This window comes from Pinus tabuliformis, chromosome 6 (genome assembly GCF_031772625.1).
Source record: "Pinus tabuliformis cultivar Carrire ecotype Pingquan chromosome 6, CPIR1, whole genome shotgun sequence".
In the NCBI taxonomy this organism is placed as follows: domain Eukaryota; kingdom Viridiplantae; phylum Streptophyta; class Pinopsida; order Pinales; family Pinaceae; genus Pinus; species Pinus tabuliformis.
Genome location: NC_142292.1, coordinates 1,515,986,504 through 1,516,058,592, shown reverse-complemented (window position 1 = coordinate 1,516,058,592; position 72,089 = coordinate 1,515,986,504). Strand labels below are relative to the sequence as shown.

General features: G+C 33.6%; 1 protein-coding gene across 1 annotated transcript; it reads right to left on the bottom strand.

The window, feature by feature from the left end:
* Positions 1-18,904: 18,904 nt before the first annotated feature.
* LOC149264435 (antimicrobial ginkbilobin-2-like protein) lies at positions 18,905-49,530 on the bottom strand. Its single transcript, XM_089398948.1, has 3 exons — positions 49,425-49,530; positions 19,335-19,581; positions 18,905-19,223 (listed from the first exon to the last, which is right to left on the bottom strand). The coding sequence occupies exons 1-3, from the start codon at positions 49,528-49,530 to the stop codon at positions 18,905-18,907; spliced, it is 672 nt and encodes a 223-aa protein (XP_089255074.1).
* Between the last annotated feature and the right edge of the window lie 22,559 nt (positions 49,531-72,089).

Genomic DNA, 72,089 nt, shown 5'->3' with positions numbered 1-72,089 from the left:
CTTAGGAGTGTTTACACGCCTTTCTTCGTTAACAACTAGGACCGTCTCCCAGTGAGACTCTCAAACCAACGGTCTTCCATATTCAGTGCAGGAATAAGGAGGGGTGCACGATTTCTTAGTATCTTCCTATACCATAGCCACTTTGATCTAGAATTCGTCAAAATACATTGTAATAATATTAAGGTAATACAAATAGGAAGGTACATAGAAAAACATCGACCTTTTTGAATTTGAATAAAAATGGTCATACATTATCCATTTACCCAAAGAATTATTAAAGAAAATAAAAATACTTGCATAGAAATTTTATTTAGGTTGTAAAACAGAGGCTAAGGTAGGGAGATTTAGGTGAAAAATAGGAAAATTATGGTAGCAAACATTCCCCCAACCTCATCTTATTGTGTGTCCTCACACAACCATCAACCTCTATAAAAAAATAAATTTGAAAAACTTCTCCTCCTCATTGCTGGATTTGGATGTTGATTCCCAAACATTCTGCTTTAGCCTTCTTTGTTCTAGTATTCCTCATATGTTTTTCAATTTTCCTAGCACGAGTTCACAGATGGGCCACATGGAACGTCCATTTTCTCATTGATTTCTTCAACTTAGCCATTGTTGTTAACAATTCTCCATTCCTGGTTCTTAATGCTACATTCCGAGTGTCCATACATCTATTTAAAACCTCAAGCTCATAAATTTGTTTTTTCAACTTTCGTGTTTGACTTACTCACAATAGGATGGTATTATTCCCCAACTACCATCGTCAACTAATTATATGATCCTTAATGGTTAGGCCATCACTAAATTATTTTACTCAAATGATGATGATGATAATGATGATGACCATGACCACAATGATGATTAGAATAAAATCTTAAATATAATATTTTACATACAAATATTTAGGATTTTTCTATATTAATATAGGTAATAAAGAGTGGACAATGGATTATAATAGTGTTCAAAAGTATATTTATATTATTATTAATTGATGATGATGATGATGACGTGGTGGCAGTGGTAGTAGTGACAACAACAATGATGATGATGACAATATGACAACGTGGATAAAATTTTAAAATATAAAAGAAATAATGATGACAATGATGATGATGATAAAATTTAAAAGTACCATATTTTAGAAGACTAATATTTAGAAATTTTCTATAAGGGAGGAACACCATTAGGTGAACACCTCCACGTCAACATGCCCTCCTGCCACGCTGGCATGTCAACCTTCATACGACACGTAATGCCTCCATGCAGTGACCTGTTGAGCATGTATGAGTACCGATTCAGTAGGTGGAGGCAGGTTTAGGGTTTGTTTAGCGTGAGTACCATGCGCCTTGTTCATTATTGCGTTCATTTTTGTTTGGCACCTGTTCTTGTCTGTTCTCTCCGCCGGGTAGTTGAATGTTGTTGCTCCAATGGCGATCACTGCCATTACGGTCGTCGGTGATGTGGGTGGTGGTTTATGGACCAGTAGAGATGGTCGTGTTGGAGGTTGTTCAGTTGTTTTCGTGTGTTTCCTCTTGTTTTTTTGCCTAGTTTTTCTCCCCTGTTTGGTGGTATGGGCTCGTTATTCGTGTGCCTTTATCCCAGTGGCGAATTTAGCTAGGCTCGGTGTTGGACATGGCCGTTTCGCACTCCGAAAGGATTTTGAGGTTTGTAGTTCAATTTATGAACTGCAAGTTCACATTTTATCTACAATTTTGGTCCCTATCTAACCATTTTGATGCTTTCTTGCAGGTTGTTGCAGTCTGAGCTACTGTTTTTGGAGCATCTGAGGTTCCTGTGGCTTTCTAGCATAGAGAAAAAAGGTGGCATGGAGAAGAAATGTAGGACACTGACCTACCAACCTAAAATACTATGTTTTTTAACACATTTAGCCTCCATTGGAATATTGTGCCTTTGTTTTATGCTTGTGTATGTGTTTACCTATGTGGGTTTTGTGGGTTTTAGCTAATTTATGGGTTTTTGGTTTTGGCTAATTTACGGGTTTTCAATTTGTTGGGTTTTGGGTTGTGTATTTTACACTCAGTGGGGTGTGCAGAAAGAGCCCATTGAATTTTTTTTCATTCTACCAATTGAAAATTTAAGTCTTGGAAGTTGGCTTAAGAGCATCCTATGAGTAGCAACATGACTAGGGGTTCAGGGTTCCTATCTACCTAGCTTCTAAGCTCATATATAGTGCCCAATCTGAGATTGAATGAATGAGAGGTCATCCCGAGCCTGAGATAGAGAGAGTTTTAGCCACGACATTATATATGTTGTTGTGGGTTGGTTGCACGTTGATGCAGTTGTGGCATCCGTGGGGGTTGCACAACCACGGTATGAGATGTGTAATGAAATGGTTTGGGAATAGCTGCTGGTTGAAATTGAAGGTATAGGTCTCATTGGTCTAGTAGGTTCATTCTACTAGGTCGAGGTAGGGGTTAAGAATTACTAGTCGAGGTAGGGGTTATGAATTTTGGGTTAACAACAATTGGGTCTCAATATATGCTCATGTTCAAACCTGGGTCTTTATCGTGGTGATGCCCCATCTCGACCACTAGAACGAAGCCCAACAGACCAAGTCTTTTTTAACAGAGTAGGGGTTATGAATTACTGGAATATAAGTTGGAATATGGTTGCTTTCTCTTGCTTTATTTGCAATAGAATATTTTTGTAGTAAATATTTAACTCTGCATAAGTCTTTGCAAGAATGTCATTCAACTGAGTCAAGAATCTGTTCTAAATGGTTCTTAATGAGCATTTGAATTATTCAGTTAAGTCAATAATCTATTCTAAATGGTTTTTAATGAACATTTTCTTTTTGTTATTGTGGTAATTGCTTTGTCGTGGTTGTTAATGAACAATTGCATTTTGTTGTTGTGGTAATTGTTTACATGCTTTTGGAGTTGATAAGGCATGAGACAGGTATTTTTTTGTTTTCTCAACAACTATGAATCCATTGTATCATAGTATTTATTCTTGAGTCATAGCTCTAGGGCTTTCCATAGATTTCCTTCAAGCATTATTTGTGTATCTTTTATTAGTATTGATTATTAGTATCTTCTATTTGTAACTATTTGTGATTTATGTTCACTTCTTTTCCTTCTTTATGTTGTTGCCTTTCATCAAGTAATTACCAAGACTGTCGTTCAGCTGAGTCAAGAATCTATTCTAAATGGTTCTTAATGAGCATTTGTGTTTTTCAGCTGAGTCAATAATTTGTTCTAAATGGTTGTTAATGAACATTTTCTTTTTGTTGTTGTGGTAATTGCTTTCTCTGGTGGCCTGTTCTATAAAGCTCCGAAGTTGAGTATGTTGCAAGGTTTGCAATGCTTCTGCCTACTGGATGAAATCAATACAAGTCTTCTACTTAGAAGGATGCTTTTGCAGTTGGTCAAGCATGAGATGGGCATTTCTTTGGTTTTCTCAACAACTGTATATCCATGGTATGGTAGTATTTATGCTTGAGTCATAGCTCTGGGGCCTTGCAGAGATTGTCTTGAAGCATTATTTATCTTGGCTCTTTAACTTCGTTACTTACATCGTTCATTTACAAACTCTTAACATAGTTAAAATTTCATTATTATTTACAATTTACTCATATTCATATTGTGTGATTTTACTCCAAACATAATACTTATAAATCTTGGCTCCTTAACTTCGTTACTTACATCGTTCATTTAAAAACTCTTAACATAGTTAAAATAATTTTTTGGTTTTGGCAATTAAAACTTATTTAATATAAACCTCTAATTTATTAGAATCCCTACACATACAAGTTTCTATAATTTTTTCTTTTAGCTTAAACCTTTTTTTTGTTTCATAAAAATTAAAAATCAAAATAAATTGTTTTATAAAAATTCAAAGTCAAAATATGCATTAACTAATTAGTGGTTATTTACAATTTCTTCATATTCATATCGTGAGATTTCACTCCTAACGGAATACTTAAGAATCTTTTCAGATTAACTTCTTTGCTTAGATCGTTCAATTATAAACTCTTAAGAGATTGTCTTGAAGCTTTATTTGTGTATCTTCTATTATTATTGGTTACTAGTATCTTCTATTGGTAACTACTTATGTTTTATGTTCACTTCTTTTACTTCTTTATGTTTTTACCTTTCAGCAAGTAATTACCAAGGTTGTCGTTCAGCTGAGTCAAGAATCTGTTCTAAATGGTTCTTAATGAGCATTTGTGTTATTCAGCTGAGTCAATAATTTGTTCTAAATGGTCGTTAATGAACATTTTCTTTTTGCTATTGTGGTAATTTCTTTATCGTGGTTGCTAATGAAAATTTTCTTTTTGCTATTGTGGTAATTGTTTACATGCTTTTGGAGTTGGCCACCCATGAGATGGGTATTTTTTTGGTTTTCTCAACAACTAGAGATCCATGGTATGGTAATATTTATGCTTGAGTGATAACTCTAGGGCCTTGCAGAGATTGTCTTGAAGCATTATTTGTGTATCTTTTATTATTATTGGTTATTAGTATCTTTTATTTGTAACTACTTGTGATTTATGTTCACTTCTTTTCCTTCTTTATGTTGTTTCCTTTCACCAATTAATTACCAAGACTGTCATTCGAATGAATCAAGAATTTGTTCTAAATGGTTGTTAATGATCATTTTATTTTTGTTGTTGTGGTAATTGCTTTCTCTGGTGGCCTGTTATATAAAGCTCTAGAGTTGAGTATGTTGTAAGGTTTGCAATAATTCTGCCTACTGGATGAAATCAATACAAGTCTTCTACTTAGAAGGATGCTTTTGGAGTTGGTTAGGCATGAGATGGGTATTTTTTTTTTTTCTCAAGAATTGTAGATCCATGGTATGGTAGTATTTTTTCTTGATTCATAGCTTTTGGGCCTTACATAAATTGTCTTGAAGCATTATTTTTGTATCTTCTATTATTATTGGTTATTAGTATCCTCTATTGGTAACTACTTATGATTTATGTTCACTTGTTTTCCTTCTTTATGTTGTTGCCTTTCATCAAGTAATTACCATATAAGTAATTACTACTTCCTTTCCTTTGCAATGTTGTTTCAAACTGAATTCAATTGATCTTTACTTTCTATTATTTTCTCCTGAATTTCCTTTAGTGAGACCAAAGGGATTCTTTTGTTTATTGCCTCTGTGAGCAGACAGAGGGTTGGTTTCTATTGCACATCTCAATAACATGCTCCTGGGAAAATATTTCCTTTGATTGGTAACTACTTTTGATTCATGTTCACTTCTTTTCCTTCTTTTTTATTTTTCCTTTCATCATAATCATAATTCCAATTCAAATTCAATATAGTTTATAGTTTAGCTTCTACTATGAAACCAATCAACATATTGCATCCTTACAAAATTCATATTGTGATTATTATGTTGACTTTCATCATAATTCCAGATCATAATTCGAGTTCCAATTCAATATAGTTTATAGTTTAGCTTCTAATATGAAACCAATCAACATATTGCATCCTTACAAAATTCACATCGTGATTATTATGTTGATTTTCATCATAATTCCAATTCAAATTCAACTACCCAGTAGAGACAATGGACAAGAACATGTCCCAAACAGAAATGAACGTAGCAATGAACAAGGCGCATGGTACTCACACTAAACAAGCCCTAAACCCCGCCTCCAACTACCAAACCAGTACTCATATGTTGTCAACAGGTCATTGCATGTAGCCCCCACGTGTCCTTACAAAATTCACATTGCAATGTGGTTACAAAAATTAATTCATTCCGACCCTTATGCTTGATGGCCTCCATTTCTTGCATTGACCAGAAATGTTGAGTCTCCTTCCTGACCCATGTATGGTGGACTACCCAAGATTGATTGATTAGGATGTGCTTGAATGTTACCATATCCTTGAATATAATTTTCTCCTTGTATCCATGGGGGGATTGAGAAACCCAAGTGTCCACTTATGTTACTAACCCTAGCACTGGGTGCAGGTGTCATATAAACACAGTTAGGATTTAAACTTACAATGGTAGGGGTATATGAGGTGGGAAGAACCTCTAAAGTATAGTGGGGGACTTGGATGTTAATCAGCTCTTGGTATGATGTTGTGTGCTCTGCAATGTGATCCAGCATATTGGAAATCATCCTATTTGCCTCAAATTGGATTTGACCATAGACTTCCCTGCTTGTCACCTCTCCTCTTTCCAGCACTTCTTGAACCTTTCTTACCTCCCTCTCTTTCCTTGCTAATTTTTTGTGATGTTCCTTATCTTCCCTTGCTTTTTCTATTTCCATCCTTTCCTTTGCAATTGTAGAAACCTTCTGGCTTCAACTTCTTATACATAAGATACCTAGTCATAACCAAGTTTTTAATGGTTGGAAGTATTTCTTCAATTAAGAGGTTCAGGTATGGATCATTTCCTTTAATCTCGATATTGTAGGTTATTAACTACTTTCAGACTTGTTTCTTCCTCCTCCATGACTCTATGGAGATAGTGTAACCCAAAGCCTCACATTCATATAAATAAAAAGGAGAGACAAATGTCTCAATGAGGATTTTTTCTTTTTCTTAATCACATATATAAAGATCTACCAACTTACAATTGTTTTCAAACCCGTAGCAAGGTTTTTTTCCTCCATTTATCCTTTTATCATTGATATAAATCTAATTGAGCTTGTGATGAATATTGAAGATATATGTATGAAGTAACTTCACGCAAGTAGTTTTTTCATATATGAAAGTATACTGTGTGATATTTTTGGATTTAGGTATCATGAACTTCATTTTGCTAGTATTAAGAGTCATATCCATCTCGGAGATAAATCCTTGGAGGGATCTTAGTTGCTTGAAAAAATCTTAATGGCTCCTCACCAACAAAACAATATTGCTAGTGTAAAGGAGATGAGTTATGGCTATACCAATGAGAATAATACAAACACAACCTACATCTACCAAACACTCTTCTAGCTTATTAATGTATAAGTAGAAAATGGTAGGGAATAAGGAGCACCATCGATTGAATCTGATAGTACATTTAATTTCATTTGATGAACCCTTAATGGTCCTATGGTCCTATGTTGGCAGAAACACCTAGAATACATCCTTATCAGCGTAACCCTTAATGCAATAGGAACCATTAACTCTTCTCCACCTTCATTAATTTTGTCTTAAGAATGATGTTAAAACATTTTCTAAAGTCAATGAAGCAATATAGAGATCAATTTTATTATTGCAACATTCATCTACAATGATCTTGAGGGTAACCAGATGATCTTTATTTAAATGATATCCCCTATAAATCCATCTTCACATTTATCTCTTTTACCATAGCTTTCAATCCATAAGCTACCTTTTTTTCCAAAATAATTCTATATTGTATGATTAAAATGTAACAAAATATAACACATCATTAAGATATTGTAAAAATATTAAAAAATATATAACAAAACACATGTCAAAACTATATTGATATTAATATGAAATTGATATTAATAAGAAATTAAATTTATTGAATTGCAAATCTCCCAAGGAATCCGTTCGGGTTCGAGTTGGTTGTGCGTCTAAAACTTAATTATGTTCCAAAATCGTTAGACCAGCAATAAATTCTTTTACTGAAATGAATTGTTGTTTTGGTCCACTCATGAACATGTGGGATATTTTATGAAAGGCTTTTAAGCCTGGAATCTGTAAATTATTGAATTTTTATATGAATATTTAGCATTTCTATATATCAGTATAGTGAGAAAAATAAAGAATTCAAAAGTGATTATTGTGGGTAGAATCAATTTAAATTTATTTTAATTTTGGATTTACTAAGTTGAGAGGTATCAAATCTCTTTTTACTCTAGAAGAGGTTTGCAACTCAAGAGATTTGATTCCTCTCTAAGCTTGGTAGATATGGAATTAAGATGGATCTAAGTTGGTTTAATTATTAATAAGTGATAATTATAATTATTAATTCTTTTTTAATATAATTTCACGTAGTCAAAATATTTTAATTAATAATTTTAATTATTAATTTTATTTATATTTTCTATTTTTTAAATTGTATTTTATTTTTATTTTTGTTGCTAAGTAATTTGACCAAGTCAAAATGTTTACATAACATCACATAACATAACCTTACAACATTTCTTCCATGAGCACCTCTCATTGTGAATTATAATTATTAATTTTATTTTTCTATTTTTTACATATATTTTAATTGTATTTTATTGGTATGTAATTTGACCAAGTCAAAATGTTTACATAACATAACCTTAGAACATGTCTTCCATAATGGGCTCGAGAGCTCGACGACGCAAAAATAAATAATGAAAAATTAATTATTATGGATGGAAAAATAAATATATTGTTATTACAATATTTAAAAAATATTTATAGTATTATTCTATGATGATGATGATGAGTGACAAATACATTATATTGGGTAGAAAAATAAATTTTGTAACATAGATCATCATAATATTCAAAAAGTAATTATAGCATTATCTCTTGATGATGATGATGATGGTGAAAACGGACGATGAAGATGACATCATCGATGATGATGACAAAGACAACTACAATGACTATGACTAGTATAGTTCCATCTTAACTCCAAATCTACCGAGTAGTGAGAGGGATCAAATCTCTCAAGATGAAAATCTATTTATGAGATAAAGACAACTACAATTGATATGACCAATATAGATCCATCATAACTGTAGATCTACAAAGCACCTACAGGGATCAAATCTCTCAAGTTGCAAACCTATTTCCAAGTGCAAAATTTGAAAACAAGATGCACCTTGAGAGATTTGATTCCTCTTGTCTTTTATCTAGACTTAAGATGGATCATTGTTGATTCTAAGTCACAAACAAATGAAATGTTAAGAATTTCTTTTTATATTTACTTATTTTATATAATATATAGGTAGTTGAGATTAAAACATTTTATTTACTTATATATATATATATATATATATATATATATATATATATATATATATATATATATATATATATATTACACTTGGGCATAGTATTGAATTTCAATTACTCAATCTAGGGCTTTGTAAGCTTCGAGGTGTAGCACAAGAAATGCCAAGGATTCTGGTTCACTTCTATAATTGCTATGTTTATCGCAGCAACTGAATCATTCGGGTGCAATAAAACATATATGTAAAGAAGACCTTGAAATTATGTTTTTCTACTATTAACAGAATGACACCAAATCAGTAAAGAGACTAAATTTTCACTAAGAAAAATAACAACCAGAGACCCAAAAGAAATAACTCAAGAGAAAAAAAATCCAAGATTATTTTCAAACCATGCAAGCCCAAACATTTTGAAACATAAATACTTTTAAAATAAATCTATTCCTGCAATCATTTCCTATACTGGAAGTGGAAAAATAGTTCCTGCACTATGTTCCTACATTGGGTAGAAAAGAACAATACTTGCACTCTCTTCCTATAGTAGTAAAATAAATAACACTTTGTTCCTGTACTGAAGAAAAACACCCTATTCCTGTACTGAAAAATGATATAGTGTATCAAGTCTAAACTCAACAACTGTGAAAATAAACCTTGCTTGAATTAAGGCAAAACTCTTAAACTCATCACACCCTCAACGCATGAACTTCAAGGCTTCGCCAATCATTGAATGAAATATTGAACTCCTATGCATAGATAGGAAAATCACCTCATAAATATATTTATCTTGTTCTAGTTTAACACTATGTTCAAAATCGACTTTTGTGCATATAACTTTATAAACAAAACTCAACTGATGACTCTAGTTTAGTTAAATATGACAATATTTTGTTCCTCCACTTATCATTTCCAAATAACGAAAGGAAAAATTACGTTCAATAGGCCCAGGGTAATATAGTGAAATATTAAATCAAGAGGTCCTCAACCAAGAATAACTTTACCTGCATAATGAAGCTTCCGAATAGCTACAAGTACTAGAACAAGGGTTTTTTCTTGCCTGTTTGAAACAAAACAATTTAAACAATAAACTTATCAATTGCCTAGCAAGACTGAAATAACCCCTCTGTAGATCTTGTCTCAAGGAATATATGTGCACCACAGAGTAGATCTAAACTAAAGAGATGACTTTGAAATCAAAAGAGTAGTTCTAGATTCAAACCCTTACTTTGGTTTACAATAAACGAAAGAATTTTTCAATAAAAAAGGAAGCTCTGCTCAAAAGAAAACGCCAAGCATAAACATGACAACATAAAGTTACATATATGAAGCTTTATCACTGTCTTCGAAAGAAAACACACAAGAGATTATCCAAACATGTGCAACTCTTACAAGCCAACCTTCACACAAAAATATTTATCATATGATTTACTCACCACACAATATAATAGATAGAGGGAGAATGAGCTTGGTTGACTCAGCTCTAGACAACCAACCCATTTCCCTATTTAAAGAACAAGATTAATCTATAAGGACAAAGTGGTACTCATAGGAAATAAAATACATGAATCCATTGATATGGCATTAGAACTATTTTATTAAACAACAAAAGTCTTTGCTTGATACATAATGTATAGTGACAATTCTAGCTTGAGAGAGGTCATGGTGGCAGAAAATTTTTGAAAATATAAACACCAAAATTGTTCACAATATCGCCATTTTCCATCCTAATATATCTTGACATTTATACAAATTACATCGGCTCTCGGTCGTACCAAACATATAAAAAAAGATGGATTTGTTGGAAACTAATCTCTAACATTAGGAACCCTCCAATGCTACAAGTCATTTGAAGGAAAATAGCAACATGTCCTTAGGAGTGAATACACTCCTTTCTTCCTTAACAACTAGGACCGTCTCCCAGTGAGACTGTCGAACCAACGGTCTTCCATATTCAGTGCAGGAATAAGGAGGGGTGCACGATTTCTTAGTATCTTCCTATACCATAGCCACTTTGATCTAGAATTCGTGAAAATACATTGTAATAGTATTAAGGTAATACAAATAGGAAGGTACATAGAAAAACATCGACCTTTTTGAATTTGAATAAAAATGATCATACATTATCCATTTACCCAAAGAATTATTAAAGAAAATAAAAATACTTGAATAGACATCTTATTTAGGTTGTAAAACAGAGGCTAAGGTAGGGAGATTTAGGTGAAAAATAGGAAAATTAAGGTAGCAAACATTCCCCCAACCTCATCTTATTATGTGTCCTCACACAACCATTAACCTCTATAAAAAGCTAAATTTGAAAAACTTTTCCTCCTCATTGCTAGATTTGGATGTTGATTCCCAAACCTTCTGCTTTAGCCTTCTTTGTTCTAGTATTCCTCATATGTTTTTCAATTTTCCTAGCACGAGTTCACAGATGGGCCACATGGAATGTCCATTTTCTCATTGATTTCTTCAACTTAGCCATTGTTGTTAACAATTCTCCATTCCCAGTTCTTAATGCTACATTCCAAGTGTCCATACATCTATTTAAAACCTCAAGCTCATAAATTTGATTTTTCAACTTTCATGTTTGACTTACTCACAATAGGCTGGTATTATTCCCCAACTACCATCGTCAAACCTGACTGTTGTTGTGCCTATTGCATGAAATCCTCTTTAGTGGTGGACTGAAAATATATTTTGAGTCTATTCCCATTCACCAATAAAATAACTTCCCATCAATCAATGGTTTTAATTTCCACCGCTCCATTATCTAAAAATTTGACTACTTCATATGGCCCCAACTAGCGTGTGCAAAGTTTCCCCTTAAAACTTTTAAACTTGGAATCATAGAGGATTACCCAGTTACCTAACTCGAGTTGATTTTTCTTGATCAACCTATCATGCCATCTTCTACATTGTCGCTGCATTAAGATAGTTTGTTGAACAACATCCCTTCTTTTTTCATCAAGTTCATTCAACTACAGAAGATGCCACTGATGTGCTTCTGAGAGATCCAAACCCAACTAGATTGCAGTTGTAAAGGTTTTAATCTGGAAGTCGATTGGCAGCAGGACTTGCTTCCCATATATCATCTCATAAGGTGTATGACTTGTGTTGCTTCTCCAGGTAGATTTGTAAGCCCATAATTCTTTTGGTAATCTATTTGCCCTATCTTTTTATGAATATCTATTGTTTTGGTAAGAATGGAATCAATAACCTTGCTTGTAGATTCTACTTGTTCATTTGCCTATGGATGATACAGTGTAGATTTAGTGTGCTGAATCCTATATTGATCTATAATTATTTTTAGAAGATTAGAAACAAACTGAGGTCCATTATCAGTAACAATTTCTCTTGGAACACCAAATCGAGTAAAAATTTCATTAAATAGAAAATCAACAACATTTTTTTTAGTAGCATAAGGAACAACTCTAGCTTCTAACCATTTTGTTATAAAATTTGTGTAAACCAAGATATGTCTTTTATTTAACGATGTTGGGGCTATGGGTCCCACAAAGTTAATGGCCCATTTTTCAAAGGGCTCAATCATGACTTGAGGACACAAAAGAATCTCATCGGCTTGACCAGGTTGGCCCATTCATTGACAACTATCATAATGCTTAACATACTATTTCACACCCCTAAACAAGGAAGGGAAAAAGTAGCCAACACAGAGAATTTTTATGTTATTCTTTTGTCGGCAAAGTGGCCCCCACAAGGTTCATCATAGGTAGCTTTCAAGATATCAAACACTTCCTCTTCTCTAAAACAACTATGAATAATAAGGTTGGGTTCAGTGTAGAATAGGTCTCCTTGGATACAGGAATATGAAGCACTTTTTAATAATATTCCAACTCTCATGAGCACAAAGGTGTGGTGGTGTTTTTTTTATGACAAGATAATTAACTATGTTTCTCTTGCATCACCACTTCACGTTGGTTCCTATAAATTTGGGAATTGGTGTCCCCTTCATGTTGGTGCCTACATTCATATATAAAGGAAAAATTGTTCCATGGTTTTCTCTCGTATGGGTTTCCACATAAAAGTATGATTATCCTAATCTATATGTATGGGTTTCCACATAAAAGTATGATTATCCTAATCTATGTGTGTGCATTTTTAATTATAGTTTATTAGAAATAGCTTAAATATTTTAAAGATTGTTAGATACCATTAATATTGTTTCTAACTTTTGAAAACTTTTTATCTTTTTTTTTAATTATTGTAGATGAAGGATTGGAAGCTAGTAAATCTATATATCTTGGTTAATAATATAAAGAATCCTTTTAAGACCACTAATGAAGCTTCATTCCTCATGCATGGTGTCTTTAATTCTAACCATTCTCAAACAATTCATTTTTGTATGTATCTGTGAGATCTGTTAGTACAAGTTATTAAACTAATCTTTGGATTGATTTGTAATTTTTCACTAGTGGTTTCAGTTTCATTACTTTCTATATTGAGTACTTATTGGTTCAAAATTTTACTATTCTAAATTTCTTCTAATAAGTTACGTGTACATTGTTGTTGAAAATATCAACTAATTGATTCCATGATTGTGCATCCGTGTTTTTTTTTCTCCTTGCTTCCATTTTCTTATCTATCATTCCATTTAGATAGGTTAAAATAGTTGAATTCGTACATTTAAAATGGTGTTTACTTCAATAAGTGGACCTCAATGATGTGACGATTATCCTTTTTAAAGTATTATTTTGTTAATTTTGTCTAAAATCTAGCAAATATTTGTTGGAATTTGTTTGGATGAAAGATACCTAGGATTAGGGTTGGAATACCCAACAGAGTAGAACATAAAATTCTACAAAGAAACTCAAGCAAGCATGCATACAACTTCAAATTCACAAAGTAAGTATAATGTAACAATCCTTCGGACCCCCTTGGGTTGTTCTTGGGCTATCTAAGGTGTTACTTTAAAATTAACCAAATCTCCATGGTCCATCATGAAAATAGGGTTACAAAAATACACTTTTCCCAACTTCATTGAAACTCAAATCCTTGACAACCATTGCATTTGGCTAGTGAACAGCTTTCAGGTGAGATAAATTTTATTCTTGGAGAGAACTATCCATCCATACTATCTATGGATTCATTTGAACATCATATCTTCAATAAATGACCAATTAACATTATGTTGTGATCTCTTTCAAGTCATTGAACTATCATACTCAACCATCTTTGAATTACCCTCTGACAACAACGATGACAACACTATGTCCAACATAATCTTTAGCATCTTACGACAAACTAATAATCTTTAAATTTATGAAGTGTGCTACCTGCAAAGACAAGAGGTTGAAATTATGGCAGACATAAATTATCGGAAGATAAGTTGAGCTCATATTGGCTACTGGTTACATTATTTTTACATGTACCTGGTCAGTAACGCTCATATTGGCTACTGGTTACATTATTTTTACATTTACCTGGTCAGTAATTAATTACATATGTAAAATGACAATCTAATTGAATGGAATCCCAAAATATAGTGTCTGAAAACTAACCAGAATTAGCTAAAACAATGAACAACAAGTCCAAACAAAACTCTAACAACAGACTCTACTAATATGAGGAAAATTTAAATTTCTCTATTATTATGAAAAATACACATGAAGCCATGACTGGATTTTGTACGGCATATCTTCATGTATATTTTGAGAAGAGAAAAAGTACAGAGGCGTGAAAATATAATATAATAAAGAAAATACATGCAGGCATAGCTTCGATGAGCATAGCTTTTGGGAAAAAAAGTACATAGCGGAGAAAATATATTAAAGAAAAAGGCAGTATTTATTTCGATGAGCAGTAAAGTGAGAGCATATTTGAGGTCTAAAAGGATATATCTCGAATCTTACAGAGCAACTGCCCAGATAAATTTGAGCTCCCATCTGCGAAGAACAGCACTTATTCAACAATCCAATCGCTTGTATCAGACAGGCACGGCAGTCGGGCGCTGCAAGTGTTGTGAAGCACATTTGTAATCCATAAGCGGTGACAGAAGAATGTTTCACCACCCGTGCTAGGGTTCATCAACGGTTCATAAATAAAGTGTACTCATTTCACCTTGAATAAAGTATTTCAGTCCATTCACATACCTTGCGACTCTTCCGAATTTTGGTTCCTATATACGTGATTGAAGTGACAATTTGAAAAACTCCTTGGTCTAGTCATGAACAGAGGCCTCCTTTTGCCTTATATTCTAGACTTGTCTATACAATTTTTGTGTGGTAATCAAGAGGATGAAATTTCTCCTTGATCTTCTTGAACATTTTCTTCCAAGTGTTCATATGTTCTAGCTGATTATTTACATCCTTCTATAACGTATCCGAAAATAGTGCATCGTCATATTTCAACTTCGCCATGACGATCTTTATCCTATTGGATCATGAACATTTTCATGCTCGAAATATTTTTCGAGTTCTCCAATCCAATCTGTGAGCACATGAACTCTCAAATTTCCATCATAACATGAAATTTAAACTCTTGCATTGCCTCTATTTCTCAAATATGAAATCAACTTCATTGTTGGGTCTCTCTTCAGCCTCTTGTTCCTCATCTATTTCTTCTTTAGGCTTTGAATCTACCTCTGCATCTATATTTCTTCTATGCTCCAACTCTTTTATTCTTCATCTTAAATCTTCTAGTTCTGTATTTGTTGCACCTCCTTGTCCTGCTCCTGTTCTCCTCAGTGACATCCTTACAAGTTGTAAACATCAATAGACCTCAACCAAGGCTCCATGACCCAACTTGTACCTTCAACACTCCTGTCGTTCAACCATCGAAAAAGATTTGCTGGTACCCTATTACATGAAGCAATTTAAGGTGCAAATACCAAAATGAAACTCGCTCTAATACCCCTTAATGTAGTCCATGGGTTCAATTAACCTAATGAATGTGGATCGTTTTTATAGAGTGCAGAACCTAGGCCATTGGAATTTGGTTACTATAATAATTAATTCAAAGATGAAATCACAAAGAACAAACATAGAGTAATTTGAGTCTACTAAGAAGAACACATAATGGATTCAAATATCATTTTATTCATTCAAAATGTGTTGTTACATAAAAGAATACAAATATGAGAGTGAAATTTTCAGAGTGCTTGAAATCCCCACGATGTTACACAACAATACCATGCACAATAACCAAACACCCTCGCTAACTTGAACAACAGCTATCCGCATTCTTTGAAAATCATGTAGTAGTCCAACCCATGCCAACCGTCCAAGGGCTAGGAGTTCGAATGAACTCGCCGGAAACTAATAAGTGAAAAGAAAAAAATGTAAAAGGTAAAATCCCATTTTCTTCCATGTTCATGAAATTTATGCTCTTGTTGCAAACCTTTTCGTATTCCACTGAAAAAAATCGCTTCCCATGCCTCTGGCCTCTCACCTTATAGAACTAAGTTGATTTGTTTCCTCTCACTATGTAGACAAACCAGCTTTTGTGACCTTCAACTCATCCTCATAGTGCATCCAATAGTGGTTGTACTGTAGTAGCATAACCAAATAATCACTGATTTTAGATGTGTCAGAAGCTCCAAGTAGCAGGAGGATTAGCACACACTCCTAGGAGCATTAGTAACACAAGATAAATCGCCACATTGATAAAATGTAGCTACAGGAGCAGCAACAACTACCAGTTGGGTGTATAAGCAATTGAAATGATTGATGTGCCAGTAACTTAAAACACATGGGAGTAACAACACTTATTACGAACTTAATGGAAACTTGTAGATTAGGATTTTCCAAGGCCAATGATTCTCTTACATCACCACTTCACGTTGGTTCCTATAAATTTGGGAATTGGTGTCCCCTTCATGTTGGTGCCTACATTCATATATAAAGGAAAAATTGTTCCATGATTTTCTCTCGTATGGGTTTCCACATAAAAGTATGATTATCCTAATCTATGTGTGTGCATTTTTAATTATGGTTTATTAGAAATAGCTTAAATATTTTAAAGATTGCTAGATACTGTTAATATTGTTTCTAACTTTTGAAAGATTTTTATCTTTTTTTAATTATTGTAGATGAAGGATTGGAAGCTATTAAATCTATATATCTTGGTTAATAATATAAAGAATCCTTTTATTGTTGTTGAAAATATCAACTAATTGATTCCATGATTGTGCATCGTGTTTTTTTTTCTCCTTGCTTCCATTTTCTTATCTATCATTCCATTTAGATAGGTTAAAATAGTTGCATTCGTACATTTAAAATGGTGTTTACCTCAATAAGTGCACCTCAATGATGTGACGATTACCCATTTTAAAATATTATTTTGTTAATTTTGTCTAAAATCTAGCAAATATTTGTTGGAATTTGTTTGGAGGAAAGATACCTAGGACTAGGGTTGGAATACCCAACAGAGTAGAACATAAAATTCTACAAAGAAACTCAAGCAAGCATGCATACAACTTCAAATTCACAAAGTAAGTATAATGTAACAATCCTTCCGACCCCCTTGGGTTGTTCTTGGGCTATCTAAGGTGTTACTTTAAAATTAACCAAATCTCCATGGTCCATCATGAAGATAGGGTTACAAAAATACACTTTTCCCAACTTCATTGAAACTCAAATCCTTGACAACCATTGCATTTGGCTAGTGAAGAGCTTTCGGGTGAGATAAATTTTATTCTTGGAGAGAACTATTCATCCATACTATCTATGGATTCATTTGAACATCATATCTTCAATAAAAGACCAATGAACATTATGTTGTGATCAATAATGTAGTCTTTCAAGTCATTGAACTATCATACTCAACAATCTTTGAATTACCGTCTGACAACAACGATGACAACACTATGTCCAACATAAAATCTAGCAAAGATTTCTTGGAATTGCAAGTTTAAGCTATGTAATTTACATATTCATAATGCTCAATGGGGTTTTCAAGGGACAGTATCCATTTATACATTAAAAATGCAATTTGAATAATGAAAAATTACACTTCATATATATATATATAGAGAGAGAGAGAGAGAGAGAGAGAGTATGTCCATCTTAACCACAAATATATCCTGGTGAGAAGGGTCAAATCCGGCCTCCCAGTACAAACAACTATTTTTCATGTTTTGCAGTTACTTTAAAAAGAGAGATTTAGACTTTTAAGATATTTTATACTTACTTATTAGATCTATAGTTAAAAGATGTATAATGTTGTATATGTTTTTCAATCATCTTCTCAATTTTTTCCAACCTTCTTTGGTGTAATCAAAATTCTAAAATTTCAATTAATTTCTTTAACTTTCTTTCAACATAACTCTGATCATGATAAACCTCTTTACAAAATTTATGTAAACATGTTAAAATAGAGTACGCTATCTTACTTATGTATTACATATCAATCTAAACTTTTATTATTAAAATAGAAATGTTTAGCATCTTACGACAAACTAATAATCTTTAAATTTATGGAGTGTGCTACCTGCAAAGACAAGAGGTTGAAATTATGGAAGACATAAATTATCGGAAGATAAGTTGCGCTCATATTGGCTACTGGTTACATTATTTTTACATTTACCTGGTCAGTAACGCTCATATTGGCTACTAGTTACATTATTTTCACATTTACCTGGTCAGTACATATGTAAAATGACAGTCTAATTGAATGGAATCCCAAAATATAGTGTCTGAAAACTAACCAGAATTAGCTAAAACAATGTCCATAGCTAAAACAATGAACAATGAGTCCAAACAAATCTGTAACAACATACAACAGACTCTAATAATATGAGGAAAATATAAATTTCTCTATTATTATGAAAAATACACATGAAGCCATCACTGGATTTTGTATGGCATATCTTCATGTATATTTTGAGAAGAGAAAAAGTACAGAGGCGTGAAAATATAATATAATAAAGAAAAGGCATGCAGGCATAGCTTCGATGAGCATAGCTTTTGGGAATAAAAGTACATAGCGGAGAAAATATATTAAAGGAAAAGGCAGTATTTATTTCGATGAGCATTCCTTCGTATGAAGGCAGTGAAGTGAGAGCATATGTAAGGTCTAAAAGGGATATATCTCGAATCGTACAGAGCAACTGCCCAGATAAATTTGAGCTCCCATCTGCGAAGAACAGCACTTATTCAACAATCCAATCGCTTGTATCAGACAGGCACGGCAGTCGGGCGCTGCAAGTGTTGTGGAGCACATTTGTAATCCATAAACGGTGACAGAAGAATGTTTCACCACTTGTGCTCCGTTGGCGAATCGATTGACGTGTAAGGGAGCTTTCCGTGCGAGAGTTGCCATGAGATTGGCGAGAGTGTGATTGAAACCATGAATATTACTGTTGCTCTTCGCACTCTCAAGAGAATAGGCAACGCTGGTATCGAGAGCAGAGGCGAAAGTGTAATTCTCATAGCGAATGAAGCAGAATTCGAACTGAACACGAGCGCTTATGGCGTTGGGGCAGCCTTGAAAAGCCCTCTCTTACGCTGCAGCGACACAGCTTTGGCACTCATGACGAGAGACGTCGGGCCTGCATTGCACAAGCCCCTGGACTCCGCCATATGTATGTGTCGCTAATCCGCCACTGGGGGCAGCGCCATTCACCAGGGATTTCAATAGCCTCTTCAGATTCCTCTCGTATCCACTGCCACTGCTGTATTTGTTCGCATTGCACAGACCGTAAATATAGGAATCCGATATTTGCGCCCCATGATCCACAACTGAAGGTGAAACTGAAATTGAAATTGAAATTACATTAAATAACAGCAGTAACGTCATCCAAGTACACCACCGCCATCCTATATTATTCATGCCTTCCATCTATCTTCCCAATAAATATCCGCAGTGAGTAGCAGAGACTAGAGACAGATGCACGCAAACTCTAAATGGTATTTACCGAGAGAAGACGGAAGGGTTTTATAGCTATAGCCGGAGGATACGATGCGGAGACAAACAAAATTAAACACATCATCATTAACATATTGCAAAATTTAGCACATCATCATTAAGATATTGCAAAATTTAACGCATCATTAAGATATTGCAAAAGGATTAAAGAATATGTAACAGAACGCATGCTTATTATCTCAAAACTGTAATAACTCCAGATCATAATTCCAGTTCCAATTGAATATAGTTTATAGTTTAGCTTCTAATATGAAAACAATTAACATATTGCATCCTTACAAAATTCACATCGTGATTATTATGTTGATTTTCATCATAATTACAATTCAAATTCGACTACCCAGCAGAGAGAACGGACAAGAACATGTCCCAAACAGAAATGAACATATCAATGAACAAGGCGCATGGTACTCACACTAAACAAGCCCTAAACCCTACCTCCAACTACCAAACCTGTACTCATATGTTGTCAACAAGTCACTTCATGTAGGCCCCACGGTTCCTTGCAATATTCACATTGCAACGTGGTTACAAAAATTAATTCATTCCAACCCTTATGCTTGATGGCCTCCATTTATTGAGTATGGTGGACTACCCAAGATTGGTTGATTAGGATGTGCTTGAATGTTACCATATCCTTGAATCTAATTTTCTCCTTATATCCATGGAGGGATTGAGAAACCCAAGTGTCCGCTTGTGTTACTAACCCCAGGGTGCAGGTGTCATATAAACACATTTAGGATTTAAACGTACAATGGTAGGGGTATATGAGGTGGGAAGAACCCCTAAAGTAGAGTGGGGGACTTGGATGTTAATCAGCTCTTGGTATGATGTTGTGTGCTCTGCAATGTGGTTCAGCGTATTGGAAAACATCCTATTTGCCTCAAATTGGATTGGACCATAGACTTCCCTGCTTGTCACCACTCCTCTTTCCAGCACTTCTTGAACCTTTCTGCCTCCCTCTCTTTCCTTGCCAATTTTTTGTGATGTTCCTTATCTTCCCTTGCTTTTTCTATTTCCATCCTTTCCTTTGTTTGAGCTTTTGCTGCTACAATCCTTGCAGCTCTCTTATCCTTGGCCAACTAATTTCTCTTTTTATTTTCCTGAACTTCAATTTTTTACATTCAAACTCAAACAATAAATTCATATAATCTTTAGATGTGAGAAACTATGAACTCCTCCCCAAACTAAGACAATTTGTAGTTGAGTGCCTTGATGAGGCCTTCACTCTCTCTATTGGTAGCTTTAGATCATAATTCGAGTTCCAATTCAATATAGTTTATAGTTTAGCTTCTAATATGAAACCAATCAACATATTTCATCTTTACAAAATTCACATCGTGATTATTATGTTGATTTTCATCATAATTCCAATTCAAATTCAACTACCCAACAGAGAGAATGGACAAGAACATGTCCCAAACAGAAATGAACGTAGCAATGAACAAGGCGCATGGTACTCACACTAAACAAGCCCTAAACCCCGCCTCCAACTACCAAACCTGTACTCATATGTTGTCATCAGGTCACTGCATGCAGCCCCCACGCGTCCTTACAAAATTCACATTGCAATGTGGTTACAAAAATTAATTCATTCCGACCCTTATGCTTGATGGCCTCCTTCCTGACCCAAGTATGGTGGACTACCCAAGATTGGTTGATTAGGATGTGCTTGAATGTTACCATATCCTTGAATATAATTTTCTCCTTGTATCCATGGAGGGATTGAGAAACCCAAGTGTCCACTTGTGTTACTAACCCCAGCACTGGGTGCAGGTGTCATATAAACACAGTTAGGATTTAAACCTACAATGGTAGGGGTATATGAGGTGGGAAGAACCCCTAAAGTATAGTGGGGGACTTGGATGTTAATCAGCTCTTGGTATGATGTTGTGTGCTCTGCAATGTTATCCAGCGTATTGGAAATCATCCTATTTGCCTCAAATTGGATTTGACCATAGACTTCCCTGCTTGTCACCACTCCTCTTTCCAACACTTCTTGAACCTTTCTTACCTCCCTCTCTTTCCTTGCCAATTTTTTGTGATGTTCCTTATCTTCCCTTGCTTTTTCTATTTCCATCCTTTCCTTTGTTCGAGCTTCTGATGCTACAATCCTTGTAGCTCTCTTATCCTTGGCCAACTAATTTCTCTTTTTAGTTTCCTGAAATTCAAGTTTTTACATTCAAACTCAAACAATAAATTCATATAATCTTTGGATGTGAGAAACTATGAACTCCTCCCCAAACTAAGACAATTTGTAGTTGAGTGCCTTGATGAGGCCTTCACTCTCTCTATTGGTAGCTTTAGAAATACACCAAGTAATTTTTGATTTTCCCTATGCTCCCTAGGATCTGACACTTGGCTTTTAGCCTCCAGTACAACTGCTTGGCCCCCATTATTGTCTTCTCCAGGTACCTCATGTTGAATAGGCTCCTCTTCCAGTGAACCATTGTCCACAAAATAATGAACAAGTTCGGTGTTCAACTCTAATGGTTGTGAAAGCATGTCCATGCTTTCCTCATTGGTGGTAGACAGATTATGTGGGTTGATATTGATCATGGCTTCTGCCAACCATGATGGTGGGCTTACCTGGGTTAGAATGCTTAATTGTTCATTGTTTAATCCTATTGCATTATCATTTGAAATCAAGTTTGCATTTTCATTCACTTCATAAACTGCCTCATATGGAATATCACATGCAGAATTGGCATGTGGATCAGTGGGTGTGACAACCTCCATGACATTGACAGTTGGTTCATGACTGAACTGTGTCTCATTCACATGTTCATCATCATCACCACATAAGTGCCCTTCCTAAAGGGACATTATACCTTCAGCATCAGCAACATCTTCTTGGGCATGAACATGGTCTTGTAAGTTCTCTACTTCTTGACCTTCCACATAAAATGCTTGGCTACAAAAAGTATCATGCATGAGAGCATCAACATTAAGTGGCCATTTACCAATCCTCCTAAATCCATCCTTGATATTAGAAGGTGTGAGAGCCCTTTTTAATTCTTTACTTGCAAGCTCAGCTAGCTCAAACCTCTTTACTTACACCCATGGATTATTTGCAATCCACGAAGCTCACTCGATCCTAAAATAATTCTTGAAAGGCCCAAACACGCTGACAAGGGGTTGCAATCTGTGAGTGGTATGAGCCAACAATGTTAATATGTCAATGCCAAAATTGTTGGCCTCCTCAATTGTTTGCAAAGCCATGTGGCTTCCATGGCCATCTAAAATCAGTAGGTGTCTGTTTTCAAGAGAGACACCACCTAGTACATATGCACAAAATTACAAAGACAATTTAGGAATAATTCCTTTGTCATCCATGCATGGGGATGTGCTTCCATGAATGCACCTGGATCACAGTTCTGTATATAGTTTTTTAGTTATGTTTTACCTTTGAATAGGTAAAATCCTAGGATTGAAGAACCAATTGCATTGACACAAGAAAGTATAGTGATCCACTCCCTGCTCTTAGGAAAAATCTCAGGCACATTTCTGCTCCCTCTTTTGGAAATTACCCGCATACCACAATTCCTTCCTACCTGTAAGCTTGTTTCATAATAGTTCCAAATATGGTCCGGGGAATATGAGTGTTGCTCATATGTAGTAGAAAGAGTGTTATAGAACTTGGACATAATTGCAGGGCATAGATTTAAAGCATTGTCTCTATCAAGTCCCTCAGATGTACGTAGCACAGGGTCTAGATTCCTTTTTTAAAATCCACTCCACCATGATATACCAAGAAAGCCACCTTTGAAGGGGTTTGGCCTCCCTTGACAGATTTGAGCTACTGTGGATTTGACTTGTATAATCTATAACCCGTGTCCCAATTGGGCGATCTCCTTACACCACTCAAACACCTTAGCCTCCTCCTCTTTAGTCATAACTATAACAGGCCCTCTATGCTTTGTATTAATCAACCCATTTATCCAATAATGTCTATTAGAGGAAATAATACGATGTTTTTTTGCAAAGGCATGTATTGAATATCCATTAAACTCGATGTCATCAATTGCGGCTAGTATGTCTTGCTTTGTCTAGCCTTTGATGGCACTGATTTTCTTTGTTGAACGTGCACCTTGCATTGTCATTGAAGGTAGCTCTATGGTTGATGTTGGGATAACATGATCTGCCACCATAGTGTCCTTTTCAACAACATTACTGGGTGTATTGTTTTCATTCACATCACCCCCCCTATACTCATCTGATGAAGTGGACCGCAGTTTGGCAACCCTCGTCCCTCGCCTCCTCTTGTTCCTTGTACGATCTGCAATAGAAACTCTTGACATGGCTGCAACAACCTATAAAGTAACTACCAAATTCTGATTTTAAAAAACTGTATTAGAAAACAAGGAAAATAATTGGCCTTTGCAATCAATGAGAAACAACCATCAGCGTTTTATCTATATATTGTAGCTGAATACATCTCAGATCTGGAAATCATTATTGGAAGGGTTTAAACTTCTTTATTTGATTCTTAGATTATTTTTATGAGTTATCAGGAAGAGCTATTCCTTTTTAATTTTATAACAGGTTTGACATAACACAATTTCTTTAACCCAACTATTTTTCTGTGTCAAATGATTGTTCCTGGAATTCATTTTATTCATAGTTGGTAAAAATATGGGATTTCTGGTAGAGCTATCCTTATTTCTTTTGGTAAAGGCTTTGACATAACATAGTTTCTTTAACCCAACTAGATTTCTATTTCCTCAAATCATTGTTCTTGTCATTCTTTTTGTTCTTGGCATTCCTTTTATTCCTAGTTGGTAAAAATATGAGTTATCAAGAAGAGCTATTCCTTTTCCATTTTTGTAACAGATTTGACATAACTGAGTTTCTTCAGCCCAACTAAATTTTTGAGTCCTCACATCTTTGTTTTTGGCACTCATTGTGTTCTTGCCATTTTTTTATTCCTAGTAAGGTTTAGCATGTTTTTATGTGAGGGTTCTTAGTTGTAGTATCTTTATGTAGTTATGTAGTTATTTCGATTTCAGATTCACCTCAAGCACATATATTTTCAATTTTGTCATTCTTCACTCATTGTTATACTGTTGGAGGCATATGATCTCAATGAGCATTAATATAGGAAAAAATTATCCTTGTTGTTGACTGCTTAGGGGAAACAACTCACACTGAGCTTTCTGTGTGCCAATCAACTTTGATTCTTTACATATTTATGGGTTTGTTGGTAGCATACAACACCAAGGGGACCCCATTGAGACTAGAAAATAGAATTTCTAAATCAGTGGGTCTGTTATTCATTTAGAAATGATTCTCTAACCAGACAATGAATCTACCTAACATCAGAATTTGCTCTTTGTAGGCATGGCATGTTATGCAATGAGCAGTCATTCTGGGAACTTGATTCCTAAGGTAACATTTTCATTGATTATATAGATGCATAAGCACCCATATCAAAATGGTTTAGGGTAGAGATTATAGGCACAAATATATTAGAATTTATGCCTATGTGGAGGGTAGAGGGAAGTTCTGTCCTTCCAATAAAAAATATCATTAGTTGGATTCCCCCACAGTTCTTGGGTGCTCCTTTGGCTGAATGACTAGCCAGTCAAGGAATTAAAATGGATGCTTGATAGTATTGGATAATTTCATATATAACACAAGAACATAATTATTAGTGTAGGTTCTTGCATGGGCCCTTATAGGGAAAGGTGCTTCTATGGGCTTCGGCTAGGTAACCATCCCTTTAGTTGTACCAGAGGTTGCTGACAAAATGTTCACTTGAAACAAATTCTTGAAAAACTTTTCATTCACTATTTTCATTCACATCTTCAATATGGGATTAGACATGAATATGTTACCCAATAGGTCCTGGAATTTCATGGAATAACCTAAACTAATTTCGTGGGGGCAAGGCCATATTTGATGTGATAAAAGTGCCTAAAGAGATGGTAGGCAGATAGGGATACAAAAGAGGTAACTAAAACATGCATAAGGATGGGAACTAAACGATGGTGGATGGTATCTAATCCCTAGGAAGGGAACTAATAACTCAAGCCTAGTGAGGGCCTCTAACGCTGGTGAATCAACAGATTATTGGGTCATGTTGATGCTAAAGAAGTTGGTTGTGTTCTTTCAGTGAGAAATTGGTTAATTCTTAGAATCAATTGCTGAATCAGGAACTTAATCAACTGGAGAAACTTCTGTTGAGTCAACAATTGAATCCACCACTGCTCAATCAACTTCTCCATCAATATCATAACCAACTGATTGGAGGAAGGATTGGAAGGAAGATTGTTCAGTTAATTTCTTATAAGAAACCCATGTTCTAGCTATTGTATGGAGGTTGTTGCTTTTATTCCATTAGCACCTGAGGAAATCTGTCATTACTCTTTGAAAGGATATTCTTTTCTATTATAGTAGTTTGATATTGAGTTGCAGGGGTCAGATTTGAGGTTATAGTGGCAATGAAATTGGATTCTAAATCAACAAATCAGTAATGAAATTCGTTGTAATGGCTTTAGTACCTCAGGTTATCTGTCTTTTCTCTTTGAAAGAATATTCTTTGCTATTATAGTAGTATGATATTGAGTTGCAGGGTCATATTTGAGGTTATAGTGGCAATGAAATTGGTTTCTGAATCAAAAATCAGTAATGAAATTGGTTGTAATGGATTTAATTTACCCTTGTTTCTCAACAGAAATAACATTAATCATTATTCAACTAAAACGTTAACATTATTCAACAAAAAATACATGTACATCTCCAACAACTAATATAATGAATGTAACACTTTGCACACACTCAGTTTGTATGTTTCCAACAATTTCTGAACTGAAGGAATGTAACAATGTCTAAACACTTTGATTGCATGTCTCCAATAGCTCATGAGTAGAATGAATGTCTGAAATGAAAATGAGTAAGATTTGATGTTTTATAGTTTTTTCATATAGAATTTAATTGGCAGGGAATATTTGCATAGGTTTCCATCTCCCAAATTCAAATGTGTGGCCTGGTTTGATTTGTACATGATCAAATGGTTGATAATATTTGATGGTTGATCCATGTGCTTTCCTTTTTTTTATTCTTGAATTGAAAATTCTGGTGTGTTTAATACTTTAATTCGAAGAGTTGGTGTCATTTATTGCATCCTATGAACTAATTAATGAATTGAATGTTGTCATTTATTGTCTTTAATCCTGAATGGAATGTTGAGAATTGAATGTTTTCATTTATTGTCTTTAATCCTTAATGGAATGTTTTCATTTATTGTTTTCAATAGGTTGAATGGTTAAATACACCTTTGCATATGGCTGACACACATTTCACCTATTCTTGTGCAGGTATTACTAAGCAATGGGATGTGTTGCTCCAGTGGAAATCTATAGGTGACTGTTTGATGGGATAGGTGTACTCCTGAATAGAATTCAATGGAATGTTTTGTAGTGCATTTTGACTTATTTGGTAATTCAGAGCTGGAGATATTTGGGACATTATTGTCTTATCAATATGTGATGTTAATGTTTGGTATTTGACACTTGTTGACCCAGTCAATATGTCGGCCCATTTTGGACTAAATTATATAACTTATATAACTTAATATAAACTATTTATGTTGCATATTTTTGATGACTTATGAATATTTTTTGATGGATTTGTGGTAACCGTGGACAATATAATATTATAATATTAAATAAATGTTTATTGTATTATTAATTGATGGTGATGATGATGGACACTATGACAATGACTTTAAATTTCTGTGACACAATATTTTAGAATATTAATATTTAGATTTTTTATACATTAGTATATGTAGAAAACAAGGAGTGGAAAATAGATTGTATAATATTAGAAAAAAATTATCGTATACTTGATGATGATAACAATGATCATGAAAATGACAACCTTGACCTATATGGTCCACTAGAGCTTAAAAGGTTAAGAGAAGGTAACATATTATTATAATATTTAGATAAATATTATTTTATGATGATGATGATGGTGATGATAATGGTGATGATAATGTAGTAATACATATATGATCTACCAGACCTTAGGAAGGGAAGATAAATTAAGAGGTTATTTAGAAAAAGAATTATAGTATTACTCGTTTTTATGATGATGATAACGAAGATGGTAATTATGTACTTATACCTATAGAGTCATAGAGATGATGACAATGCCAATCTAAGATAGATTTTTTCTCCTTTCACCTCGTTAGCACCACAAAGGTGATAGGCTCTTCATCCCATGGATTTTTGGGAATTTACCAACACCTACTTTCACTATGAATATCATGAAAATTTGTTCTTATCTTAAAATATTCATTCTCTTCCTAACATTAGCAAAAATAGATATTTTTTATTTTTATTTTCAACAATGTGGTTGATCATCTAATTATACTATATTAGTTTCTTTTTCCCTATAAATATTTATTGACACACAAGTTATTCTCGAAATTTGACATGAGAATATCCTTAATATTATCCATATTTTGCAAAATGATATCCTCCATTGTTTCTCAATGGTTTGGACAAGAGTAGATGCCTTGTGTCATCCTAAATTAGAGCTAATGGTAATTGTTTTGGCCAGAATTAGAAGCAATTGTAGAAACCTTTTGGCTTCCGTTTGTATAACTTCTTATACATAAGATGCCTAGTCATAACCATGTTTTTAATGGTTGGAAGTATTTCTTCAATTAAGAGGTTCAGGTATGGATCATTTCCTTTAATCTCGATATTGTAGGTTATTAACTACTTTTGGACTTGTTTCTTCCTCCTCCATGACTCTATGGAGATAGTGTAACCCAAAGCCTCACATTCATATAAATAAAAAGGAGAGACACATGTCTCAATGAGGATTTTTTCTTTTTCTTAATCGCATATCTAAAGATCTACCAACTTACAATTGTTTTCAAACCCGTAGCAAGGTTCTTTTCCTCCATTTATCCTTTTATCATTGATATAAATCTAATTGAGCTTGTGATGAATATTGAAGATATATGTATGAAGTAACCTCACGCAAGTAGTTTTTTCATATATGCAAGTATACTATGTGATATTTTTGGATTTAGGTATCATGAACTTCATTTTGCTAGTATTAAGAGTCATATCCATCTCGGAGATAAATCCTTGGAGGGATCTTAGTTGCTTGAAAAAATCTTAATGGCTCCTCACCAACAAAACAATATTGCTAGTGTAAAGGAGATGATTTATGGCTATACCAATGAGAATAATACAAACACAACCTACATCTACCAAACACTCTTCTAGCTTATTAATGTATAAGTAGAAAATGGTAGGGAATAAGGAGCACCATCGATTGAATCTGATACTACATTTAATTTCATTTGATGAACCCTTAATGGTCCTATGGTCCTATGTTGGGAGAAACACCTAGAATACATCCTTATCAGAGTAACCCTTAATGCAATAGGAACCATTAATTCTTCTCCACCTTCATTAATTTTGTCTTAAGAATGATGTTAAAACATTTTCTAAAGTCAATGAAGCAATATAGAGATCAATTTTATTATTGCAACATTCATCTACAATGATCTTGAGGGTAACCAGATGATCTTTATTTAAATGATATCCCCTATAAATCCATCTTCACATTTATCTCTTTTACCATAGCTTTCAATCCATAAGCTACCTTTTTTTCCAAAATAATTCTATATTGTATGATTAAAATGTAACAAAATATAACACATCATTAAGATATTGTAAAAACATTAAAAAATATATAACAAAACACATGTCAAAACTATATTGATATTAATAAGAAATTAAATTTATTGAATTGCAAATCTCCCAAGGAATCCGTTCGGGTTCGAGTTGGTTGTGCGTCTAAAACTTAATTATGTTCCAAAATCGTTAGACCAGCAATAAATTCTTTTACTGAAATGAATTGTTGTTTTGGTCTACTCATGAACATGTGGGATATTTTATGAAAGGCTTTTAAGCGTGGAATTTGTAAATTATTGAATTTTTATATGAATATTTAGCATTTCTATATATTAGTATAGTGAGAAAAATAAAAAATTCAAAAGTGATTATTGTGGGTAGAATCAATTTAAATCTATTTTAATTTTGGATTTACTATGTTGAGAGGTATCAAATCTCTTTTTATCCTAGAAGAGGTTTGCAACTCAAGAGATTTGATTCCTCTCTAAGCTTGGTAGATATGGAATTAAGATGGATCTAAGCTGGTTTAATTATTAATAAGTGATAATTATAATTATTAATTCTTTTTTAATATAATTTCACGTAGTGAAAATATTTTAATTAATAATTATAATTATTAATTTTATTTTATATTTTATATTTTTTAAATTGTATTTTATTTTTATTTTTGTTGCTAAGTAATTTGACCAAGTCAAAATGTTTACATAACATCACATAACATAACCTTACAACATTTCTTCCATGAGCACCTCTCATTGTGAATTATAATTATTAATTTTATTTTTCTATTTTTTACATATATTTTAATTGTATTTTATTTTTATTTTATTGGTATGTAATTTGACCAAGTCAAAATGTTTACATAACATAACCTTAGAACATGTCTTCCATAATGGGCTCGAGAGACTGACTTGACGCAAAAATAAAGAATGAAAAATTAATTATTATGGATGGAAAAATAAATATATTGTTATTAAAATATTTAAAAAATATTTATAGTATTATTCTATGATGATGATGATGAGTGACAAATACATTATATTGGGTAGAAAAATAAATTTTGTAAAATAGATCATCATAATATTCAAAAAGTAATTATAGCATTATCTCTTGATGATGATGATGATGATGACAACGGACGATGATGATGACAAAGACAACTACAATGACTATGACTAGTATAGTTCCATCTTAACTCCAAATCTACCGAGTAGTGAGAGGGATCAAATCTCTCAAGATGAAAATCTATTTATGAGATAAAGACAACTACGATTGATATGACCAATATAGATCCATCATAACTCTAGATCTACAAAGCACCTACAGGGATCAAATCTCTCAAGTCGCAAACCTATTTCCAAGTGCAAAATTTGAAAATAAAATGCACCTTGAGAGATTTGATTCCTCTTGTCTTTTATCTAGACTTAAGATGGATCATTGTTGATTCTAAGTCACAAACTAATGAAATGTTAAGAATTTCTTTTTTATATTTACTTATTTTATATAATATATAGGTAGTTGAGATTGAAAGATTTTATTTACTTATATATATATATATATATATATATATATATATATATATATATATATATATATATATATATATATATATATATATATATATATATATATTACACTTGGGCAGTATTGAATTTCAATTACTCAACACTTAATTATCAATCTAGGGCTTTGTAAGCTTCGAGGTGTAGCACAGGAAATGCCAAGGATTCTAGTTCACTTCTATAATCGCTATGTTTATCGCATCAACTGAATCATTCGGGTGCAATAAAACATATATGTAAAGAAGACCTTGAAATTATGTTTTTCTACTATTAACACAATGACACCAAATCAGTAAAGAGACTAAATTTTCACTAAGAAAAATAACAACCAGATACCCAAAAGAAATAACTCAAGAGAAAAAAAATCCAAGATTCATTTCAAACCATGCAAGCCCAAACATTTTGAAACATAAATACTTTTAAAATAAATCTATTCCTGCAATCATTTCCTATACTGGAAGTGGAAAATAGTTCCTGCACTATGTTCCTACATTGGGTAGAAAAGAACAATACTTGCACTCTCTTCCTATAATAGTAAAATAAATAACACTTTGTTCCTGTACTGAAGAAAAACACCCTATTCCTGTACTGAAAAATGATATAGTGTAGCAAGTCTAAACTCAACAACTGTGAAAATAAACCTTGCTTGAATTAAGGCAAAACTCTTAAACTCATCACACCCTCAATGCATGAACTTCAAGGCTTCACCAATCATTGAATGAAATATTGAACTCCTATGCATAGATAGGAAAATCACCTCATAAATATATTTATCTTGTTCCAGTTTAACACTATATTCAAAATCGACTTTTGTGCATATAACTTTATAAATAAAACTCAACTCATGACTCTAGTTTAGTTAAATATGACAATATTTTGTTCCTCCACTTATCATTTCAAAATAACGAAAGGAAAAATTACGTTCAATAGGCCCAGGGTAATATAGTGAAATATTAAATCAAGAGGTCCTCAACCAAGAATAACTTTACCTGCATAATGAAGCTTCCAAATAGCTACAAGTACTAGAACAAGGGTTTTTTCTTACCTGTTTGAAACAAAACAATTTAAACAATAAACTTATCAATTTCCTAGCAAGACTAAAATAACCCCTCTGTAGATCTTGTCTCAAGGAATATATGTGCACCACAGAGTAGATCTAAACTAAAGAGATGACTTTGAAATCAAAAGAGTAGTTCTAGATTCAAAAGGAAGCTCTGCTCAAAAGAAAACGCCAAGCATAAACATGACAACATAAAGTTACATATATGAAGCTTTATCACTGTCTTCGAAAGAAAACAAACAAGAGATTATCCAAACATGTGCAACTCTTACAAGCCAACCTTCACACAAAAATATTTATCACACGATTTACTCACCACACAATATAATAGATAGAGGGAGAATGAGCTGGGTTGACTCGGCTCTAGACAACCAACTCACTTCCCTATTTAAAGAACAAGATTAATCTATAAGGACAAAGTGGTACTCATAGGAAATAAAATACACGAATCCATTGATATGGCATTATACCTATTTTATTAAACAACAAAAGTCTTTGCTCGATACATAATGTATAGTGACAATTCTAGCTTGAGAGAGGTCATGGTGGCACAAAATTTTTGAAAATATAAACACCAAAATTGTTCACAATATCGCCATTTTCCATCCTAATATATCTTGACATTTATACAAATTACGTTGGCTCTCGGTTGTACCAAACATATAAAAAAAGATGGATTTGTTGGAAACTAATCTCTAACATTAGGAACCCTCCAATGCTACAAGTCATTTGAAGGAAAATAGCAACATGTCCTTAGGAGTGAATACACGCCTTTCTTCCTTAATAACTAGGACCGTCTCCCAGTGAGACTCTCGAACCAATGGTCTTCCATATTCAGTGCAAGAATAAGGAGGGGTGCACGATTTCTTAGTATCTTCCTATATCATAGCCACTTTGATCTAGAATTCGTGAAAATACATTGTAATAGTATTAAGGTAATACAAATAGGAAGGTACATAGAAAAACATCGAGCTTTTTGAATTTGAATAAAAATGATCATACATTATCCATTTACCCAAAGAATTATTAAAGAAAATAAAAATACTTGCATAGACATCTTATTTAGGTTGTAAAACAGAGGCTAAGGTAGGGAGATTTAGGTGAAAAATAGGAAAATTATGGCAGAAAACATTCCCCCAACCTCATCTTATTGTGTGTCCTCACACAACCATTAACCTCTATAAAAAACTAAATTTGAAAAACTTCTCCTCCTCATTGCTGGATTTGGATGTTGATTCCCAAACCTTCTGCTTTAGCCTTCTTTGTTCTAGTATTCCTCATATTTTTTTCAATTTTCCTAGCACGAGTTCACAGATGGGCCACATGGAACGTCCATTTTCTCATTGATTTCTTCAACTTAGCCATTGTTGTTAACAATTCTCCATTCCTGGTTCTTAATGCTACATTCTGAGTGTCCATACATCTATTTAAAACCTCAAGCTCATAAATTTGTTTTTTCAACTTTCGTGTTTGACTTACTCATAGTAGGTTGGTATTATTCCCCAACTATCATCGTCAAACATGACTATTGTTGTGCCTATTGCATGAAATCCTCTTTAGTGGTGGAGTGAAAATATATTTTGAGTCTAGTCCCATTCACCAATAAAATAACTTCCCATCAATCAATGGTTTTAATTTCCACTGCTCCATTCTCTAAAAATTTAACTACTTCATATGGCCCCAACTAGCGTGTGCAAAGTTTCCCCTTACAACTTTTAAACTTGGAATCATAGAGGATTACCCAGTTACCTAACTCGAGTTGATTTTTCTTGATCAACCTATCATGCCATCTTCTACATTGTCGCTGCATTAAGATTGTTTGTTGAACAAAATCCCTTCCTATTTCATCAAGTTCATTCAACTACAGAAGATGCCACTTATGTGCTTTTTAGAGATCCAAACCCAACTAGATTGTAGTTGTAAAGGTTTTAATCTGGAAGTCGATTGGCAGCAGGACTTTATTCCCATATATCATCTCATAAGGTGTATGACTTGTGTTGCTCCTCCAGGTAGATTTGTAAGCCCATAATTCTTTTGCTAATCTATTTGCCCTATCTTTTTATGAATATTTATTGTTTTGGTAAGAATGGAATCAATAACCTTGCTTGTAGATTCTACTTGTTCATTTGCCTATGGATGATACGGTGTAGATTTAGTGTGTTGAATCCTATATTGATCTATAATTATTTTTAGCAGATTAGAAACAAACTGAGGTCCATTATCAGTACCAATTTCTCTTGGAACACCAAATCGAGTAAAAATTTCATTAAATAGAAAATCAACAACATTTTTTTCAGTGGCATAAGGAACAATTCTAGCTTCTACCCATTTTGTTATAAAATTTGTGCAAACCAAGATATGTCTTTTATTTAAGGATGTTGGGGCTATGGGTCCCACAAATTTAATGGCCCATTTTTCAAAGGGCTCAATCATGACTTTAGGACACAAAAGAATCTCATCGGCTTTACCAGGTTGGCCCATTCATTGACAACTATCATAATTCTTAACATACTATTTCGCACCCCTAAACAAGGAAGGGAAAAAGTAGCCAACACAGAGAATTTTGTATGTTATTCTTTTGTCGGCAAAGTGGCCCCCACAAGGTTCATCATAGGTATCTTTCAAGATATCAAACACTTCCTCTTCTCTAAAACAGCTATGAATAATAAGGTTGGGTTCGGTGTAGAATAGGTCTCCTTGGATACAGGAATATGAAACACTTTTTTAATAATATTCCAACTCTCATGAGCACAAAGGTATGGTGGTGTTTTTTTATGACAAGATAATTAACTATGTTTCTCTTGCATCACCACTTCACGTTGGTTGCTATAAATTTGGGAATTGGTGTCCCCTTCATGTTGGTGCCTACATTCATATATAAAGGAAAAATTGGTTCCATGGTTTTCTCTCGTATGGGTTTCCACATAAAAGTATGATTATCCTAATATATGTGTGTGCATTTTTAATTATGGTTTATTAGAAATAGCTTAAATATTTTAAAGATTGTTAGATACCGTTAATACTGTTTCTAACTTTTGAAAACTTTTTATCTTTTTTTTTTAATTATTGTAGATGAAGGATTGGAAGCTAGTAAATCTATATATCTTGGTTAATAATATAAAGAATCCTTTTAAGACCACTAATGAAGCTTCATTCCTCATGCATGGTGTCTTTGATTCTAACCACTCTCAAACAATTCATTTTTGTATGTATCTGTGAGATCTTTTAGTACTAGTTCTTAGACTAATTTCTGGATTGATTTGTAATTTTTCACTAGTGGTTTCAGTTTCACTACTTTCTATATTGAGCACTTATTGGTTCAAAAGTTTACTATTCTAAATTTCTTCTAATAAGTTACGTGTACATTGTTGTTGAAAATATCAACTAATTCATTCCATGATTGTGCATCCGTGTTTTTTTTCTCCTTGCCTCCATTTTCTTATCTATCATTCCATTTAGATAGGTTAAAATAGTTGCATTCGTACATTTAAAATGGTGTTTACCTCAATAAGTGGACTTCAATGATGTGACGATTACCCTTTTTAAAGTATTATTTTGTTAATTTTGTCTAAAATCTAGCAAATATTTGTTGGAATTTGTTTGGAGGAAAGATACCTAGGACTAGGGTTGGAATACCCAACAGAGTAGAACATAAAATTCTATAAAGAAACTCAAGCAAGCATGCATACAACTTCAAATTCACAAAGTAAGTATAATGTAACAATCCTTCCGACCCCCTTGGGTTGTACTTGGGCTATCTAAGGTGTTACTTTAAAATTAACCAAATCTCCATGGTCCATCATGAAGATAGGGTTACAAAAATACACTTTTCCCAACTTCATTGAAACTCAAATCCTTGACAACCATTGCATTTGGCTAGTGAAGAGCTTTCGGGTGAGATAAATTTTATTTTTGGAGAGAACTATCCAGCCATACTATCTATGGATTCATTTGAACATCATATCTTCAATAAAATACCAATGAACATTATGTTGTGATCAATTAATGTAGTCTTTCAAGTCATTGAACTATCATACTCAACAATCTTTGAATTACCCTCTGACAACGATGACAACACTATGTCCAACATAAAATATAGCAAAGATTTCTTGGAATTGCAAGTTTAAGCTATGTAATTTACATATTCATAATGCTCAATGGGGTTTTCAAGGAACCGTATCCATTTATACATTAAAAATGCAATTTGAATAATGAAAAATTACACTTCATATAAATATAAATATAAATATATATATATATATATATATATATATATATATATATATATATATATATATATATATATATATATAGAGAGAGAGAGAGAGAGAGAGAGAGAGTATATCCATCTTAACCACAAATATATCCAGTGGTGAATCAGCTCTTGGTATGAATGTGTGTGCTCTTGGTGTGAATCAGCTCTTGGTATGGATGTTAATCAGCTGTTGGTATGAATGTGTGTGCTCTGCAATGTGATCCAGCATATTGGAAATCATCCTATTTGCCTCAAATTGGATTTGACCATAGACTTCCCTGCTTGTCACCACTCCTCTTTCCAGCACTTCTTGAACCTTTCTTACCTCCCTCTCTTTCCTTGGCAATTTTTTGTGATGTTCCTTATCTTCCCTTGCTTTTTCTATTTCCATCCTTTCCTTTGTTCGAGCTTCTGCTGCTACAATAAAAAGATATTTATATTAAGAAATTAGAAAATAATAATAATAAAAAAAAAATACATCATCATCAAATATATCCAGTGGTGAGAAGGGTCAAATCCGGCCTCCCAGTACAAACAATCATTTTTCATGTTTTGCAGTTACTTTAAAAAGAGAGATTTAGACTTTTAAGAATGTGTTTAATGATGATGTGTTTAATATAATAATAAAAAGATATTTATATTAAGAAATTAGAAAATAATAATAAAAAAAAAAAAATTAATGGCGATCATGAATAAAATACTTCAATTTCTACCTCAATTTTACATGAAATTTCTATAGAAAAATAAAGTAATATAAATTAATTTAACTTTTAATATGAGGGAGATATGTAATTTTTTCACTACTTAATATGGAGTTAACAGATGCTAGTAAAAATAATATTATTAATATTACATCATCTGTAAAATGTTTAATGTGGGCAAAATCAAATATTTCAAATATGTGTCATGAGTGATTCAAGTTACGAAGGAGATTTGTAATTATTTTTAACATTTAATATGAAGTTGATATGTAGAATTTTAAAAAATGTTAATAACAGCTTGGAACTTGGACAACTAAAAATGTCTATTGTGGAGCAATTTCGACATCGCGAACTCAAGAAAAAAATATTTTTATATAGATAAAGAAAGAGAAGAGGGAAGAGAGAATATTCTATGAATATATGTTTTATGAAAATGAGGGGCATGTGGAGAATGAGATTCATGAATAAAATGTTTCAATCTCAACTGTCTATATATAATATAAAATAAGTAAATATCAAAAGTATAAATTTCATCAGTGTTACTCATAATCAACTTGGCTTTTAGCCTCCGGTACAACTGATTGGCCCCCATTATTGTCTTCTCCAGGTACCTCTTGTTGAATAGGCTCCTCTTCCAGTGAACCATTGTCCACAAAATAATGAACAAGTTCTGTGTTCAACTCTAATGGTTGTGAAGGCATGTCCATGCTTTCCTCATTGGTGGTAGATAGATTATGTGGGTTGATATTCATCACTGCCTCTGCCAACCATGATGGTGGGCTTACCTGGGTTGGCATGCTTAATTGTTCATTGTTTAATCCTATTGCATTATCATTTGAAATCAAGTTTGCATTTTCATTCACTTCATAAACTGCCTCATATGGAATATCACATGCAGAATTGGCATGTGGATCAGTGGGTGTGACAACCTCCATGACATTGACAGTTGGTTCATGACTGAACTGTGTCTCATTCACATGTTCATCATCATCACCACATAAGTGCCCTTCATAAAGGGACATTATACCTTCTGCATCAGCAACATCTTCTTGGGCATGAACATTGTCTTGTAAGTTCTCTACTTCTTGATCTTCCACATAAAATGCTTGGCTAGAAAAAGTATCATGCATGAGAGAATCAACATTAAGTGGCCATTTACCAATCCTCCTAGATCCAGCCTTGATATTAGAAGGTGTGAGGGCCCTTTTTAATTCTTTACTTGCAAGCTCAGCTAGCTCAAACCTCTTTACTTCCACCCATGGATTCTTTGCCATCCACGAAGCTCGCTCGATCCTAAAATAATTCTTGAAAGGCCCAAACACGCTGACAAGGGGTTGCAATCTGTGAGTGGTATGAGCCGACAATGTTAATATGTCAATGCCAAAATTGTTGGCCTCCTCAATTGTTTGCAAAGACATGTGGCTTCCATGGCCATCTAAAATCAGTAGGTGTCTGTTTTCAAGAGAGACACCACCTAGTACATATGCACAAAATTACAAAGACAATTTAGGAATAATTCCTTTGTCATCCATGCATGGGGATGTGCTTCCATGAATGCACCTGGATCACAGTTCTGTATATAGTTTTTTAGTTATGTTTTACCTTTGAATAGGTAAAATCCTAGGATTGAAGAACCAATTGCATTGACACAAGAAAGTATAGTGATCCACTCCCTGCTCTTAGGAAAAATCTCAGGCACATTTCTACTCCCTCTTTTGGAAATTACCCGCATACCACAATTCCTTCCTAACTGTAAGCTTGTTTCATCATAGTTCCATATATGGTCTGGGGAATATGAGTGTTGCTCATATGTACTAGAAAGAGTGTTATAGAACTTGGACATAATTGCAGGGCGTAGATTTAAAGCATTTTCTCTGTCAAGTCCCTCAGCTGTACGTAGCACAGGGTCTAGATGCCTTTTTTAAAATCCACTCCACCATGATATACCAAGAAAACCACCTTTGAAGGGGTTTGGCCTCCCTTGAAAGATTTGAGCTACTCTGGATTTAAGTTGTATAATCTATAACCCATGTCCCAATTAGGCCATCTCCTTACACCACTCAAACACCTTAGCCTTCTCCTCTTTAGTCATAACCATAACAGGCCCTCTATGCTTTGTATTAGTCAACCCATTTATCCAATAATGTCTGTTAGAGGCAACAATACGATGTTTTTTTGCAAAGGCATGTATTGAATATCCATTAAACTCGATGTCATCAATTGCGGCTAGCATGTCTTGCTTTGTCCAACCTTTGACGGCACTGATTTTCTTTGTTGAATGTGCACCTTGCATTGTGGTTGAAGGCATCTCTATGGTTGATGTTGGGATAACATGATCTGCCACCATAGTGTCCTTTTCAACAACATTACTAGGTGCATTTTTTTCATTCACATCACCCCCCCTATACTCATCTGATGAAGTGGACCGCAGTTGGGCAACCCTCGTCCCTCGTCTCCTCTTGTTCCTTGTACGATTTGCAATAGAAACTCTTGACATGGCTGCAACAACCTACAAAGTAACTACCGAATTCTGATTTTAAAAAACTGTATTAGAAAAGAAGGAAAATAATTGGCCTTTACAATCAATGAGAAATAACCATCAACGTTTTATCTATATATTGTAGCTGAATACATCTCGGATCTGAAAATCAATATTGGAAGGGTTTAATCTTCTTTATTTGATTATTAGATTATTTTTATGAGTTATCAGGAAGAGCTATTCCTTTTTAATTTTATAACAGGTTTGACATAACACAATTTCTTTAACCCAACTATTTTTCTGTGTCCTCAAATGATTGTTCCTGGCATTCATTTTATTCATAGTTGGTAAAAATATGGGATTTCGGGAAGAGCTATTCTTATTTCTTTTGGTAAAGGCTTTGACATAACATAGTTTCTTTAACCCAACTAGCTTTCTGTGTCCTCAAATCATTGTTCTTGTCATTCTTTTTGTTCTTGGCATTCCTTTTATTCCTAGTTAGTAAAAATATGAGTTATCAAGAAGAGCTATTCCTTTTCCATTTTTGTAACAGATTTGACATAACTGAGTTTCTTCAACCCAACTAAATTTTTGAGTCCTCAAATCTTTGTTTTTGGCACTCATTGTGTTCTTGCCATTTTTTTATTCCTAGTAAGGGTTAGCATGTTTTTATGTGAGGGTTCTTAGTTGTAGTATCTTTATGTAGTTATGTAGTTATTTTGATTTCAGATTCACCTCAAGCACATATCTTTTCAATTTTGTCATTCTTCACTCATTTTTATACTTTTGGAGGCATCTGATCTCAACGAGCATTAATATAGGCAAAAAATTATCCTTGTTGTTAACTGCTTAGGGGAAACAGCTCACAGCGAGCTTTCTGTGTGCCAATCAACTTTGATTCTTTACATATTTATGGGTTTGTTGGTAGCATACAACACCAAGGGGACCCCCTTGAGACTGGAAAAGAGAATTTCTAAATCAGTGGGTCTGTTATTCATTTAGAAATGATTCTCTAACCAGACAATGAATCTACCTAACATCAGAATTTGCTCTTTGTAGGCATGGCATGTTATGCAATAAGCATTCATTCTGGGAACCTGATTCCTAAGGTAACATTTTCATTGATTATATAGATGCATAAGCACCCATATCAAAATGGTTTAGGGTAGAGATTATAGGCACAAATATATTAGGATTTATGCCTATGTGGAGGGTAGAGGGAAGTTCTGTCCTTCCAATAAAAAATATCATTAGTTGGATTCCCCCGCAGTGCTTGGGTGCTCCTTTGGCTGAATGACTAGCCAGTCAAGGAATGAAAATGGATGCTTGATAGTATTGGATAATTTCATATACAACACAAGAACATAATTATTAGTGTAGGTTCTTGCATGGGCCCTTATAGGGAAAGGTGCTTCTATGGGCTTCGGCTAGGTAACCATCCCTTTAGTTGTACCAGAGGTTGCAGACAAAATGTTCACTTGAAACAAATTCTTGAAAAACTTTTCATTCACTATTTTCATTCACATCTTCAATATGGGATTAGACATGAATATCTTACCCAATAAGTCCTGGAATTTCATGGAATAACCTAAACTAATTTCGTGGGGGCAAGGCCATATTTGATGTGATAAAAGTGCCACTTGATTGCCTAAAGAGAAGGTAGGCAGATAGAGATACAAAAGAGGTAACTAAAACATGCATAAGGATGGGAACTAAACGATGGTGGATGGTATCTAATCCCAAGGATGGGAACTAATAACTGAAGCCTAGTGAGGGCCTCTAATGCTGGTGAATCAACGGATTATTGGGTCATGTTGATGCTAAAGGAGTTGGTTGTGTTCTTTCAGTGAGAAATTGGTTAATTCTTAGAATCAATTGCTGAATCAAGAACTTAATCAACTAGAGAAACTTTTGCTGATTCAACAATTGAATCCACCACTGCTCAATCAACTTCTCCATCAATAGCATAACCAAGTGATTGGAGGAAGGATTGGAAGGAAGATTGTTCAGTTAATTTCTTATAAGAAACCCATGTTCTAGCTATTGTATGGAGGTTGTTGCTTTTATTCCATTAGCACCTGAGGAAATCTGTCATTACTCTTTGAAAGGATATTCTTTTCTATTATAGTAGTTTGATATTGAGTTGCAGGGGTCAGATTTGAGGTTATAGTGGCAATGAAATTGGTTTCTAAATCAACAAATCAGTAATGAAATTCGTTGTAATGGCTTTAGTACCTCAGGCTATCTGTCTTTTCTCTTTGAAAGCATATTCTTTGCTATTATAGTAGTATGATATTGAGTTTCAAGGTCATATTTGAGGTTATAGTGGCAATGAAATTGGTTTCTGAATCAGTAAATCAGTAATGAAATTGGTTGTAATAGATTTAATTTACCCTTGTTTCTCAACAGAAATAACATTAATCATTATTCAACTAAAAGGTTAACATTATTCAACAAAACAATACATGTACATCTCCAACAACTAATATAATGAATGTAACACTGTGCACACACTCAGTTTGTATGTTTCCAACAATTTCTGAGCTGAAAGAATGTAACAATGTCTAAACACTTTGATTGCATGTCTCCAATAGCTGATGAGTAGAATGAATGTCTGAAATGAAAATGAGTAAGATTTGAAGTTTTATAGTTTTTTCATATAGAATTTAATTGGCAGGGAATATTTGCATAGGTTTCCATCTCCCAAATTCAAATGTGTGGCCTGGTTTGATTTGTAGATTATCAAATGGTTGATAATATTTGATGGTTGATCCATGTGCTTTCCTTTTTTTTATTCTTGAATTGAAAAGTCTGGTCTGTTTAATATTTTAATTCGAAGGGTTGGTGTCATTTATTGCATCCTATGAACTAATTAATGAATTGAATGTTGTCATTTATTGTCTTTAATCCTGAATGGAATGTTTTCATTTATTGTCTTCAATAGGTTGAATGGTTAAATACACCTTTGCATATGGCTGACACACATTTCACCTATTCTTTTGCAGGTATTACTAAGCAATGGGATGTGTTGCTCCAATGGAAATCTGTAGGTGACTGTTTGATGGGATAGGTGTACTCTTGAATAGAATTCAATGGAATGTTTTGTAGTGCATTTTGACTTATTTGGTAATTTAGAGCTGGAGATATTTGGGACATCATTGTCTTATCAATGTGTGATGTTAATGTTTGGTATTTGACACTTGTTGACCCAGTCAATATCTCGGCCCATTTTGGACTAAATTATATAACTTATATAACTTAATATAAACTATTTATGTTGCATATTTTTGATGACTTATGAATATTTTTTGATGGATGTGTGGGAACCGTGGACAATATAATATTATAATATTAAATAAATGTTTATTGTATTATTAATTGATGGTGATGATGATGGACACTATGACAATGACTTTAAATTTCTATGACACAATATTTTAGAATATTAACATTTAGATTTTTTATACATTAGTATATGTAGAAAACAAGGAGTGGAAAATAGATTTTATAATACTAGAAAAAAATTATCGTATACTTGATGATGATAACAATGATCATGAAAATGACAACCCTGACCTATATGGTCCACTAGAGCTTAAAAGGTTAAGAGAAGGTAATATATTATTATAATATTTAGATAAATATTATTTTATGATGATGATGATGGTGATGATAATGGTGATGATAATGTAGTAATACATATATGATCTACCAGACCTTAAGAAGGGAAGATAAATTAAGAGGTTATTTAGAAAAAGAATTACAGTATTACTTGTTTTTATGATGATGATAACGATGATGGTAATTATGTACTTATACCTATAGAGTCATAGAGATGATGACAATGCCAATCCAAGAGAGAGTTTTTCTCGTTTCACCCTGTTAGCACCACAAAGGTGATAGGCTCTTCATCCCATGGCTTTTTGGGAATTTACCAACACCTACTTTCAGTATGAATATCATGAAAATTTGTTCTTATCTTAAAATATTCATTCTCTTCTTAACATTAGCAAAAATAGATATTTTTTTATTTATTTTCAACAATGTGGTTGATCATCTAATTATAATATATTAGTTTCTTTTTTCCTATAAATATTTATTGACACACAAGTTATTCTCGAAATTTGACATGAGAATATCCTTAATATTATCCATATTTTGCAAAATGATATCCTCCATTGTTTCCCAATGGTTTGGACAATAGTAGATGCCTTGTGTCATCCTAAATTGGAGCTAATGGTAATTGTTTTGGCTAGAATTAGAAGCAATTATAGAGACCTTTTGGCTTCCGTTTGTATAACTTCTTATACATAAGATGCCTAGTCATAACCATGTTTTTAATGGTTGTAAGTATTTCTTCAATTAAGAGGTTCAGGAATGGATCATTTCCTTTAATCTCGATATTGTAGGTTATTAACTACTTTCGGACTTGTTTCTTCCTCCTCCATGACTCTATGGAGATAGTGTAACCCAAAGCCTCACATTCATATAAATAAAAAGGAGAGACACATGTCTCAATGAGGATTTTTTATTTTTCTTAATCGCATATCTAAAGACCTACCAACTTACAATTGTTTTCAAACCCGTAGCAAGGTTTTTTTCCTCCATTTATCCTTTTATCATTGATATAAATCTAATTGAGCTTGTGATGAATATTGAAGATATATGTATGAAGTAACCTCACGCAAGTAGTTTTTCATATATGCAAGTATACTATGTGATATTTTTGGATTTAGGTATCATGAACTTCATTTTGCTAGTATTAAGAGTCATATCCATCTCAGAGATAAATCCTTGGAGGGATCTTAGTTGCTTGAAAAAATCTTAATGGCTCCTCACCAACAAAACAATATTGCTAGTGTAAAGGAGATGAGTTATGGCTATACCAATGAGAATAATACAAACACAACCTACATCTACCAAACACTCTTCTAGCTTATTAATGTATAAGTAGAAAATGGTAGGGAATAAGGAGCACCATCGATTGAATCTGATACTACATTTAATTTCATTTGATGAACCCTTAATGGTCCTATGGTCCTATGTTGGCAGAAACACCTAGAATACATCCTTATCAGAGTAACCCTTAATGCAATAGGAACCATTAACTCTTCGCCACCTTCATTAATTTTGTCTTAAGAATGATGTTAAAACATTTTCTAAAGCCAATGAAGCAATATAGAAATCAATTTTATTATTGCAACATTCATCTACAATGATCTTGAGGGTAATAAGATGATCTTTATTTAAATCATATCCCCTATAAATCCATCTTCACATTTATCTCTTTTACGATAGCTTTCAATCCATAAGCTACCTTTTTTCCAAAATAATTCTATATTGTATGATTAAAATGTAACAAAATATAACACATCATTAAGATATTGTAAAAACATTAAAAAATATATAACAAAACACATGTCAAAACTATATTGATATTAATAAGAAATTAAATTTATTGAATTGCAAATCTCCCAAGGAATCTGTTCGGGTTCGAGTTGGTTGTGCGTCTAAAACTTAATTATGTTCCAAAATCGAATTGTTGTTTTGGTCCACTCATGAACATGTGGGATATTTTATGAAAGGCTTTTAAGCCTGGAATCTGTAAATTATTGAATTTTTATATGAATGTTTAGCATTTCTATATATTAGTATAGTGAGAAAAATAAAGAATTCAAAAGTGATTATTGTGTGTAGAATCAATTTAAATTTATTTTAATTTTGGATTTACTAAGTTGAGAGGTATCAAATCTCTTTTTACTCTAGAAGAGGTTTGCAACTCAAGAGATTTGATTCCTCTCTAAGCCTGGTAGATATGGAATTAAGATGGATCTAAGCTGGTTTAATTATTAATAAGTGATAATTATAATTATTAATTCTTTTTTAATATAATTTCACGTAGTCAAAATATTTTAATTAATAATTATAATTATTAATTTTATTTTATATTTTATATTTTTTAAATTGTATTTTATTTTTATTTTTGTTGCTAAGTAATTTGACCAAGTGAAAATGTTTACATAACATCACATAACATAACCTTACAACATTTCTTCCATGAGCACCTCTCATTGTGAATTATAATTATTAATTTTATTTTTCTATTTTTTACATATATTTTAATTGTATTTTATTTTTATTTTATTGGAATGTAATTTGACCAAGTCAAAATGTTTACATAACATAACCTTAGAACATGTCTTCCATAATGGGCTCGAGAGCACGCGAAAATAAAGAATGAAAAATTAATTATTATGGATGGAAAAATAAATATATTGTTATTACAATATTTAAAAAATATTTATAGTATTATTCTATGATGATGATGATGAGTGATAAATACATTATATTGGGTAGAAAAATAAATTTTGTAAAATAGATCATCATAATATTCAAAAAGTAATTATAGCATTATCTCTTAATGATGATGATGATGATGACAACGATGCTAACGATGAAGATGACATCATCGATGATGATGACAAAGACAACTACAATGACTATGACTAGTATAGTTCCATCTTAACTCCAAATCTACTGAGCAGTGAGATGGATCAAATCTCTCAAGATGAAAATCTATTTATGAGATAAAGACAACTACGATTGATATGACCAATATAGATCCATCATAACTCTAGATCTACAAAGCACCTACAGGGATCAAATCTCTCAAGTTGCAAACCTATTTCCAAGTGCAAAATTTGAAAGCAAAATGCACCTTGAGAGATTTGATTCCTCTTGTCTTTTAGCTAGACTTAAGATGGATCATTGTTTATTCTAAGTCACAAACTAATGAAATGTTAAGAATTTCTTTTTTATATTTACTTATTTTATATAATATATAGGTAGTTGAGATTTTTATACATATATATATATATATATATATATATATATATATATATATATATATATATATATATATGTTACACATGGGCATAGTTTTATCACAGCAACTGAATCATTCGGGTGCAATAAAACATATATGTAAAGAAGACCTTGAAATTATGTTTTTCTACTATTAACACAATGACACCAAATCAGTAAAGAGACTAAATTTCCACTAAGAAAAATAACAACCAGAGACCCAAAAGAAATAACTCAAGAGAAAAAAAATCCAAGATTCATTTCAAACCATGCAAGCCCAAACATTTTGAAACATAAATACTTTTAAAATAAATCTATTCCTGCAATCATTTCCTATACTGGAAGTGGAAAAATAGTTCCTGCACTATGTTCCTACATTGGGTAGAAAAGAACAATACTTGCACTCTCTTCCTATAGTAGTAAAATAAATAACACTTTGTTCCTGTACTGAAGAAAAACACCCTATTCTTATACTGAAAAATGATATAGTGTAGCAAGTCTAAACTCAACAACTGTGAAAATAAACCTTGCTTGAATTAAGGAAAAACTCTTAAACTCATCACACCCTCAATGCATGAACTTCAAGGCTTCACCAATCATTGAATGAAATATTGAACTCCTATGCATAGATAGGAAAATCACCTCATAAATATATTTATCTTGTTCTAGTTTAACACTATGTTCAAAATCGACTTTTGAGCATATAACTTTATAAATAAAACTCAACTCATGACTCTAGTTTAGTTAAATATGACAATATTTTGTTCCTCCACTTATCATTTCCAAATAACGGAAGGAAAAATTACGTTCAATAGGCCCAGGGTAATATAGTGAAATATTAAATCAAGAGGTCCTCAACCAAGAATAACTTTACCTGCATAATGAAGCTTCCAAATAGCTACAAGTACTAGAAAAAGGGTTTTTTCTTGCCTGTTTGAAACAAAACAATTTAAAAAATAAAATTATCAATTGCCTAGCAAGACTGAAATAACCCCTCTGTAGATCTTGTCTCAAGGAATATATGTGCACCACAGAGTAGATCTAAACTAAAGAGATGACTTTGAAATCAAAAGAGTAGTTCTAGATTCAAAACCTTACTTTGGTTTACAATAAACGAAATAATTTTTTCAATAAAAAAGGAAGCTCTGCTCAAAAGAAAACGCCAAGCATAAACATGACAACATAAAGTTACATATATGAAGCTTTATCACTATCTTCGAAAGAAAATACACAAGAGATTATCCAAACATGTGCAACTCTTACAAGCCAACCTTCACACAAAAATATTTATCACATGATTTACTCACCACACAATATAATAGATAGAGGGAGAAAGAGCTGGGTTGACTCGGCTCTAGACAACCAACTCATTTCCCTATTTAAAGAACAAGATTAATCTATAAGGACAAAGTGGTACTCATAGGAAATAAAATAAACGAATCCATTGATATGGCATTAGACCTATTTTATTAAACAACAAAAGACTTTGCTCGATACATAATGTATAGTGACAATTATAGCTTGAGAGAGGTCATGGTGGCACAAAATTTTTGAAAATATAAACACCAAAATTGTTCACAATATCGCCATTTTCCATCCTAATATATCTTGACATTTATACAAATTACATCGGCTCTCGGTCGTACCAAACATATAAAAAAAGATGGATTTGTTTGAAACTAATCTCTAACATTAGGAACCCTCCAATGCTACAAGTCATTGTAAGGAAAATAGCAACATGTCCTTAGGAGTGTTTACACGCCTTTCTTCGTTAACAACTAGGACCGTCTCCCAGTGAGACTCTCAAACCAACGGTCTTCCATATTCAGTGCAGGAATAAGGAGGGGTGCACGATTTCTTAGTATCTTCCTATACCATAGCCACTTTGATCTAGAATTCGTCAAAATACATTGTAATAATATTAAGGTAATACAAATAGGAAGGTACATAGAAAAACATCGACCTTTTTGAATTTGAATAAAAATGGTCATACATTATCCATTTACCCAAAGAATTATTAAAGAAAATAAAAATACTTGCATAGAAATTTTATTTAGGTTGTAAAACAGAGGCTAAGGTAGGGAGATTTAGGTGAAAAATAGGAAAATTATGGTAGCAAACATTCCCCCAACCTCATCTTATTGTGTGTCCTCACACAACCATCAACCTCTATAAAAAAATAAATTTGAAAAACTTCTCCTCCTCATTGCTGGATTTGGATGTTGATTCCCAAACATTCTGCTTTAGCCTTCTTTGTTCTAGTATTCCTCATATGTTTTTCAATTTTCCTAGCACGAGTTCACAGATGGGCCACATGGAACGTCCATTTTCTCATTGATTTCTTCAACTTAGCCATTGTTGTTAACAATTCTCCATTCCTGGTTCTTAATGCTACATTCCGAGTGTCCATACATCTATTTAAAACCTCAAGCTCATAAATTTGTTTTTTCAACTTTCGTGTTTGACTTACTCACAATAGGATGGTATTATTCCCCAACTACCATCGTCAACTAATTATATGATCCTTAATGGTTAGGCCATCACTAAATTATTTTACTCAAATGATGATGATGATAATGATGATGACCATGACCACAATGATGATTAGAATAAAATCTTAAATATAATATTTTACATACAAATATTTAGGATTTTTCTATATTAATATAGGTAATAAAGAGTGGACAATGGATTATAATAGTGTTCAAAAGTATATTTATATTATTATTAATTGATGATGATGATGATGACGTGGTGGCAGTGGTAGTAGTGACAACAACAATGATGATGATGACAATATGACAACGTGGATAAAATTTTAAAATATAAAAGAAATAATGATGACAATGATGATGATGATAAAATTTAAAAGTACCATATTTTAGAAGACTAATATTTAGAAATTTTCTATAAGGGAGGAACACCATTAGGTGAACACCTCCACGTCAACATGCCCTCCTGCCACGCTGGCATGTCAACCTTCATACGACACGTAATGCCTCCATGCAGTGACCTGTTGAGCATGTATGAGTACCGATTCAGTAGGTGGAGGCGGGGTTTAGGGTTTGTTTAGCGTGAGTACCATGCGCCTTGTTCATTATTGCGTTCATTTTTGTTTGGCACCTGTTCTTGTCTGTTCTCTCCGCCGGGTAGTTGAATGTTGTTGCTCCAATGGCGATCACTGCCATTACGGTCGTCGGTGATGTGGGTGGTGGTTTATGGACCAGTAGAGATGGTCGTGTTGGAGGTTGTTCAGTTGTTTTCGTGTGTTTCCTCTTGTTTTTTTGCCTAGTTTTTCTCCCCTGTTTGGTGGTATGGGCTCGTTATTCGTGTGCCTTTATCCCAGTGGCGAATTTAGCTAGGCTCGGTGTTGGACATGGCCGTTTCGCACTCCGAAAGGATTTTGAGGTTTGTAGTTCAATTTATGAACTGCAAGTTCACATTTTATCTACAATTTTGGTCCCTATCTAACCATTTTGATGCTTTCTTGCAGGTTGTTGCAGTCTGAGCTACTGTTTTTGGAGCATCTGAGGTTCCTGTGGCTTTCTAGCATAGAGAAAAAAGGTGGCATGGAGAAGAAATGTAGGACACTGACCTACCAACCTAAAATACTATGTTTTTTAACACATTTAGCCTCCATTGGAATATTGTGCCTTTGTTTTATGCTTGTGTATGTGTTTACCTATGTGGGTTTTGTGGGTTTTAGCTAATTTATGGGTTTTTAGTTTGTTGGGTTTTGGCTAATTTACGGGTTTTCAATTTGTTGGGTTTTGGGTTGTGTATTTTACACTCAGTGGGGTGTGCAGAAAGAGCCCATTGAATTTTTTTTCATTCTACCAATTGAAAATTTAAGTCTTGGAAGTTGGCTTAAGAGCATCCTATGAGTAGCAACATGACTAGGGGTTCAGGGTTCCTATCTACCTAGATTCTAAGCTCATATATAGTGCCCAATCTGAGATTGAATGAATGAGAGGTCATCCCGAGCCTGAGATAGAGAGAGTTTTAGCCACGACATTATATATGTTGTTGTGGGTTGGTTGCACGTTGATGCAGTTGTTGCATCTGTGGGGGTTGCACAACTACGGTATGAGACGTGTAATGAAATGGTTTGGGAATAGCTGCTGGTTGAAATTGAAGGTATAGGTCTCATTGGTCTAGTAGGTTCATTCTACTAGGTCGAGGTAGGGGTTAAGAATTACTAGTCGAGGTAGGGGTTATGAATTTTGGGTTAACAACAATTGGGTCTCAATATATGCTCATGTTCAAACCTGGGTCTTTATCGTGGTGATGCCCCATCTCGACCACTAGAACGAAGCCCAACAGACCAAGTCTTTTTTAACAGAGTAGGGGTTATGAATTACTGGAATATAAGTTGGAATATGGTTGCTTTCTCTTGCTTTATTTGCAATAGAATATTTTTGTAGTAAATATTTAACTCTGCATAAGTCTTTGCAAGAATGTCATTCAACTGAGTCAAGAATCTGTTCTAAATGGTTCTTAATGAGCATTTGAATTATTCAGTTAAGTCAATAATCTATTCTAAATGGTTTTTAATGAACATTTTCTTTTTGTTATTGTGGTAATTGCTTTGTCGTGGTTGTTAATGAACAATTGCATTTTGTTGTTGTGGTAATTGTTTACATGCTTTTGGAGTTGATAAGGCATGAGACAGGTATTTTTTTGTTTTCTCAACAACTATGAATCCATTGTATCATAGTATTTATTCTTGAGTCATAGCTCTAGGGCTTTCCATAGATTTCCTTCAAGCATTATTTGTGTATCTTTTATTAGTATTGATTATTAGTATCTTCTATTTGTAACTATTTGTGATTTATGTTCACTTCTTTTCCTTCTTTATGTTGTTGCCTTTCATCAAGTAATTACCAAGATTGTTGTTTAGCTGAGTCAAGAATCTATTCCAAATGGTTCTTAATGAGCATTTGTGTTATTCAGCTGAGTCAATAATTTGTTCTAAATGGTTGTTAATGAACATTTTCTTTTTGTTGTTGTGGTAATTGCTTTCTCTGATGGCCTGTTCTATAAAGCTCCGAAGTTGAGTATGTTGCAAGGTTTGCAATGCTTCTGCCTATTGGATGAAATCAATACAAGTCTTCTACTTAGAAGGATGCTTTTGCAGTTGGTCAAGCATGAGATGGGCATTTCTTTGGTTTTCTCAACAACTGTATATCCATGGTATGGTAGTATTTATGCTTGAGTCATAGCTCTGGGGCCTTGCAGAGATTGTCTTGAAGCATTATTTATCTTGCCTCTTTAACTTCGTTACTTACATCGTTCATTTACAAACTCTTAACATAGCTAAAATCTCATTATTATTTACAATTTACTCATATTCATATTGTGTGATTTTACTCCAAACATAATACTTATAAATCTTGGCTCCTTAACTTCGTTACTTACATCGTTCATTTAAAAACTCTTAACATAGTTAAAATAATTTTTTGGTTTTGGCAATTAAAACATATTTAATATAAACCTCTAATTTATTAGAATCCCTACACATACAAGTTTCTATAATTTTTTCTTTTAGCTTAAACCTTTTTTTTGTTTCATAAAAATTAAAAATCAAAATAAATTGTTTTATAAAAATTCAAAGTCAAAATATGCATTAACTAATTAGTGGTTATTTACAATTTCTTCATATTCATATCGTGAGATTTCACTCCTAACGGAATACTTAAGAATCTTTTCAGATTAACTTCTTTGCTTAGATCGTTCAATTATAAACTCTTAAGAGATTGTCTTGAAGCTTTATTTGTGTATCTTCTATTATTATTGGTTACTAGTATCTTCTATTGGTAACTACTTATGTTTTATGTTCACTTCTTTTACTTCTTTATGTTTTTACCTTTCAGCAAGTAATTACCAAGGTTGTCGTTCAGCTGAGTCAAGAATCTGTTCTAAATGGTTCTTAATGAGCATTTGTGTTATTCAGCTGAGTCAATAATTTGTTCTAAATGGTCGTTAATGAACATTTTCTTTTTGCTATTGTGGTAATTTCTTTATCGTGGTTGCTAATGAAAATTTTCTTTTTGCTATTGTGGTAATTGTTTACATGCTTTTGGAGTTGGCCACCCATGAGATGGGTATTTTTTTGGTTTTCTCAACAACTAGAGATCCATGGTATGGTAATATTTATGCTTGAGTGATAACTCTAGGGCCTTGCAGAGATTGTCTTGAAGCATTATTTGTGTATCTTTTATTATTATTGGTTATTAGTATCTTTTATTTGTAACTACTTGTGATTTATGTTCACTTCTTTTCCTTCTTTATGTTGTTTCCTTTCACCAATTAATTACCAAGACTGTCATTCGAATGAATCAAGAATTTGTTCTAAATGGTTGTTAATGATCATTTTATTTTTGTTGTTGTGGTAATTGCTTTCTCTGGTGGCCTGTTATATAAAGCTCTAGAGTTGAGTATGTTGTAAGGTTTGCAATAATTCTGCCTACTGGATGAAATCAATACAAGTCTTCTACTTAGAAGGATGCTTTTGGAGTTGGTTAGGCATGAGATGGGTATTTTTTTTGTTTTCTCAAGAATTGTAGATCCATGGTATGGTAGTATTTTTTCTTGATTCATAGCTTTTGGGCCTTACATAAATTGTCTTGAAGCATTATTTTTGTATCTTCTATTATTATTGGTTATTAGTATCCTCTATTGGTAACTACTTATGATTTATGTTCACTTGTTTTCCTTCTTTATGTTGTTGCCTTTCATCAAGTAATTACCATATAAGTAATTACTACTTCCTTTCCTTTGCAATGTTGTTTCAAACTGAATTCAATTGATCTTTACTTTCTATTATTTTCTCCTGAATTTCCTTTAGTGAGACCAAAGGGATTCTTTTGTTTATTGCCTCTGTGAGCAGACAGAGGGTTGGTTTCTATTGCACATCTCAATAACATGCTCCTGGGAAAATATTTCCTTTGATTGGTAACTACTTTTGATTCATGTTCACTTCTTTTCCTTCTTTTTTATTTTTCCTTTCATCATAATCATAATTCCAATTCAAATTCAATATAGTTTATAGTTTAGCTTCTACTATGAAACCAATCAACATATTGCATCCTTACAAAATTCATATTGTGATTATTATGTTGACTTTCATCATAATTCCAGATCATAATTCGAGTTCCAATTCAATATAGTTTATAGTTTAGCTTCTAATATGAAACCAATCAACATATTGCATCCTTACAAAATTCACATCGTGATTATTATGTTGATTTTCATCATAATTCCAATTCAAATTCAACTACCCAGTAGAGACAATGGACAAGAACATGTCCCAAACAGAAATGAACGTAGCAATGAACAAGGCGCATGGTACTCACACTAAACAAGCCCTAAACCCCGCCTCCAACTACCAAACCAGTACTCATATGTTGTCAACAGGTCATTGCATGTAGCCCCCACGTGTCCTTACAAAATTCACATTGCAATGTGGTTACAAAAATTAATTCATTCCGACCCTTATGCTTGATGGCCTCCATTTCTTGCATTGACCAGAAATGTTGAGTCTCCTTCCTGACCCATGTATGGTGGACTACCCAAGATTGATTGATTAGGATGTGCTTGAATGTTACCATATCCTTGAATATAATTTTCTCCTTGTATCCATGGGGGGATTGAGAAACCCAAGTGTCCACTTATGTTACTAACCCTAGCACTGGGTGCAGGTGTCATATAAACACAGTTAGGATTTAAACTTACAATGGTAGGGGTATATGAGGTGGGAAGAACCTCTAAAGTATAGTGGGGGACTTGGATGTTAATCAGCTCTTGGTATGATGTTGTGTGCTCTGCAATGTGATCCAGCATATTGGAAATCATCCTATTTGCCTCAAATTGGATTTGACCATAGACTTCCCTGCTTGTCACCTCTCCTCTTTCCAGCACTTCTTGAACCTTTCTTACCTCCCTCTCTTTCCTTGCTAATTTTTTGTGATGTTCCTTATCTTCCCTTGCTTTTTCTATTTCCATCCTTTCCTTTGCAATTGTAGAAACCTTCTGGCTTCAACTTCTTATACATAAGATACCTAGTCATAACCAAGTTTTTAATGGTTGGAAGTATTTCTTCAATTAAGAGGTTCAGGTATGGATCATTTCCTTTAATCTCGATATTGTAGGTTATTAACTACTTTCAGACTTGTTTCTTCCTCCTCCATGACTCTATGGAGATAGTGTAACCCAAAGCCTCACATTCATATAAATAAAAAGGAGAGACAAATGTCTCAATGAGGATTTTTTCTTTTTCTTAATCACATATATAAAGATCTACCAACTTACAATTGTTTTCAAACCCGTAGCAAGGTTTTTTTCCTCCATTTATCCTTTTATCAATGATATAAATCTAATTGAGCTTGTGATGAATATTGAAGATATATGTATGAAGTAACTTCACGCAAGTAGTTTTTTCATATATGAAAGTATACTGTGTGATATTTTTGGATTTAGGTATCATGAACTTCATTTTGCTAGTATTAAGAGTCATATCCATCTCGGAGATAAATCCTTGGAGGGATCTTAGTTGCTTGAAAAAATCTTAATGGCTCCTCACCAACAAAACAATATTGCTAGTGTAAAGGAGATGAGTTATGGCTATACCAATGAGAATAATACAAACACAACCTACATCTACCAAACACTCTTCTAGCTTATTAATGTATAAGTAGAAAATGGTAGGGAATAAGGAGCACCATCGATTGAATCTGATAGTACATTTAATTTCATTTGATGAACCCTTAATGGTCCTATGGTCCTATGTTGGCAGAAACACCTAGAATACATCCTTATCAGCGTAACCCTTAATGCAATAGGAACCATTAACTCTTCTCCACCTTCATTAATTTTGTCTTAAGAATGATGTTAAAACATTTTCTAAAGTCAATGAAGCAATATAGAGATCAATTTTATTATTGCAACATTCATCTACAATGATCTTGAGGGTAACCAGATGATCTTTATTTAAATGATATCCCCTATAAATCCATCTTCACATTTATCTCTTTTACCATAGCTTTCAATCCATAAGCTACCTTTTTTTCCAAAATAATTCTATATTGTATGATTAAAATGTAACAAAATATAACACATCATTAAGATATTGTAAAAATATTAAAAAATATATAACAAAACACATGTCAAAACTATATTGATATTAATATGAAATTGATATTAATAAGAAATTAAATTTATTGAATTGCAAATCTCCCAAGGAATCCGTTCGGGTTCGAGTTGGTTGTGCGTCTAAAACTTAATTATGTTCCAAAATCGTTAGACCAGCAATAAATTCTTTTACTGAAATGAATTGTTGTTTTGGTCCACTCATGAACATGTGGGATATTTTATGAAAGGCTTTTAAGCCTGGAATCTGTAAATTATTGAATTTTTATATGAATATTTAGCATTTCTATATATCAGTATAGTGAGAAAAATAAAGAATTCAAAAGTGATTATTGTGGGTAGAATCAATTTAAATTTATTTTAATTTTGGATTTACTAAGTTGAGAGGTATCAAATCTCTTTTTACTCTAGAAGAGGTTTGCAACTCAAGAGATTTGATTCCTCTCTAAGCTTGGTAGATATGGAATTAAGATGGATCTAAGTTGGTTTAATTATTAATAAGTGATAATTATAATTATTAATTCTTTTTTAATATAATTTCACGTAGTCAAAATATTTTAATTAATAATTTTAATTATTAATTTTATTTATATTTTCTATTTTTTAAATTGTATTTTATTTTTATTTTTGTTGCTAAGTAATTTGACCAAGTCAAAATGTTTACATAACATCACATAACATAACCTTACAACATTTCTTCCATGAGCACCTCTCATTGTGAATTATAATTATTAATTTTATTTTTCTATTTTTTACATATATTTTAATTGTATTTTATTGGTATGTAATTTGACCAAGTCAAAATGTTTACATAACATAACCTTAGAACATGTCTTCCATAATGGGCTCGAGAGCTCGACGACGCAAAAATAAATAATGAAAAATTAATTATTATGGATGGAAAAATAAATATATTGTTATTACAATATTTAAAAAATATTTATAGTATTATTCTATGATGATGATGATGAGTGACAAATACATTATATTGGGTAGAAAAATAAATTTTGTAACATAGATCATCATAATATTCAAAAAGTAATTATAGCATTATCTCTTGATGATGATGATGATGGTGAAAACGGACGATGAAGATGACATCATCGATGATGATGACAAAGACAACTACAATGACTATGACTAGTATAGTTCCATCTTAACTCCAAATCTACCGAGTAGTGAGAGGGATCAAATCTCTCAAGATGAAAATCTATTTATGAGATAAAGACAACTACAATTGATATGACCAATATAGATCCATCATAACTGTAGATCTACAAAGCACCTACAGGGATCAAATCTCTCAAGTTGCAAACCTATTTCCAAGTGCAAAATTTGAAAACAAGATGCACCTTGAGAGATTTGATTCCTCTTGTCTTTTATCTAGACTTAAGATGGATCATTGTTGATTCTAAGTCACAAACAAATGAAATGTTAAGAATTTCTTTTTATATTTACTTATTTTATATAATATATAGGTAGTTGAGATTAAAACATTTTATTTACTTATATATATATATATATATATATATATATATATATATATATATATATATATATATATATATATATTACACTTGGGCATAGTATTGAATTTCAATTACTCAATCTAGGGCTTTGTAAGCTTCGAGGTGTAGCACAAGAAATGCCAAGGATTCTGGTTCACTTCTATAATTGCTATGTTTATCGCAGCAACTGAATCATTCGAGTGCAATAAAACATATATGTAAAGAAGACCTTGAAATTATGTTTTTCTACTATTAACAGAATGACACCAAATCAGTAAAGAGACTAAATTTTCACTAAGAAAAATAACAACCAGAGACCCAAAAGAAATAACTCAAGAGAAAAAAAATCCAAGGTTATTTTCAAACCATGCAAGCCCAAACATTTTGAAACATAAATACTTTTAAAATAAATCTATTCCTGCAATCATTTCCTATACTGGAAGTGGAAAAATAGTTCCTGCACTATGTTCCTACATTGGGTAGAAAAGAACAATACTTGCACTCTCTTCCTATAGTAGTAAAATAAATAACACTTTGTTCTTGTACTGAAGAAAAACACCCTATTCCTGTACTGAAAAATGATATAGTGTATCAAGTCTAAACTCAACAACTGTGAAAATAAACCTTGCTTGAATTAAGGCAAAACTCTTAAACTCATCACACCCTCAATGCATGAACTTCAAGGCTTCGCGAATCATTGAATGAAATATTGAACTCCTATGCATAGATAGGAAAATCACCTCATAAATATATTTATCTTGTTCTAGTTTAACACTATGTTCAAAATCGACTTTTGTGCATATAACTTTATAAACAAAACTCAACTGATGACTCTAGTTTAGTTAAATATGACAATATTTTGTTCCTCCACTTATCATTTCCAAATAACGAAAGGAAAAATTACGTTCAATAGGCCCAGGGTAATATAGTGAAATATTAAATCAAGAGGTCCTCAACCAAGAATAACTTTACCTGCATGATGAAGCTTCCGAATAGCTACAAGTACTAGAACAAGGGTTTTTTCTTGCCTGTTTGAAACAAAACAATTTAAACAATAAACTTATCAATTGCCTAGCAAGACTGAAATAACCCCTCTGTAGATCTTGTCTCAAGGAATATATGTGCACCACAGAGTAGATCTAAACTAAAGAGATGACTTTGAAATCAAAAGAGTAGTTCTAGATTCAAACCCTTACTTTGGTTTACAATAAACGAAAGAATTTTTCAATAAAAAAGGAAGCTCTGCTCAAAAGAAAACGCCAAGCATAAACATGACAACATAAAGTTACATATATGAAGCTTTATCACTGTCTTCGAAAGAAAACACACAAGAGATTATCCAAACATGTGCAACTCTTACAAGCCAACCTTCACACAAAAATATTTATCATATGATTTACTCACCACACAATATAATAGATAGAGGGAGAATGAGCTTGGTTGACTCAGCTCTAGACAACCAACCCATTTCCCTATTTAAAGAACAAGATTAATCTATAAGGACAAAGTGGTACTCATAGGAAATAAAATACATGAATCCATTGATATGGCATTAGAACTATTTTATTAAACAACAAAAGTCTTTGCTTGATACATAATGTATAGTGACAATTCTAGCTTGAGAGAGGTCATGGTGGCAGAAAATTTTTGAAAATATAAACACCAAAATTGTTCACAATATCGCCATTTTCCATCCTAATATATCTTGACATTTATACAAATTACATCGGCTCTCGGTCGTACCAAACATATAAAAAAAGATGGATTTGTTGGAAACTAATCTCTAACATTAGGAACCCTCCAATGCTACAAGTCATTTGAAGGAAAATAGCAACATGTCCTTAGGAGTGAATACACTCCTTTCTTCCTTAACAACTAGGACCGTCTCCCAGTGAGACTGTCGAACCAACGGTCTTCCATATTCAGTGCAGGAATAAGGAGGGGTGCACGATTTCTTAGTATCTTCCTATACCATAGCCACTTTGATCTAGAATTCGTGAAAATACATTGTAATAGTATTAAGGTAATACAAATAGGAAGGTACATAGAAAAACATCGACCTTTTTGAATTTGAATAAAAATGATCATACATTATCCATTTACCCAAAGAATTATTAAAGAAAATAAAAATACTTGAATAGACATCTTATTTAGGTTGTAAAACAGAGGCTAAGGTAGGGAGATTTAGGTGAAAAATAGGAAAATTAAGGTAGCAAACATTCCCCCAACCTCATCTTATTATGTGTCCTCACACAACCATTAACCTCTATAAAAAGCTAAATTTGAAAAACTTTTCCTCCTCATTGCTAGATTTGGATGTTGATTCCCAAACCTTCTGCTTTAGCCTTCTTTGTTCTAGTATTCCTCATATGTTTTTCAATTTTCCTAGCACGAGTTCACAGATGGGCCACATGGAATGTCCATTTTCTCATTGATTTCTTCAACTTAGCCATTGTTGTTAACAATTCTCCATTCCCAGTTCTTAATGCTACATTCCAAGTGTCCATACATCTATTTAAAACCTCAAGCTCATAAATTTGATTTTTCAACTTTCATGTTTGACTTACTCACAATAGGCTGGTATTATTCCCCAACTACCATCGTCAAACCTGACTGTTGTTGTGCCTATTGCATGAAATCCTCTTTAGTGGTGGACTGAAAATATATTTTGAGTCTATTCCCATTCACCAATAAAATAACTTCCCATCAATCAATGGTTTTAATTTCCACCGCTCCATTATCTAAAAATTTGACTACTTCATATGGCCCCAACTAGCGTGTGCAAAGTTTCCCCTTAAAACTTTTAAACTTGGAATCATAGAGGATTACCCAGTTACCTAACTCGAGTTGATTTTTCTTGATCAACCTATCATGCCATCTTCTACATTGTCGCTGCATTAAGATAGTTTGTTGAACAACATCCCTTCTTTTTTCATCAAGTTCATTCAACTACAGAAGATGCCACTGATGTGCTTCTGAGAGATCCAAACCCAACTAGATTGCAGTTGTAAAGGTTTTAATCTGGAAGTCGATTGGCAGCAGGACTTGCTTCCCATATATCATCTCATAAGGTGTATGACTTGTGTTGCTTCTCCAGGTAGATTTGTAAGCCCATAATTCTTTTGGTAATCTATTTGCCCTATCTTTTTATGAATATCTATTGTTTTGGTAAGAATGGAATCAATAACCTTGCTTGTAGATTCTACTTGTTCATTTTCCTATGGATGATACAGTGTAGATTTAGTCTGCTCAATCCTATATTGATCTATAATTATTTTTAGAAGATTAGAAACAAACTGAGGTCCATTATCAGTAACAATTTCTCTTGGAACACCAAATCGAGTAAAAATTTCATTAAATAGAAAATCAACAACATTTTTTTTAGTAGCATAAGGAACAACTCTAGCTTCTAACCATTTTGTTATAAAATTTGTGTAAACCAAGATATGTCTTTTATTTAACGATGTTGGGGCTATGGGTCCCACAAAGTTAATGGCCCATTTTTCAAAGGGCTCAATCATGACTTAAGGACACAAAAGAATCTCATCGGCTTGACTAGGTTGGCCCATTCATTGACAACTATCATAATGCTTAACATACTATTTCACACCCCTAAACAAGGAAGGGAAAAAGTAGCCAACACAGAGAATTTTTATGTTATTCTTTTGTCGGCAAAGTGGCCCCCACAAGGTTCATCATAGGTAGCTTTCAAGATATCAAACACTTCCTCTTCTCTAAAACAGCTATGAATAATAAGGTTGGGTTCAGTGTAGAATAGGTCTCCTTGGATACAGGAATATGAAGCACTTTTTAATAATATTCCAACTCTCATGAGCACAAAGGTGTGGTGGTGTTTTTTTTATGACAAGATAATTAACTATGTTTCTCTTGCATCACCACTTCACGTTGGTTCCTATAAATTTGGGAATTGGTGTCCCCTTCATGTTGGTGCCTACATTCATATATAAAGGAAAAATTGTTCCATGGTTTTCTCTCGTATGGGTTTCCACATAAAAGTATGATTATCCTAATCTATATGTATGGGTTTCCACATAAAAGTATGATTATCCTAATCTATGTGTGTGCATTTTTAATTATAGTTTATTAGAAATAGCTTAAATATTTTAAAGATTGTTAGATACCATTAATATTGTTTCTAACTTTTGAAAACTTTTTATCTTTTTTTTTAATTATTGTAGATGAAGGATTGGAAGCTAGTAAATCTATATATCTTGGTTAATAATATAAAGAATCCTTTTAAGACCACTAATGAAGCTTCATTCCTCATGCATGGTGTCTTTAATTCTAACCATTCTCAAACAATTCATTTTTGTATGTATCTGTGAGATCTGTTAGTACAAGTTATTAAACTAATCTTTGGATTGATTTGTAATTTTTCACTAGTGGTTTCAGTTTCATTACTTTCTATATTGAGTACTTATTGGTTCAAAATTTTACTATTCTAAATTTCTTCTAATAAGTTACGTGTACATTGTTGTTGAAAATATCAACTAATTGATTCCATGATTGTGCATCCGTGTTTTTTTTTCTCCTTGCTTCCATTTTCTTATCTATCATTCCATTTAGATAGGTTAAAATAGTTGAATTCGTACATTTAAAATGGTGTTTACTTCAATAAGTGGACCTCAATGATGTGACGATTATCCTTTTTAAAGTATTATTTTGTTAATTTTGTCTAAAATCTAGCAAATATTTGTTGGAATTTGTTTGGATGAAAGATACCTAGGATTAGGGTTGGAATACCCAACAGAGTAGAACATAAAATTCTACAAAGAAACTCAAGCAAGCATGCATACAACTTCAAATTCACAAAGTAAGTATAATGTAACAATCCTTCGGACCCCCTTGGGTTGTTCTTGGGCTATCTAAGGTGTTACTTTAAAATTAACCAAATCTCCATGGTCCATCATGAAGATAGGGTTACAAAAATACACTTTTCCCAACTTCATTGAAACTCAAATCCTTGACAACCATTGCATTTGGCTAGTGAACAGCTTTCAGGTGAGATAAATTTTATTCTTGGAGAGAACTATCCATCCATACTATCTATGGATTCATTTGAACATCATATCTTCAATAAATGACCAATTAACATTATGTTGTGATCTCTTTCAAGTCATTGAACTATCATACTCAACCATCTTTGAATTACCCTCTGACAACAACGATGACAACACTATGTCCAACATAATCTTTAGCATCTTACGACAAACTAATAATCTTTAAATTTATGAAGTGTGCTACCTGCAAAGACAAGAGGTTGAAATTATGGCAGACATAAATTATCGGAAGATAAGTTGAGCTCATATTGGCTACTGGTTACATTATTTTTAACGCTCATATTGGCTACTGGTTACATTATTTTTACATTTACCTGGTCAGTAATTAATTACATATGTAAAATGACAATCTAATTGAATGGAATCCCAAAATATAGTGTCTGAAAACTAACCAGAATTAGCTAAAACAATGAACAACAAGTCCAAACAAAACTCTAACAACAGACTCTACTAATATGAGGAAAATTTAAATTTCTCTATTATTATGAAAAATACACATGAAGCCATGACTGGATTTTGTACGGCATATCTTCATGTATATTTTGAGAAGAGAAAAAGTACAGAGGCGTGAAAATATAATATAATAAAGAAAATACATGCAGGCATAGCTTCGATGAGCATAGCTTTTGGGAAAAAAAGTACATAGCGGAGAAAATATATTAAAGAAAAAGGCAGTATTTATTTCGATGAGCAGTAAAGTGAGAGCATATTTGAGGTCTAAAAGGATATATCTCGAATCGTACAGAGCAACTGCCCAGATAAATTTGAGCTCCCATCTGCGAAGAACAGCACTTATTCAACAATCCAATCGCTTGTATCAGACAGGCACGGCAGTCGGGCGCTGCAAGTGTTGTGAAGCACATTTGTAATCCATAAGCGGTGACAGAAGAATGTTTCACCACCCGTGCTAGGGTTCATCAACGGTTCATAAATAAAGTGTACTCATTTCACCTTGAATAAAGTATTTCAGTCCATTCACATACCTTGCGACTCTTCCGAATTTTGGTTCCTATATACCTGATTGAAGTGACAATTTGAAAAACTCCTTGGTCTAGTCATGAACAGAGGCCTCCTTTTGCCTTATATTCTAGACTTGTCTATACAATTTTTGTGGTAATCAAGAGGATGAAATTTCTCCTTGATCTTCTTGAACATTTTCTTCCAAGTGTTCATATGTTCTAGCTGATTATTTACATCCTTCTATAACGTATCCGAAAATAGTGCATCGTCATATTTCAACTTCGCCATGACGATCTTTATCCTATTGGATCATGAACATTTTCATGCTCGAAATATTTTTCGAGTTCTCCAATCCAATCTGTGAGCACATGAACTCTCAAATTTCCATCATAACATGAAATTTAAACTCTTGCATTGCCTCTATTTCTCAAATATGAAATCAACTTCATTGTTGGGTCTCTCTTCAGCCTCTTGTTCCTCATCTATTTCTTCTTTAGGCTTTGAATCTACCTCTGCATCTATATTTCTTCTATGCTCCAACTCTTTTATTCTTCATCTTAAATCTTCTAATTCTGTATTTGTTGCACCCTGTATTTGTTGCACCTCCTTGTCCTGCTCCTGTTCTCCTCAGTGACATCCTTACAAGTTGTAAACATCAATAGACCTCAACCAAGGCTCCATGACCCAACTTGTACCTTCAACACTCCTGTCGTTCAACCATCGAAAAAGATTTGCTGGCACCCTATTACATGAAGCAATTTAAGGTGCAAATACCAAAATGAAACTCGCTCTAATACCCCTTAATGTAGTCCATGGGTTCAATTAACCTAATGAATGTGGATCGTTTTTATAGAGTGCAGAACCTAGGCCATTGGAATTTGGTTACTATAATAATTAATTCAAAGATGAAATCACAAAGAACAAACATAGAGTAATTTGAGTCTACTAAGAAGAACACATAATGGATTCAAATATCATTTTATTCATTCAAAATGTGTTGTTACATAAAAGAATACAAATATGAGAGTGAAATTTTCAGAGTGCTTGAAATCCCCACGATGTTACACAACAATACCATGCACAATAACCAAACACCCTCGCTAACTTGAACAACAGCTATCCGCATTCTTTGAAAATCATGTAGTAGTCCAACCCATGCCAACCGTCCAAGGGCTAGGAGTTCGAATGAACTCGCCGGAAACTAATAAGTGAAAAGAAAAAAATGTAAAAGGTAAAATCCCATTTTCTTCCATGTTCATGAAATTTATGCTCTTGTTGCAAACCTTTTCGTATTCCACTGAAAAAAATCGCTTCCCATGCCTCTGGCCTCTCACCTTATAGAACTAAGTTGATTTGTTTCCTCTCACTATGTAGACAAACCAGCTTTTGTGACCTTCAACTCATCCTCATAGTGCATCCAATAGTGGTTGTACTGTAGTAGCATAACCAAATAATCACTGATTTTAGATGTGTCAGAAGCTCCAAGTAGCAGGAGGATTAGCACACACTCCTAGGAGCATTAGTAACACAAGATAAATCGCCACATTGATAAAATGTAGCTACAGGAGCAGCAACAACTACCAGTTGGGTGTATAAGCAATTGAAATGATTGATGTGCCAGTAACTTAAAACACATGGGAGTAACAACACTTATTACGAACTTAATGGAAACTTGTAGATTAGGATTTTCCAAGGCCAATGATTCTCTTACATCACCACTTCACGTTGGTTCCTATAAATTTGGGAATTGGTGTCCCCTTCATGTTGGTGCCTACATTCATATATAAAGGAAAAATTGTTCCATGATTTTCTCTCGTATGGGTTTCCACATAAAAGTATGATTATCCTAATCTATGTGTGTGCATTTTTAATTATGGTTTATTAGAAATAGCTTAAATATTTTAAAGATTGCTAGATACTGTTAATATTGTTTCTAACTTTTGAAAGATTTTTATCTTTTTTTAATTATTGTAGATGAAGGATTGGAAGCTATTAAATCTATATATCTTGGTTAATAATATAAAGAATCCTTTTATTGTTGTTGAAAATATCAACTAATTGATTCCATGATTGTGCATCGTGTTTTTTTTTCTCCTTGCTTCCATTTTCTTATCTATCATTCCATTTAGATAGGTTAAAATAGTTGCATTCGTACATTTAAAATGGTGTTTACCTCAATAAGTGCACCTCAATGATGTGACGATTACCCATTTTAAAATATTATTTTGTTAATTTTGTCTAAAATCTAGCAAATATTTGTTGGAATTTGTTTGGAGGAAAGATACCTAGGACTAGGGTTGGAATACCCAACAGAGTAGAACATAAAATTCTACAAAGAAACTCAAGCAAGCATGCATACAACTTCAAATTCACAAAGTAAGTATAATGTAACAATCCTTCCGACCCCCTTGGGTTGTTCTTGGGCTATCTAAGGTGTTACTTTAAAATTAACCAAATCTCCATGGTCCATCATGAAGATAGGGTTACAAAAATACACTTTTCCCAACTTCATTGAAACTCAAATCCTTGACAACCATTGCATTTGGCTAGTGAAGAGCTTTCGGGTGAGATAAATTTTATTCTTGGAGAGAACTATTCATCCATACTATCTATGGATTCATTTGAACATCATATCTTCAATAAAAGACCAATGAACATTATGTTGTGATCAATAATGTAGTCTTTCAAGTCATTGAACTATCATACTCAACAATCTTTGAATTACCGTCTGACAACAACGATGACAACACTATGTCCAACATAAAATCTAGCAAAGATTTCTTGGAATTGCAAGTTTAAGCTATGTAATTTACATATTCATAATGCTCAATGGGGTTTTCAAGGGACAGTATCCATTTATACATTAAAAATGCAATTTGAATAATGAAAAATTACACTTCATATAAATATATATATATATATATATATATATATATAGAGAGAGAGAGAGAGAGAGAGTATGTCCATCTTAACCACAAATATATCCTGGTGAGAAGGGTCAAATCCGGCCTCCCAGTACAAACAACTATTTTTCATGTTTTGCAGTTACTTTAAAAAGAGAGATTTAGACTTTTAAGATATTTTATACTTACTTATTAGATCTATAGTTAAAAGATGTATAATGTTGTATATGTTTTTCAATCATCTTCTCAATTTTTTCCAACCTTCTTTGGTGTAATCAAAATTCTAAAATTTCAATTAATTTCTTTAACTTTCTTTCAACATAACTCTGATCATGATAAACCTCTTTACAAAATTTATGTAAACATGTTAAAATAGAGTACGCTATCTTACTTATGTATTACATATCAATCTAAACTTTTATTATTAAAATAGAAATGTTTAGCATCTTACGACAAACTAATAATCTTTAAATTTATGGAGTGTGCTACCTGCAAAGACAAGAGGTTGAAATTATGGAAGACATAAATTATCGGAAGATAAGTTGCGCTCATATTGGCTACTGGTTACATTATTTTTACATTTACCTGGTCAGTAACGCTCATATTGGCTACTAGTTACATTATTTTCACATTTACCTGGTCAGTACATATGTAAAATGACAGTCTAATTGAATGGAATCCCAAAATATAGTGTCTGAAAACTAACCAGAATTAGCTAAAACAATGTCCATAGCTAAAACAATGAACAATGAGTCCAAACAAATCTGTAACAACATACAACAGACTCTAATAATATGAGGAAAATATAAATTTCTCTATTATTATGAAAAATACACATGAAGCCATCACTGGATTTTGTATGGCATATCTTCATGTATATTTTGAGAAGAGAAAAAGTACAGAGGCGTGAAAATATAATATAATAAAGAAAATGAACAATGAGTCCAAACAAATCTGAGACTCTAATAATATGAGGAAAATATAAATTTCTCTATTATTATGAAAAATACACATGAAGCCATCACTGGATTTTGTATGGCATATCTTCATGTATATTTTGAGAAGAGAAAAAGTACAGAGGCGTGAAAATATAATATAATAAAGAAAAGGCATGCAGGCATAGCTTCGATGAGCATAGCTTTTGGGAATAAAAGTACATAGCGGAGAAAATATATTAAAGGAAAAGGCAGTATTTATTTCGATGAGCATTCCTTCGTATGAAGGCAGTGAAGTGAGAGCATATGTAAGGTCTAAAAGGGATATATCTCGAATCGTACAGAGCAACTGCCCAGATAAATTTGAGCTCCCATCTGCGAAGAACAGCACTTATTCAACAATCCAATCGCTTGTATCAGACAGGCACGGCAGTCGGGCGCTGCAAGTGTTGTGGAGCACATTTGTAATCCATAAACGGTGACAGAAGAATGTTTCACCACTTGTGCTCCGTTGGCGAATCGATTGACGTGTAAGGGAGCTTTCCGTGCGAGAGTTGCCATGAGATTGGCGAGAGTGTGATTGAAACCATGAATATTACTGTTGCTCTTCGCACTCTCAAGAGAATAGGCAACGCTGGTATCGAGAGCAGAGGCGAAAGTGTAATTCTCATAGCGAATGAAGCAGAATTCGAACTGAACACGAGCGCTTATGGCGTTGGGGCAGCCTTGAAAAGCCCTCTCTTACGCTGCAGCGACACAGCTTTGGCACTCATGACGAGAGACGTCGGGCCTGCATTGCACAAGCCCCTGGACTCCGCCATATGTATGTGTCGCTAATCCGCCACTGGGGGCAGCGCCATTCACCAGGGATTTCAATAGCCTCTTCAGATTCCTCTCGTATCCACTGCCACTGCTGTATTTGTTCGCATTGCACAGACCGTAAATATAGGAATCCGATATTTGCGCCCCATGATCCACAACTGAAGGTGAAACTGAAATTGAAATTGAAATTACATTAAATAACAGCAGTAACGTCATCCAAGTACACCACCGCCATCCTATATTATTCATGCCTTCCATCTATCTTCCCAATAAATATCCGCAGTGAGTAGCAGAGACTAGAGACAGATGCACGCAAACTCTAAATGGTATTTACCGAGAGAAGACGGAAGGGTTTTATAGCTATAGCCGGAGGATACGATGCGGAGACAAACAAAATTAAACACATCATCATTAACATATTGCAAAATTTAGCACATCATCATTAAGATATTGCAAAATTTAACGCATCATTAAGATATTGCAAAAGGATTAAAGAATATGTAACAGAACGCATGCTTATTATCTCAAAACTGTAATAACTCCAGATCATAATTCCAGTTCCAATTGAATATAGTTTATAGTTTAGCTTCTAATATGAAAACAATTAACATATTGCATCCTTACAAAATTCACATCGTGATTATTATGTTGATTTTCATCATAATTACAATTCAAATTCGACTACCCAGCAGAGAGAACGGACAAGAACATGTCCCAAACAGAAATGAACATATCAATGAACAAGGCGCATGGTACTCACACTAAACAAGCCCTAAACCCTACCTCCAACTACCAAACCTGTACTCATATGTTGTCAACAAGTCACTTCATGTAGGCCCCACGGTTCCTTGCAAAATTCACATTGCAACGTGGTTACAAAAATTAATTCATTCCAACCCTTATGCTTGATGGCCTCCATTTATTGCATTGACCAGAATTGTTGAGTCTCCTCCCTGACCCAAGTATGGTGGACTACCCAAGATTGGTTGATTAGGATGTGCTTGAATGTTACCATATCCTTGAATCTAATTTTCTCCTTATATCCATGGAGGGATTGAGAAACCCAAGTGTCCGCTTGTGTTACTAACCCCAGGGTGCAGGTGTCATATAAACACATTTAGGATTTAAACGTACAATGGTAGGGGTATATGAGGTGGGAAGAACCCCTAAAGTAGAGTGGGGGACTTGGATGTTAATCAGCTCTTGGTATGATGTTGTGTGCTCTGCAATGTGGTTCAGCGTATTGGAAATCATCCTATTTGCCTCAAATTGGATTGGACCATAGACTTCCCTGCTTGTCACCACTCCTCTTTCCAGCACTTCTTGAACCTTTCTGCCTCCCTCTCTTTCCTTGCCAATTTTTTGTGATGTTCCTTATCTTCCCTTGCTTTTTCTATTTCCATCCTTTCCTTTGTTCGAGCTTCTGCTGCTACAATCCTTGCAGCTCTCTTATCCTTGGCCAACTAATTTCTCTTTTTAGTTTCCTGAACTTCAATTTTTTACATTCAAACTCAAACAATAAATTCATATAATCTTTAGATGTGAGAAACTATGAACTCCTCCCCAAACTAAGACAATTTGTAGTTGAGTGCCTTGATGAGGCCTTCACTCTCTCTATTGGTAGCTTTAGATCATAATTCGAGTTCCAATTCAATATAGTTTATAGTTTAGCTTCTAATATGAAACCAATCAACATATTTCATCTTTACAAAATTCACATCGTGATTATTATGTTGATTTTCATCATAATTCCAATTCAAATTCAACTACCCAACAGAGAGAATGGACAAGAACATGTCCCAAACAGAAATGAACGTAGCAATGAACAAGGCGCATGGTACTCACACTAAACAAGCCCTAAACCCCGCCTCCAACTACCAAACCTGTACTCATATGTTGTCATCAGGTCACTGCATGCAGCCCCCACGTGTCCTTACAAAATTCACATTGCAATGTGGTTACAAAAATTAATTCATTCCGACCCTTATGCTTGATGGCCTCCATTTCTTGCATTGACCAGAATTGTTGAGTCTCCTTCCTGACCCAAGTATGGTGGACTACCCAAGATTGGTTGATTAGGATGTGCTTGAATGTTACCATATCCTTGAATATAATTTTCTCCTTGTATCCATGGAGGGATTGAGAAACCCAAGTGTCCACTTGTGTTACTAACCCCAGCACTGGGTGCAGGTGTCATATAAACACAGTTAGGATTTAAACCTACAATGGTAGGGGTATATGAGGTGGGAAGAAACCCTAAAGTATAGTGGGGGACTTGGATGTTAATCAGCTCTTGGTATGATGTTGTGTGCTCTGCAATGTTATCCAGCGTATTGGAAATCATCCTATTTGCCTCAAATTGGATTTGACCATAGACTTCCCTGCTTGTCACCACTCCTCTTTCCAGCACTTCTTGAACCTTTCTTACCTCCCTCTCTTTCCTTGCCAATTTTTTGTGATGTTCCTTATCTTCCCTTGCTTTTTCTATTTCCATCCTTTCCTTTGTTCGAGCTTCTGATGCTACAATCCTTGTAGCTCTCTTATCCTTGGCCAACTAATTTCTCTTTTTAGTTTCCTGAAATTCAAGTTTTTACATTCAAACTCAAACAATAAATTCATATAATCTTTGGATGTGAGAAACTATGAACTCCTCCCCAAACTAAGACAATTTGTAGTTGAGTGCCTTGATGAGGCCTTCACTCTCTCTATTGGTAGCTTTAGAAATACACCAAGTAATTTTTGATTTTCCCTATGCTCCCTAGGATCTGACACTTGGCTTTTAGCCTCCAGTACAACCGCTTGGCCCCCATTATTGTCTTCTCCAGGTACCTCATGTTGAATAGGCTCCTCTTCCAGTGAACCATTGTCCACAAAATAATGAACAAGTTCGGTGTTCAACTCTGATGGTTGTGAAAGCATGTCCATGCTTTCCTCATTGGTGGTAGACAGATTATGTGGGTTGATATTGATCATGGCTTCTGCCAACCATGATGGTGGGCTTACCTGGGTTAGAATGCTTAATTGTTCATTGTTTAATCCTATTGCATTATCATTTGAAATCAAGTTTGCATTTTCATTCACTTCATAAACTGCCTCATATGGAATATCACATGCAGAATTGGCATGTGGATCAGTGGGTGTGACAACCTCCATGACATTGACAGTTGGTTCATGACTGAACTGTGTCTCATTCACATGTTCATCATCATCACCACATAAGTGCCCTTCCTAAAGGGACATTATACCTTCAGCATCAGCAACATCTTCTTGGGCATGAACATGGTCTTGTAAGTTCTCTACTTCTTGACCTTCCACATAAAATGCTTGGCTACAAAAAGTATCATGCATGAGAGCATCAACATTAAGTGGCCATTTACCAATCCTCCTAAATCCATCCTTGATATTAGAAGGTGTGAGAGCCCTTTTTAATTCTTTACTTGCAAGCTCAGCTAGCTCAAACCTCTTTACTTACACCCATGGATTATTTGCAATCCACGAAGCTCACTCGATCCTAAAATAATTCTTGAAAGGCCCAAACACGCTGACAAGGGGTTGCAATCTGTGAGTGGTATGAGCCAACAATGTTAATATGTCAATGCCAAAATTGTTGGCCTCCTCAATTGTTTGCAAAGCCATGTGGCTTCCATGGCCATCTAAAATCAGTAGGTGTCTGTTTTCAAGAGAGACACCACCTAGTACATATGCACAAAATTACAAAGACAATTTAGGAATAATTCCTTTGTCATCCATGCATGGGGATGTGCTTCCATGAATGCACCTGGATCACAGTTCTGTATATAGTTTTTTAGTTATGTTTTACCTTTGAATAGGTAAAATCCTAGGATTGAAGAACCAATTGCATTGACACAAGAAAGTATAGTGATCCACTCCCTGCTCTTAGGAAAAATCTCAGGCACATTTCTGCTCCCTCTTTTGGAAATTACCCGCATACCACAATTCCTTCCTACCTGTCAGCTTGTTTCATAATAGTTCCAAATATGGTCCGGGGAATATGAGTGTTGCTCATATGTAGTAGAAAGAGTGTTATAGAACTTGGACATAATTGCAGGGCATAGATTTAAAGCATTGTCTCTATCAAGTCCCTCAGATGTACGTAGCACAGGGTCTAGATTCCTTTTTTAAAATCCACTCCACCATGATATACCAAGAAAGCCACCTTTGAAGGGGTTTGGCCTCCCTTGACAGATTTGAGCTACTGTGGATTTGACTTGTATAATCTATAACCCGTGTCCCAATTGGGCGATCTCCTTACACCACTCAAACACCTTAGCCTCCTCCTCTTTAGTCATAACTATAACAGGCCCTCTATGCTTTGTATTAATCAACCCATTTATCCAATAATGTCTATTAGAGGAAATAATACGATGTTT

Coding starts and splice junctions, on each gene's coding strand:
- LOC149264435 (XM_089398948.1), bottom strand. CDS start 49,530: ATGGCAGTGATCGCCATTGGAGCAACAACATTCAACTACCCGGCGGAG. Junction 19,582..49,424: donor AATAATGAACAAGGCGCATG/GTACTCACGCTA, acceptor TTTCAATTTCAG/TTTCACCTTCAGTTGTGGAT. Junction 19,224..19,334: donor CAAAGCTGTGTCGCTGCAGC/GTAAGAGAGGGC, acceptor TCTCGATACCAG/CGTTGCCTATTCTCTTGAGA.